The 70865-nt window shown below is 44.6% G+C and overlaps 4 protein-coding genes across 18 annotated transcripts in view; 1 reads left to right on the forward strand and 3 right to left on the reverse strand.

The window, feature by feature from the left end:
* Positions 1–17881: 17881 nt before the first annotated feature.
* Positions 17882–21300, reverse strand: asb1 (ankyrin repeat and SOCS box containing 1). Of its 2 annotated transcripts, none has more exons than XM_035523201.1 (5): positions 20854–21300; positions 20499–20643; positions 19950–20252; positions 18894–19276; positions 17882–18614 (listed from the first exon to the last, which is right to left on the reverse strand). In XM_035523201.1, the coding sequence occupies exons 1-5, from the start codon at positions 20951–20953 to the stop codon at positions 18445–18447; spliced, it is 1101 nt and encodes a 366-aa protein (XP_035379094.1). In that variant the 5' UTR covers positions 20954–21300; the 3' UTR covers positions 17882–18444. The 2 variants fall into 2 exon arrangements, with proteins under 2 accessions (XP_035379094.1, XP_026865529.2); XM_027009728.2 differs by having other exon boundaries at positions 20499–20640; positions 20854–21298.
* Positions 21301–22802: 1502 nt separating this feature from the next.
* traf3ip1 (TNF receptor-associated factor 3 interacting protein 1) lies at positions 22803–39556 on the reverse strand. Of its 8 annotated transcripts, XM_035523555.1 has the most exons (18): positions 39316–39556; positions 38053–38121; positions 36585–36746; positions 36045–36173; positions 35285–35665; positions 35115–35195; positions 34772–34795; positions 34123–34146; positions 33932–34007; positions 33720–33740; positions 32570–32654; positions 31986–32078; positions 31503–31638; positions 31248–31284; positions 31053–31126; positions 25448–25671; positions 24984–25016; positions 24371–24459 (listed from the first exon to the last, which is right to left on the reverse strand). In XM_035523555.1, exons 1-17 carry the CDS (start codon positions 39436–39438, stop codon positions 25013–25015), a joined length of 1743 nt encoding a protein of 580 aa, XP_035379448.1. In that variant the 5' UTR covers positions 39439–39556; the 3' UTR covers positions 24371–24459; positions 24984–25012. The 8 variants fall into 8 exon arrangements, with proteins under 8 accessions (XP_026865531.2, XP_026865530.2, XP_026865532.2 ...); XM_027009730.2 differs by lacking the exon at positions 24984–25016 and having other exon boundaries at positions 22803–24459; positions 31986–32075; XM_027009729.2 differs by lacking the exon at positions 24984–25016 and having other exon boundaries at positions 22803–24459.
* A 1295-nt stretch (positions 39557–40851) lies between these two features.
* Positions 40852–43785, forward strand: agr1 (anterior gradient 1). Its single transcript, XM_027009736.2, has 8 exons — positions 40852–40921; positions 41564–41662; positions 42000–42063; positions 42182–42234; positions 42339–42412; positions 42567–42630; positions 42857–42940; positions 43419–43785. The coding sequence occupies exons 2-8, from the start codon at positions 41569–41571 to the stop codon at positions 43466–43468; spliced, it is 483 nt and encodes a 160-aa protein (XP_026865537.1). The 5' UTR covers positions 40852–40921; positions 41564–41568; the 3' UTR covers positions 43469–43785.
* A 10893-nt stretch (positions 43786–54678) lies between these two features.
* The window catches only part of adarb1b (adenosine deaminase RNA specific B1b), an 87750-nt gene continuing 71563 nt past the window's right edge, over positions 54679–70865 (reverse strand). For 6 of the 7 annotated variants that reach the window (XM_035520562.1, XM_035520554.1, XM_035520567.1 and 3 more), the window contains 9 exons: positions 66666–66740; positions 62373–63298; positions 60408–60522; positions 60062–60230; positions 59779–59930; positions 58860–59028; positions 56496–56677; positions 55169–55347; positions 54679–54879 (listed from right to left, as the gene is read on the reverse strand). In XM_035520562.1, coding sequence (XP_035376455.1) covers positions 54703–54879; positions 55169–55347; positions 56496–56677; positions 58860–59028; positions 59779–59930; positions 60062–60230; positions 60408–60522; positions 62373–63298; positions 66666–66693 — 2097 coding nt within the window. In that variant the 5' untranslated portion in view covers positions 66694–66740 and the 3' untranslated portion in view covers positions 54679–54702. Of the gene's footprint in view, positions 54880–55168; positions 55348–55992; positions 56128–56495; positions 56678–58859; positions 59029–59778; positions 59931–60061; positions 60231–60407; positions 60523–62372; positions 63299–66665; positions 66741–70865 lie in introns of those variants that run through there. The other variant, XR_004775387.1, reaches the window with a different exon arrangement.

Genomic DNA, 70865 nt, shown 5'->3' on the forward strand with positions numbered 1-70865 from the left:
TGTAATTGTGCAGATACAGAAGCACACAACAGCTGGAGAAATGAAATCTATGACATTGTCAGCTCCAGATACCATACACACACATCCCTGCAACTTTACACAGCTCTAGGCACATGGCCACAACATATATATTCATCCAAAATCTAGAGAGACTCCTAAAGCCTTTTATTAAAGATATTACCACTACATTAATTCCACCTCTGAGAGAGAGAGAAGCTGCACCACTTTTTTTAAACTAAAAGATCACATCTGAAAGCAATTTAAAGGCCTGCATGGTTTCCGTGAAAAGGACAATTTGCTGGGTGATGGGGGTGCCAGGGTTGAGGGGTGACGTCCCGGGAGAGTGCCAACCTGCTTCCCTCTCCATGCCCAGGATACAAGCAGGCATTTGCATGTAAGGCAGGGACGCACTGAAGCACAAAAAGAAAACATCAGTATAGGCCATGTGCTGGCGTGTGATATTAGTTTGTCTCCATCCGCACAAAAACCGGCCTTTCCTTATTTACAAACCCTAACGGTCTAAACAGGGTAGAAATCATATATTAGAGAACAAAGTGATACGCTGAATCCAGTATATATTCTGACACTCTCCTTCATCTCAGGGCAGAGATTAAAATGCCTAGACAAAAATGTTATCAAGGTTAGGGCTGGTAATTTTACAAAAACACTCCATGTGTTGTAGCTCCATGTGAAATCCTTAAGTGGTCAATGAGAACAAAGCAGGGGCCTCCACAGAAGCCATGTGACCATAATTGCTAATTGCAGAAACCCTGGAGGCTTGGCGAAAAGGTCACAGTCATTGTGGTATCACTTTAATTTCCCATGGAAAGAGAGGGAGAAAAAAAGGCATACTTTAGGCATTACCAAAGAGAGCTGCTGTTGTGTGGCAAGTAACGATATATTCTTATTGCAGGAGAGGTACAAGATCAAAGAAAGTATATGGAGAGGGCAAGGCACAGATAAACACAGTAAAGACTCAAGTAAATTGGTTTCTTTTAGAATTTGAATAATTAGCAATTGACGGAGAATCCATCAGTCACACATGACAGGCTGTCCTCTGGTCCTGAGTGATCCTGAACTGTACATTGCCAGTCCATCTCGTGCTTAATCCCACAGCCTGTGCCTAAGGTGTGTATGTCCTGTTGCTTTTAACCATTGCCAAATGTATTACACTGTAATCCTCCAATCTTCTATTATTTCCCTAAAAAAGGAAACAGAAAAAGAGTAAAAACAAAAGATTATGAGAAACAGATTGCTAAACATAAACACCAATCAGAGAGACGCAGCAACAGGAAATAGGATAAAAGTGCTTCCATGAAGAAAAACATAGGATCAATGACTCATCAAATTTCACGATACAGCAGGCGCAAGCGAGAGACGCAGGTCCGACCCTCTGAGGCCTCTGCGCTGGCCTTCCTCATGCCTGCGGAAGCCCGGCGTTAGGTCCTAGAGGAAAGGGAGCCACACCCACCTGCAGATCTGGTCCCCAACAGTCAGTGCAGCGGCCGCACTCTGTGCTTTATCCTGGCCTATGCCTCTGGCAACCTGCCACAGTGGCTTGTGCTTGGTGGAGCTGCTGCATGATGAAATACAGGTTCAGATCAGTGAAATGCAATTGTTTCTCAGTTGGTTCATCTGATGAAAGGCTCCATGGCATCCAGAAATCACAGCCTGATCGTTTTTTTTCTTGCATTTTCCTCTGGTTACCCTAACAACTTCTTTAATGTTGACAGTTATACGAAGTCCATAATAATTCAAAGACAACAAGTTCTTCAAAAGAGACCACAAATGCAAAGAATACGGTCAGAATTCCTTTAGTAATTGTTTAGAGTCACATATAACATATGACAGCTTACGTGAACACAAAAAATACCAAATAGGAAATGCTTTTGCTAGGATAACTTTTTTCAATAAGCTTTGCAAAATTCTGTCACGGAAAGCAGTGAGAAGAGCTGCATGTAAACATTGTTTCAGACAGACGGAAAGTCCATTCACGCAGAGTCCTTCCACACTCCGAGTCTTGCACAAGGGGACAAATAGCAGGCCAGACTTAGTGACCCTCATCTCCTGTCCTGTCCACTGCTCAGTGAGAGCAAGGCTGGAGAAGGCTACACTGCTCCACAGGGAGTAGAGGGAGACTTGGCAAGCCAACAGCAGAGAGTGTGGATCAGTGGTACTTGGCAGCGGTCCTCTCTTTCGGGGGCAATGAAAAATAATTTCCTCCTGAAAGAGCAGCATGAGGGAGACGTTTTTGGACTGGACACGATGAGCATGAGACATGTGGGAGGAATGCACGCGCCATCGCGAATGTCCAACTTAAATGTCAAAGACAGACGGCCATCCTCGCACACACATGCCACGCCGGTGTTTACCCAACCTTGATTACCATATGAAGAGACTGCTTCCCTCCAGCTTGGGGATCAAAACACCACCAGGGTTATTTGGGGCGATTTACTAACAGCCGATAGATTCAAAAGGAAAACTGTATTCAAGTAAAGTGTGTTTGTGACTTTCAATTTATCTTCTAAATCCACAGTTAAATATTTTAGAATATGATGTAATGTAAATTTGAAATTGGAACAAACATTGTTAATTTTTGTGCGGCAATTTTTCCATGTGCAGCACACTTTTCTGCAGTCGATGACTAATTAGGATGCTCACAAATTTCCACCACCCCCATGCTGCCAAAGGCATCTGCTCCAGACAGACATTTACCTTTATCCCATTCAACTCCCTGCATGGAGACCTGCCTGTCTGCTGCAGACGTACCTGGCATGCGACCTGGCTCATATTGGTCACATCTGAGCAACACTGCATTTTGCCTGCATATATGAGCTGGATCATAGAACACTGGAAAACACACCACCATGGAAAAGTATTTAATATCACTTATACGTCTTTCACCCATGTTCCATCTAGATGGTTCATCTTTATCCTCTGGAAGAATTAAAAAAAATATTACTGCTGTTAATATAATAGCTTTTACTCTGCTGTTAAAATAATTGCTTTTTTTTGTTGTTGCTGGAAGGAGACGCCAATGACCCTTGCCAGATCCTGTGCTGAGTGGTGATGCTGACTGCAGGATATTAACGCCTCTTCGGGGAGACAGGCCGTGTCCATCCCTCGAGGCCGCCAGCGGCTGCGTAGAGCCGGGCTACAGCCAGGTCCTCACCCTGGAGCGCCACTCCACGCCGCCCCCCAGTCGTGCGCCCACGAGGCCCGCATAAGGTCACAGACTTCAAAGGCGACTTGAAAGGTGGAGATATCTCCTCGCTACAGTCCCTGGCAGGCTGGCGAGGAAGCGGGGCAATGTGGTTCTTGTTATTTGATAAGCATCCCATATTTTTGGAGGTATTTTAATAGCCGGGAACGATTCCTTTTTCAAGGATGGAAGGCCGTGGAGGGAGACCCTGCACGGCAAGTCCCGCAGGGGTCAGAGTGTGGTTATTACGCAATGCCGCCACTCCATGGGAGACCTGGTTCACGCTCCGCTTTGCCGTGATGCTTGAGCAGATCACATTTTCACTTTACTCGTCCCGCTGGAACTGATTACTCTGGCTCTTCCCGCCATTCCATGTAGAATGTTCCAGAAATGATTCAGTTTGCATTTCACCACCATGAAAAAAAAGTGTGTGTTAGCTCATGCTATGAAGTGTGGCAGACATCTTGAGCCTTCACTTGCCCTTGGAGCAAATTTGACCTGCACAAAGGGATTCCGTTTGAAGGCTGCTATCAAAGAACATCAGTGTCACTGCCACTCTGTGGGAAACTAAACTAGTGCACAGAGAGGCCCATAGCAATGGACAATAGACTTGAGATGTCAGTTTTACACATGAGACTGCTACTTTTCTGTTTATAGCCATGATGCAGGTCAAAAGACCAGCACACAGTATCACTGTTCGCTTTTGTTCCAAAACACACCGCAAACCAAAGATGTACTAGAGAGCTTTTCACCAAAAAAAAAAAAAAAATGGTTTGGATTACTTACCAACATCAAAGTTTGTTTGCTAGATGAGTTATTGACTTATCCCACTGGTATGTCCTTTGTGGTGATTACAAAGGCTTTGTGTGACTTGTGTGACTCCTTTGACTGCTGAAACTGTCATACATGGACTCTTTTGTGTTTTTGGAAGACTCGGAGTGGCTGCACCAGCACAGGAATTGAACCACGGTGCCAGTTTTTATAGACATGCAACTCGTACAAAGTCAAACAAGGGGCTGAGGTTTAACACTACAGAGAATTTAACTCCTATTCTGCAATATGTATTTCTCACCACCCTAATGTGTTACTGCTGAGTGAAGGGTTTGAGGATTCTTTTCTTTTCAGCGGAAAATTAGTCATAATATGGCTCATGTGGAAAAAAGGGGAAATTCTTTGATCTGTTGTGAAATAAATCTAACAAGCAAAACTGCTTGGTTTTTCATTTCTTCCTTTCTTCTCTGCTTTACTAAGAAAATCTGTTGTGAAATGCATAATGTTACATATTGTAAATTGCCTGTAAAACAACAGCACTTGCAGATTACAAGCATCAAGGAGCAATCATGCTGTAAGAATGCACTGTGTGCTAAGAGCCACTTGAGCCAAGCTTTACCCAGAATCCTTTGCCACTGTCTTGTGCTTATAGGAGGGACAGAGACAAAGCTATCAATGGGAGAAGACATAACCCAGGAGTTGGGTGTATTTAAGAGGAATGTGTGTGTATGAGAGGCTGACTGCTCAGCTGTGGGGTTAAATGAAGCAGGTTAAGCGAGTCCCATGTGCTCAGTGACAGATGAGGAGGAGGCAGCTGTGATGAGAGATGTCTTCACAACTGTGACTAGGCTCTGTAGACCAAATGTTCTGCCCAGGCGCACGGGCCTTGGAGGCATTACTGACTTCCTGGCGGCCTGCGCTTCATAATGGTCAAGTGCTCATGCCAACATCTGTCTATGAGAGTCCTCGTCACAGGCGAAAACAGCGCCCCTCCCCAGACGCTTGATAAATAGGGTTATGCCAAAGGCTTCATGCACACCGTGTGCGTCAGAGGGACGGAGGTGTCTGGACGGTCCTGCCGGAGTGCGGTCCTGACACCGGCGGCTCCACGTGCTTGCCTGTGACCCGGGCCGCGAGATTTGTAGTCTGGATGTGGGATCCCTCCCCACCCCGTACTCCTCTTTTCCTTTTATTTGAAAGACTCTTTGCCCAGAAGGAATGGATTTGCAAGGCTGCTTTGATCCCGTCTTTATGATTCTTTTATTTGTTTTAGCCACATCCTTTTCAGAGCCTCGCACACTGAAAGATGCTTTGAATTAGGGCCAGGGGGAACCAGGGCGTCCCATACTCCCACCGCGCATCAGGAGGTAACGTGGTGGGCCGCAGAGAGACCAGTAACTGCTTAACGCTGACAAAACCCTTCAAGAGCTCTATACTCAGATTTCCTTGTTTGGTGCACATCAACAAATCCTTTTTATCTGTCATATTTAATATACATTTTAATGGCTGGTTTACACAGTCTAAAATTAGCTGTAGGCTAAAGAGCATGGAGATCCCACACACCACATTATTCAGGCCAGGATTGGGCCACTATCTGTGAGCTGTTCCTGATGACTCTGATTTGTACATGAGAGAGAGAGACAGAGACAATGGTCCCATCCACAATTAGCATAAAAATGTATCTGGGTACTCACATTGCAGCAGGATCAAATTTAGCAGAGCTGTGGACAAGCATGTGGCCGTGATACGATTGGATGGGACTCTCCTGTCCCTGGACAGAGCGTGTGCTGCTGATGGCTTCTCACAGAGAATGAGAGGCCACTTGGACATACTGTCTGTAAACAAGTGAGGAGTTTCAATTCAGCAAGACACAACATCTGAACAAACATCTGGTGGCAGCGACTGAACTGCAGCATTTCTGTCTTGATCAAGAATCACCAGATCCCCTTGACGGGATCAGAGGAGACAGATATCATCTCAAGCTGTGGATAAATTCACTACCTCCAAGAAAAGAAAAAAAACCTCATTTAACTCTGATTCTCCAGTTTGTGGCAATTATTTGTTTGCTAAAATAAAATCATAAACAAATGGGCATGACTTTTCTGAATCTGTTGGCAGTGATAATTCCGTGAGCACCATTCAACGTACAAGGTGGAGAATCGAGCTGCTTTGTGCTGAGTTGCACCAGCTAAACTCTGTCGGACACATGTCTCCTTCTTATGTTTCCCAACTACCTCATCTGAGGAAGTGGTCTGCCATCAGAGAGCACCGCGACGCCATGTGTGTGCGTGCGTGTGTTTGGTTGAGGGGGAAAACTGTAAACACTCTTAATTTCTCAATGGAAGTGACCTGCTGACAGACACTACAAGACCTAATGAAGTAAATAAACAAAGCGTGTATATAAATAGCCTAGACAAATAAACCTGACTGAGGAACCACGTTTGTCGTAACATCTGCCCAACGTCCCAGGCTCGGCTCTCAGCAGCTGGGCTGCTGGAAACTATGAGGCCAAAAGCATATTTACCTTCCTGCGGAGAGCAAAGCAGGATTTCAGCTCACCTTCTCTCTCCCATTGTTCGGCGCAGTTAGCGGAGCTTGTTGGGTGAATTAGGGCGCGCGCAGCAGTGGGGCGGCAGGCTCAGGGTCTCCCGGAGGCTGACAAGGCGCGGGCATTCGTCAGGCCGGCCTCTCCCGCTTTCATTACTGTGCTTTACGATGCTGTCGGATGCTAAAAAGCAACATGCTGTCCGGTGGTTGCAATGAAAGAGTATGATTTAGACTCAAATCTTCCAACAAGACCCCTGTATGTAGGCGTAATAATGAAATGTGCGAGTATGGGTGTAAATCAAAGTCTGAGGAAGACATGTAATGGAACCAAACATTCAGGGCTACAGGAGGGTGTCCATAGAGTAAAAGAGCACATGCACACTGGAACTCTAGGGACATTTTCCATAGTTGCCTGCAAACTTATGATTTTCAAAGAAACTAAATTATTTCCAGTCCACAGGTGCTGTGCAAAAGAATTTAATCAGATGCTAAAACTGAGTTGGGCAGACTTTATAAGAAGGGCGATATGCATGATTTCTCAGGGAGAGAGTGCTGATATCTGATCAGCTTTTTCTAAAGAGCAGGAGAGCACCGGACCCATCCAGTGCCGGGCTTCTTCTCCTCATCGCCGCTAATGCGTTCAGCAGTATCTGTGTGCACTGGAACCTGCTGACTGCATGTGAAACCGACTATGCCAGAGCAGCGGCCGCCACAGAGCAGGTGCACGGTCCTGCTGCAGACAACAGAAAAGATGCAACCTGATTACTGGTGTATATTAGCACACTGCTGGGGAGAGTACAGGATGTGGGTGAAGGACCAGACCTGAGCCCCATGTGGGATGCATTTGACAGCATAAACACACACAAGCTCCTTGGCAAGGTTCCCACCCATCAAACACTCAGGGTAGAGTAGCAGTGTGTAGCACCCTGTTTCATGCAAAGCCCCCCCTCCACATTGCCTCCTTCGCCTCCTCACCAAGCCCTTTTTATCAGAGAAATATGGCCACCATTACTGTAGGAAGTGCGTAGCGATAAATACGACGTACACTAAGAGCTGAAATGTTTATGCGCCGTGTTAGAGGAGCGTAATTGGACCAGACCTCCTCCTCCTCCTCCTCCTCCGCGCTCAGACAGAAGAAAATACACAAAAGCAATTACCAGCCACTCTGCCTAGGCCAGACACAGGCACACTCACACACACACACGTCCACGTATAAACACCCACGCGCACACCCTCACCGTATGTTCCTGCCTCCTGTTTATCGGAGCAGGTTTGAAGCAAACTAAAATGGAGCATGTTTACGATAGCGGAGATGATTGCTGAGTGCGCCCCGAGCTGCCCTTGACAGCGTCACTGTCAGCGTGCACCTCGGGGGCCTGTACGAACGCAAGCCTGCTTCTCTGTACGAACGCAAGCCTGCCTCTCTGTACGAACGCAAGCCGGCCTCTCTGTACGAACGCAAGCCGGCCTCTCTGTACGAACGCAAGCCTGCCTCTCTGTACGAACGCAAGCCGGCCTCTCTGTACGAACGCAAGCCTGCCTCTCTGTACGAACGCAAGCCGGCCTCTCTGTACGAACGCAAGCCGGCCTCTCTGTACGAACGCAAGCCGGCCTCTCTGTACGAACGCAAGCCGGCCTCTCTGTACGAACGCAAGCCTGCCTCTCTGTACGAACGCAAGCCGGCCTCTCTGTACGAACGCAAGCCGGCCTCTCTGTACGAACGCAAGCCGGCCTCTCTGTACGAACGCAAGCCGGCCTCTCTGTACGAACGCAAGCCTGCCTCTCTGTACGAACGCAAGCCGGCCTCTCTGTACGAACGCAAGCCTGCCTCTCTGCCTCGAGAGCAGGTTACTGTGACAGGGTTGTAAACTGCTTCTTCCCAGTTTACAAAGTGATATGACAACATGAACACTGACCATGGACATTCTGATTAAAAACATTAAGTGAGGACTCTTTTTGTGCTCAGTATTGCTGGCTGTCTTACAGTGTTGTCTGCTTGCATTTGACAGTTTCAGAGCACCCCCACAATGCCGTGTGTGAGAGGGTACAACTATAAAACATATGGAGATGATGTGTAACTGATTGCCGCTCATGTTAGTCAGCTCGAATTAATCACAAGTGAGCAGTCCAATGCAGGCTGGCCATGATGGGTAACGTCCGCAGCTCAGGAGTTATCTTGGACCTCGGGGACTTCTCCGGGCTCAGATCAGCGTTTATCTGCTTCAGCTTTGCCTCTGTGTCTTGCTTTGCGCAGTATCCCAGGCGCAGTATCCCACGCGCAGTATCCCAGGCGCAGTATCCCAGGCTAAGGGGGAAAAAGGAGCGAGAAACAAATAAGACCTGCACTCATTCTGCACTCCCAGAGGAAACTGATCACAGGACGTACTGTCCACTGAACAAATTTTACTACATCCTCAGATCGTTCTTCTGATGCACCATCACTCATTTAGTCTTCAGTGAAGGATCACCACTCTGTCATATACTAGAGTAGATGTTTTTACCTGACTGAGGCTGCAGAGATGGGGCCACATATCAGGACCGGTACACAGTGCATGGTGCAGTCTGTGGGTCACGTGTGAGGTTGTCAGGATTACATTTGCTTGCTGGATTCAGGTAAAAACATTCAGAGGCAAAATCTTAATTTATAAACCAACATTGTCTTAGAATGTGTTTTGTAAGAACAAACCTGAACATAGGAACAATGAAGAAAAAGCACCTGAGAGAAAACAGGCGTGAGGTTTTAAAATAACCAGCCTTCTCGTTTCAGTTCTCAAACTAGATTCAGTATGAAGGTGGTCTGATGTGGCTCCTCGGACAAGATGACAGAGTGCAAATGAGTTCAGGTTACGTTTGGAGGACCATGCAGCACTGCAGCGATGCTCTCAAAATGCACGGACTGTTTATCCTGTAGATTAAAGCGCGCGGATGTGGTGTTCATGCATAGCGGCGCTGGTGTGCGGGCGAGAAAATGAGAAGCAAGGCGACCTCGGTAAACGGAGGGTCCTGCCTCCTCGACGAGCAAATTACAGAGGCTGTGTCTACTAATGGGTGGATGTCCTCTCAGCTGGAGGGAGGAAGAAATCAGGGACGAAACAGCGGAGGTTTCGAGCCGCCCCGGCACGATGCCCAGCGGCGTCGGCAGGCTGCACGGGTGAGGCCCTGCGCCCATGCGCCACACGTCTCATGTCATTTAAAACCTTACGCTAAGAGACAGATTACAGAATATGTACCCACACTACTGCTGGAGAAATTAATGACTTCCTCAAAACATCCAACAACAACTTCTAAAGCAAAATATCAAAAGCGTGCCACAAACAGTGCTCCAAATGTTTCATGCAATCTCACTGTGCCTTTCATTTCTATACTCTGCTAAGATCTTTTTTTCAGAAAGAACAACCATTTACATTTTCCACATTATTTCTTTGACATTTTGTCTATATCTCATATCCAAATGGTAAATATTTGGGACCACCGAGATGGTGATTTTTGTGGGTGTAACTTGCAAAAAACTATCAGAATAATACACATCTAAACGCACATCTGGTGGTAGTGGCCTTTGGAGCAAAAAGATAATTGTGATTTCAGAGGACACACACTTGCTACTGTGCAAAGAAAAAATAGCTCACTTTGCTCTACAAGTAAAATGGCTCCTTCATATGCACAATAAGAGACAGTTTGCCTTGATATAGAGGAGGGTTGCAGTTTGTCTCAGTGGTGTATCACTGTGAAGAATGACATCTGAGATTATAAATCAACAGGCCTCTCCAAGACTTCAGAAACCATCGGAAACCACAAGAGCAATATACTGCAGGATGGAATTCACCGAGGACAGGATCCTCACTCCACTGTCACGCAACGCTGCTGAGATCCACAGAGACTCTGCAGAGCTGTGCAGTCTCCTGGCCTCCTGGTCACGGCAGCAATCAGGGCTCCAAATAAACACTCCCCGTGGTATGAATACAGAGTATCCATACATCTATTAAACACCAGTGTCACTAAATCTGCACTTTTTAAGTGTTCAATGGCATGACAAATATTAAATAACCTAGAAGCAACTTAGTCATTCTTTTTCTTCAGTTGTCAGCCTCGCAATGCACAAAAGATTTTAATCTAACTTGCTATGCTGACGATGGCCAAAGTTAATTGGAACGAACCCATGATAAATTCACCTCTGTGATCTTTGCAATAACATTAGGACATCAAGTGCAGTGAAGGGAGTATCATGTCCACACCTGCCTGTCACTGTTAATGTCCGGGGGGGGGTCAAGAGAAGCAGACAGGAAATTCATGATCATGACAGAAAGCTGAAGGGGAAGTGTGGTCAGAAGCCTTCAGAATCAGGACCCACTAAACAGGCATGGCAGAGGAACTGTGCTGTGAGCGAGCAGGCCTGATTTGGGCCTCCTCTCTCCTCCCCTGCACTCTGGGAGTATCGGGTTGTGTGCCACATGAGCTGTGTGAGCCTTCCTTTTCATGTGCTGACTCCTCATATATGAATCCCTGCCATCACAGCAGCCCAGTACACCAACTCGCCCCAAGCACTCAGACTCAGGAGAGAACCACTGCACTTCAGGCTCCTTCCTCCTAAATATGCAGTTCAGGAACAAAAAAAAAAAAAAGAAAACGTTTATCAGCTGTCATGCAGGTGGCTTTGGAATGTAACGCTCTAAGCCACATGGCCAAATGGATCTCATAAAAATATGGTGGAGAAGTCATAAGATGAGACTTTTGTGTATGTATTACAGGATGAGCAGCATGCACTAACAGCAGCGAAAGAGGCTGAAGGACACAGTTTCTCGTATTCCTCACAACGTGAGACCAAGCTCCTAATGTCCTTCGTCTCTGAGGGAGAAATGCGAGATGCTATTGGGGGAAGCTGACAAGCGATCCAGGGCCCCTGCCAGGACCATGAGCCTTCTAAATGTCTCTTCCCCCTTCTCCCCTTCATGAGCGATCACTGAGGCTCACTTGGGTCTTCTTATCAGAGGAGGAAACGGTTGATTTGATGTGGCATTGGGCTGCGGATTCGGAGCTGTTCCCACTCTCGGTCTGAGGGGGCCCTCTAGGGGGGTGCGGGGGGTGGGGGCTGAGGGCGTGGGGAGATGCAGTGGGCCCCGGTCCAAACAGGACACCCTGGTTTGTTGCTCTTCCCCGGGTCTCAATTTCAGTTCCCTTTTCAAGGTCACTTGATCTGTATCACAGAACTGCCATCAGTAGACCTTTCTGGAGTCTGCTAATGTACTCTTTCTTACATAATGGTATGATTCAAAAATAATGATTAAAAACAAACAAAAAAAAAAACTATGGTGAGAGAAACCACGGCAGGTTTGCGATTGGTGTGGCGGTGGTGGAAAGGATGCATTGTGTGACTTCATCCAGCATCACTATGAATCACCAGGCCTGTAGGATTCACAAGCCTTTCGGGTAGGCCCTGTCTCCCGGGACGCAAGCCCCTTCTCTAATTTCCATGCCTGCAGGTTTAAGTGTGGGATACTGGGCTTCAGGAAAACACATTTTACTGCATTCCCACAGTGGTTGTGGAATTCTTTTCTTCCACTCTTCAGGATCCACTGCTGATGTTGTCGGATGGTGGTTTTGTCAGCCGAGTGACAATTCCTGTTTAATTTCAGGAGGGAGCCTATACGCCCTCAGACAAGTCTCCTGATAGCTTTGTTCCCTGGCCAAGTGTACGGTCCAGCTCTCAGCTGCTCCCCAGTACTGAGGCTTCACTGAAGTAATTAACCAAAGGTAATTTGACTTAATGAACACTATCAATTACAGATACTCTGTACTTACAGAACTGGAATGATTCTGAGACTGTGGTATTTCAAAGAAAAAGGGGGGAAAAAAAATTACAACTTTTTCTGGAAGGGACATAGCAATCATTATTTTTAGTTCTATGAGAGATAAATGTGGAGAAATAAATTTAAAAAGATACTTTTACTGTACCAAACCTCCAGATCAGATAAACTTTCTCCACATCAACAAATTAGCCTTACAGCTTCTCCAGACTACTGCGTATTTCATACTTATAGCTTAATTACTACTCAGTATTTGTTTATTTCCCTAGGTATACTTTTTTTCTGACTCTGGTTTTGAGTGATAGTGATGTGTGATAGTATATGCTGTAAAGTGTAAGTGGTCAGCTTTTAATTCACAGTGACATGAGTGGAGATTTTGGGACACTAATCTGCGATCCTTTGTTCCTGTGTTTGCCGCAGTTCACAACTACCACTGCCTGTGGAAATAGAAGTCACATTAAGCGCAATTTTGGTTTTCCAATTAAAACCAAGCAACGAATTTATAGGTAAACTTCCTCCATTCCATATTTCCCGTTTTTAACTCCTGCTAATGCATCGCATTTCCTTTATGATAAAAGCGGAATTCTGGCACACACACCCTCTTCCAAATACCACGCAATCGTCTGCTAAAAGCACAAAAAAAGCTCTCCACACACAGACACACACCCTGTTGTAATTGATTCTGCATGCGCATGACACACACACAAAAAAGAAAAAAAAAATACCATTAATTTGTGAATTGCTGGTGTCGGCTAACCCATCCTGTTATACTGACCTGACGCTGCACCAAACATAAAGGCCTGTTTTACTTGGACCGCATGCTAATAGCGTTGGACTTCTTGACAGTGTCCTTCTAACTGGAGACAATTTAAATACTGTGATCTAAATCACAGGTGATTTACAAATAAGAAAATGGGAACGGGGAAATGGTTTGCCCTGTGTCCAAATCCAAACAATGTTTCAACCAAAAGGGGAAGTTTAAAAGCCGTCTAAAAAAGAAAGAAAACAGATAGAGAGAAAGTGAGATCACCATTAGAAAAATATGTTGTAATTAAGGCAGTGAAATTCTAGTGCACGTAATTCAAGTGTGATTTACTCAGAGAGGCAATGAGAGATTAAAATGAACTCCAAACAACATGCAGCTGTTGCCCAATTTCAGTAAAAGTAAAGTAAGGCATTTTATATGTAACACACACATATATGGTCAAATAAATTCTTCAGATGCAGTCTGCTGCATTTCCTACTTAACATACATCATCTGCAGACCTTCCACCTAAAAACCTGTAAGCTCTAACAAACGCATTTATAGGACATGAGCCGAACTGTCAAACCCTATGTGACAGGGATTTTCATCGTAACTAGCTTGGTTTTTTTGTTTGTTTTGTTTCGTTTTTTTGGTGTTGTTTAGATATCTACACCAGAGTCTACTGTCTTTTAGAAAAGCCAACCACACGTAGTGTAGTCTGCAGATGTGAAACTCTAATCCAGCAGTAACAATATATCATCTATATAGAGTGTGATAGGAGTGGAGCTCCTCTCTTGGGCCAGACTCTTTAGGTTCCTCTCTTTGGGTTCTACACTAAATTAAAGCTGTTTTCTACTATAGGTAGGTAGCATTATCCATTTCTTTTTCCAAATTGTCTTTGCTTCAGTATAGAACACAAATAAGTTAGACTTACATTAAATAAGTTGCAGGCTACATGAATTCTGAATATCTCATATTTACTATATCCAATTCTAAATTATATGTAACTTTAAATTTTAATATACATTTTAATTTTAATATACCAATTATTATTCTAATATTCTAATATACCAATTAATTATTTATAAGAATTTTTTATATCAAAATCAACCTTTCCTTATAACATCAAAAAGTTATTTCCTATATTCTAGAAACAGCAACAAAAAGTTAAAAAGTAAACAGCGAGTAACACATATTTTGTGATCCATAGTGATATCTGCCATATCACACACCGCTAGCTTCTCAACCTGACAGTCCTCTTGTCTGAGCTCTGCGGTGATGTCTGAAGCAGATATTTTACTGTAGAGCTGAGTGGACTCCTGGTGGTGAACCCACCCCTGAAGAAAGAAGGCAGTGTATCCAACCTTGCATGGACTAAACCTGGACTAAACCTGGACTAGCCCCACAATATGAGGTGTGTAGTTTTGTTGTTGCTTTGTTTGCATAAACACTTTTATATATATATATACACACCCCTCTTTTCAGAAGCTTGAACAGCTGATGAAGGAGCGCTGTTAAAAATTCTTAATTCAGCAGCTCTGTCCAAAATTCTTAATTCAGCTAGACTGCCAGTTACCCACATCCCATATCCCATTTCAGATAAAATGCAAAATACATCTTGGCAATAAATTGTACTTAAATCAGACTATAGGCAGGATACTGGAACTTCAAAATGTGAGTTCTGCACTCTCCAAAACTTTATGGCTGTAAAATACTTCTAAAAAGAATCAGTCTCTCTTTCTTCTTACTACTTCAGCATCTATAACTACAGTAACTCAGTAAGTTGCACAGTGACTAAAGAAATGGTTTTCATCATACCACACTTTAACTCCAGTAAGGTAGTAAAACCATATAATTAATCGCAGACATTATTAGAGCACATATTTTTCATATAGATATAATATACTGAGGACTTTAATATTGCCATAATATGACTACCCCCTGATCATGTTTGCCACACAATACCTAGGCAATATAACATGAATAATAACTTAAAAATGGGTACTACCAGAAGATTTTATCATACTGAAAAGTGATAATATAACTGGAGAGCCAATAACACTAGAACACCTCATGAATGCTAATAAGGCTTAAAGGCACCTTGGAGGCATTCACACCTGCGTTTCCATGTGGATAATCTCTATCCAGATACCACACAAGACGCATGTACCGGCCAAGTATAAAGGGGGTCTCAGTCGATTCCCAGTCCTGCCCACCTGCCTTAATTTACAATGACAAACCGTCAGTCATTTATTGATGTTCTGATTATTACAACAGACCTGCAAACTGAGCTTTAAAAATCACCTGTTAGCTGCCCTCTGAACGCAACATCAATTCCAGCTAGATAGCTGACCTAGCTGAGATCAGTTGTAGCCAGTTGCTTGTTGACCAATCAAACCATTATCCAAATAGCTAGGCAGAAGCCAGACTAAAGTTACTAAGTTCACTATTTAGTAAGTACTATTCAATTTCTGTCACTTGGGCCTCAAAGCTACAGTATTTTCACCTGCTAAGGACCTTTGCATGAACGACCGTCACTCAAAGTGGTGCTCCTTCATCCAACCCAAACCAGTTTACTTACAAGAAAATAGATATATAGCTATTCATTCAATCCAAAGTTAATGCTACAACTGACGGTTTGCTACAGTGATTAAACCTTTTGTTTAGTATGCATTTATAAATGTATATAAAAATAAATAAAATAAAAAAAATTATTCAATCAAATGCATGTAATGGCTTAAAAAAGTTAATTGGGAAGAAATAAAATGTATAATGAGCAACAGAGCCCCAGATGCAACTCCTCAGAAAAAGTACCCTTTTTAAAACGAAGTATGGACAAGGTGTACGTATTACACACTTAAAGTCAAAGTTCTAGAAGTACAAATTGTGTAGTTTTCCTCTAATAACATGCCAATGTTCATGACCTGAAAAACTAGTATATGGTGACATGTTAAAGCGCTTGTGAAATTGAGAAAGCAACAATAGGATCACATTGTTGTGTGTGTTTGTGTGTGTGTTTGTGTGTGTGTTTGTGTGTGTGTATGTGTGTGTGTGTGTATGTGTGTGTGTGTGTATGTGTGTGTGTGTGTGTGAGAGTGTGTGTGTGTGTGTGTGTATGTGTGCCTGTGTGTGTGTGTGAGTGTGTGTGTGTGTGAGTGTGTGTGTGTGTGTGTGTGTGTGTGTGTGTGTTTGTGTGTGTGTTTGTGTGTGTGTTTGTGTGTGTGTTTGTGTGTGTGTTTGTGTGTGTGTATGTGTGTGTGTGTGTATGTGTGCGTGTGTGTGTATGTGTGTGTGTGTGTGTGTATGTGTGCCTGTGTGTGTGTGTGAGTGTGTGTGTGTGTGAGTGTGTGTGTGAGTGTGTGTTTGTGTGTGTGTTTGTGTGTGTGTTTGTGTGTGTGTTTGTGTGTGTGTTTGTGTGTGTGTGTGTGTGTGTGTGTGTGTGTGTTTGTGTGTGTGTGTGTGTGTGTGTGTTTGTGTGTGTGAGTGTGTGAGTGTGTGTGTTTGTGTGTGTGTTTGTGTGTGTGTTTGTGTGTGTGTGTGTGTGTGTGTGTGTGTGTGTGTGTGTTTGTGTGTGTGTTTGTGTGTGTGTTTGTGTGTGTGTTTGTGTGTGTGTGTTTGTGTGTGTGTTTGTGTGTGTGAGAGGCAGAGAAAACGTCTTGACATGAGAAGAGTGCCATCTTTTGGACAGCACTGAGCCACACAGACAATAGCACGCTAACATTAGAACACCCCACCCTTACCCACAAGACCTATTCAAAAGACACCTGCAGGCTGAAAACGCAGAAAAAACAAGCAGTCATTTTGGAGAGGGACCATCGATACCCCCAGTTACCATAAGTTAATAATCACAATGAAACACTGACATTGTGAATCCTCGAAGTGAATTGGCCCGTGTCAGGGCCACTTGGCACAGGCAGAGTGCTCTGGAAGGGGAGTGGTTGGCTTCAGTGGGAAGCGTGACTCCCAGAGCGCACTCTCGGGGTTTGGGGTTGTCACTGGCACTCCTCCAGTTCCACTATTGAGAAGCCACCGGAAAAAGAACACGATTGCTCCGGTTCAAGCATCTCCAGAGCTGACAGTGGAGACGGTGCCTGCGTCTGGGCTGCTTTGATCCCTCTCCCAGTGAAGGGCCTAACAGCAGTATTAGAGCAGCAGCAGACACAGAGAAGGCTGCGGGGGTGAGGACGAGGACGATGAGGACGACGACGATGATGTCTCGAGATCTGACAGCGCATTTGCCGGAGCGCAATCCCACCTCCCCTTCTCTGGCACGAGGGGCTCACTAGTCCACGGCTCTCGGTGTAATGAGGTCCGTCGGCAATTTGCTGGCAGAGCCCAACATTTCCCACGCTTTGCTTTTTCCAGTTTGTGGTTTTTGACAAGATGTGGTTTCACTGTCACAACACTGACATGAAGTACACTTCAAATAAGCTTGAGGGGGAAAAAAAAACATATACCCAGAGTGTAATTATACCCAGAGAGTGGGAAATTTAGTAGCCTATATGACTGGAAACCTCAGAGGATTCCTATATCATGTCTATTTATGTCAGGGAGATCTCAAGACGATATTAACTGAGACACAGTGGTAGAGTTGTCGGCAATAGCTTGTGAACAGTGAATAGGCTCTATAGTAAGTTTGGATTGCTTGCATTTCCTGTACTTGAATGGTAATTAAGCTTATGGCCAAAACTACTTTCATTAGATGGCTGAAACGGATGTATCCAAAAGCTTAACAACAGCTTCTAGAGTCAAAGAGAACAGAGAAGAGCACACCTAAATGTAAATGCAAACATCCACTGTAGGAAAATACAGACAACGAGGGGCAATACAGTTTATTTCAGGCATCTTAGTTTAAATTAAGGCAAAGGCAAAGTTTAAAAATATGTCTAAGCATAATATAAATTCCATAAATGATCATAAATTAAGCTATGATTATTTCTTTTACCTATCACACCACATTGACCATAACAATGAAGAAATATAAAATTTGTTCTTAAATATAAATTACCCATCTACTCAGACTAATCACAGTTTAAGTGATTATAAAGAGTCAATATGATTCTGCAGTGTGACATTCATTTTATACAATATTTTGCTGCAAAGTACACTTGCGTAAAGAAAGCCTGATGTGCACCAACATGCTTGACTCACAGAATGGCATGCCGTGAAAGTGGTAGTGTGTGTCTTCTGAGAGGGTGCACCGAGCACCTCCCCTCCCCTGGGTAAGGAGCAGTGTCAGGAGCAAGACGAAGGCGTGGCAGCAGCGGCTGGCCTCCACAGCTCTCCGCAGAATCGAGGCACCGGTGCATCTCTGCTCCTCTCAGGGGCTCCTCAGCGCAGGTTGAGATCTTCTGTGCTCGTGGACGGCCGCTACCACCTCAGTCGTGAGTCTGCAGCGCTGGTGTGTCAGGCCCACGGATGTCTCCGTGGAGCAGAAAACTCTTGATGGCGTAGGGCAGGGGGAGGCAGGAGATGTGTCCCAGACGGTGCTTGCCCATCACCCGGCGGATGGTGATGCGGCACAGGTGAGTCAGCCGCCTCGGACACCCTGACAGGGAGGCAAGACAACAGCACTGCTCTTTCACACCACCCTGCACAACGGCAAAGCACAGAACTCAATTTGTTTCAAACTGGCCATCATAAAAGTTTTTTGTACTTATTTATAATTTCATGTCTTGTTATTTATTTTGCACACACACACTTGGCTTTTCACAGACTGGATGGTTTCGGTAGCAAGACCAAGAGTAAATCCATGCCTTGGACTCAATTCATTAGTTTAAGACAAGGCTTATACCAGAAGAAATCCCTTTTGGTAAAGGTAACTTACGCCTGGCCTCTTGGTAGATACGCAAGGCCTCGCTGTTGACCCTCACCCTTCCCATGGTATCCGGGTCAGGCTCCGCCCAGGTCACGAGCTTGGGGTCCGCCCCATGCTCCAGCAGCAACCTAACAAAGGCAGGCTCACAGCCATGCCTGAGGACAGCGTCCAGCAGACAGGAAGCCAGGCCCCGGGCCAGTGCCTCGCGGCTCACGGGGCCCGTGTAGTTGTAGTCGGGGTTGGCCCCAGCCTGCAGGAGAAGCCGGAAGCAGTGCAGGTGATGGTAGGCTGCGCTGATGTACAATGGGCACACAACCAGTGTGGAGAGGGTGCGGGCGCTGAACAGGGGCCTCGGGCCCAGTTGGTGGTCCACGTCCACGTCGGCGTTGAACCTAGAGAGAGACACAAGACCCGCTGCAATTATGAACGCTCCAGTTCAGGTGTGCTATTCCTGCAATGTGCCACTGGCACTGTTAAATAAATTTAAATTTGAATGTTTACATTTTCACCATTTTTCTCACCTTCAAAATTTCAGCCCAAACACAGACAGCACTGACAAAACAGACTGACTGGGTATCACAATGTGCTGCACAGATGAACTTACAATTTTGCTCAAAATATCTTTTTTCAGAATATGGCAGGAAGAAATGTGTCTAGCTGGATTGGTGAATGAAAAACTTGTCAGCCACCCTCCAACTCTTTCTCTGACCACAGGACTGGATATCTGTGTGGCAGACAACTCAACGCGGCAACACTACAGTGCCTGATACACACATATCAGTGCAAGTCCACCATCGTGACCTTTCTGCTTTGTTGAGGAAGGTCTTTCTCCAAATACCATCTGGTTAATGTTGGCTCAGTGATCATAAACTGCCCAGAGCAGAGGGGCGGCAGACAAATTGTGCATTGCAGCAGATAGTCTTTGGTTGTACACCTATAAATGTTCCTATAAGGCAGACGTACCTAAAAACGTGGCCAGTAAGCATAGGTACAAATTAGGTGTTTCTAATAATGTCTTTGGTGATTGTGTACGTATGTTTCTCCAGCACAAGGCTACTAGCACACCTGACCAACTCCTGCAGGATGTCCGTCCTGCCCACCCGGGCCGCGTGGTACAAAGGGGTGCTGCGGTGGTGGCGGCTGCCGTTGGGGTCGGCGCCAGCCTCCAACAGGATCCGAACGCAGTCCAGGTGGCCATTAACCACGGCAACGTACAGAGCCGTCTGCCCCTTCACGTCCACAAGGTCCACTTCAGCCCCCTGTGCGATGAGGAAGTCCACACACTCACCGTGGCCGGCCGTGGCAGCGATGCGCAGGGGTGTGCAGGGCAGCCAGCCACAGCACCACACCGATTTTTCATTGATCCGTCTGTAGGGGCAGGAAATTGAAAGCGATATCACGAGCTCATGCACATGCAATAATGTAATTGATGAATGAGTTCTGAACAAAAAAATATATATATATATATAATTTTTGATTACATTATGCAATACTCCAAGAGGAAAAAACCTTGGAGAAGGGCACTACCTTAAGTATAAAAACAATGCCAGAAAAAGGGGTATGTATTAAAGACATGTCTGGCAGTCACTCTGAGATTGGGGACTGAAGGCTCACTGCTTGAAGCTGTCTTCCTGCAGCAGACTCTTGATGGTGTCCAAGTCTCCCACGTAGGCTGCATTGTGGAGACGCATGTCCTCACACTGCTCAAGAGGCTTGTCACAGAACTGCTCCTGCAGCCATTCCTTCAGATTTCGGCCTACTAGACACAGACTCGATGTTATGAACAAATATAAAGCTAGGACACTTAGCTATTTATACTTAGCTATTTACCTAACAGGCTTTTGAAAGATGTACATATGTACATACATCTTCTAGAAGAGAATCGTTTTGTTAAAATCTAATTATAAAATGTTATAGCAGTTGTAGCATGCGATCATAACACCACAGCATTTCCAACGAGGGACGATACCTGCGACGGTGAGGCTGGACAAGTCGGAGACCGTGACCAGGGGATAGCTCATATTGGGTGGCTCATCCTCCCCTTCCACAGTCTCTCCGCCATCAGCCATCTCTGCTCACTTTATCCGTAGAGCAATAGGTTATGTCGTTTTATCACGAACGGTGATAAAATCACGCACAACTGGAAAAAAAAGGTCTAAGCAATATTAATTCAATGAAAGCTTATGTGAGCATTATTTTTAGCCTCGGCGGCACTAGGGATGTTTTGTCTTGTCTGCCGAGGAATCTGATTGGCTGACGGCATACTTCCTGCTTTCAGATCGCCTTAAATTAAGGGGGCTCAGCCACAAAACAAGATAGGGAAGAATTCCTATTTTAATTCGGAGTAGGGTTTAATCCGTATATCACCGAGATTATGCTTTAATCAACACTTCTCTAGTGTCGGGGAAATATTACATATACTCTACAAGGCGGTCGTCGCTCTGTGACCAAGCCTCCCCCCCACACACACACACACAAACAGACACACAGAGAGAGAGAGAGAGAGAGAGAGAGAGAGAGAGAGAGAGAGAGAGAGAGAGAGAGAGAGAGAGAGAGAGAGAGAGAGAGAGAGAGAGAGAGAGAGAGAGGTAAATGTGTATATGTACACAACTGAAGAAGAAAAAAAAAAAAAAAAAACCTATGTAATTTCAGTTTAGGTCCACGAACATGAACAAGCTTCTGGGTCTGTGCCTATTCCACTGTGATGGCAGCAGTCAGAGGCAACACTGCTCTGTTTATCTGTGGTAGGTGACTTGAGTCTGTCATTGTTGGACGTTTATTTCAGAGAGCCACAGAGGCATGCCTTATTGCTGCCTGACGACAGCTGAACCGTGGACACTGGGCCATGGGCTCTAAAAATAAACAGAGTCGGACGGCCCCATGTGTCACTCAGAAAGACTGGTTCATGAGGAACTAGAACACCCAACTCTCCAAACAGTGCTGCAGTGGAAAGAAAGAATACATCAGTCAGCTACTTTGCTCATTCAGTTTAATGCAGATTTCTCTCACATTCTTTATATTGTCAAGACTTTAGAATTTCACAGCTAATTTGTAGTAAAGCTATTCTCTCTCCACCAATTTAACATACAAGCTATCCAACATTAACAGTACTTTCATATAAAAATAGATATTGATGCATCATTAAGGAAACTCTTTCCTACAGTAAAACTAGCTCGCTTTGCCCACTAAAGATTTGATATGGATGGAGTTTGTCCACTATGATGAGGAAGCAGAGCCATTTCCTCTCCAGCTGTGCCAAAAGCTTTTTCACACACTATAGATGTGTGCAGAGCAGCTTGCACTCTAGTCACAGACACAAAGTAGGACAGCAGAGACAAAGGGTCCCAAAGCACGTGCAGGCAGTCATTTAGCACTAGTCTAAATGTTCGCTTAGAGCCCACAGCAGACTCAGGCAGGTGCCCAGGGTTTCAAGGGCCTCAAAATCCCTGCTTGTATAAAATGACCAGGTCAGCCAATTCTCAGTTGATGTTTAAAGGTCCCTACAGCCTTTGCACGTGCTGGACAGAACGGGAATGTAAAGTGTGTGAGGGATGGGGATGTGTGTGCTAGTCTTGTGCAGCTGAATCAAGGGCTGCCAGAAAAATGAAATAATGCCTCAAGTTAGCCTCTAATATAGGCTTTTAGAGAATTAAAGTGTTTTTGTTATGTCAGATTGGACTGGCCTTCAAAGGCTGGGTGTAGTCAGGCGTGTGACTGCATAGTGCCAGGCACCACCAGGACTTGGTATTAACTAGTCAAAAACACAAACTCTACACATTCGTCATTTCTCCGTAACAGTCCAAAATAATCATTAAAATGCCATACTAATGTTTACTTCACATCAACCAAACAACAAACTTTCACAACACTGGTGATTTTCACATCTGTTTTCACAAAAATGGGACATGTGCATTTAAGTATTTTACTTAAATGTAACCATTTATTTCACTCCACTACAAAATCTATAGCATTTTGTGAACTATGATACAAATAACATATACATAATATACAGCAAAGATGAATATGCTAAAAATAGCTTACAGTGTAAATGGTCTGCTTTTAAAAAACAAACAGGAAACGCTATGCATTTGATACCTGAACATTACTGCATTTTATTTTTGCAGTTTGATATCCAACTGTTCTTCATGTTGTCCATATTTCTAAATAATACTGATATGAAACATTCGTTAATATGCAATAACCATTATATTCAGGTTGAATTTAAAAACTTTAGGAAACATCCATGTACAGTTTGGGTTTTGAACTATGGAAAAATGTGTCTCGTCAGAATTGAAATGTTATCTAAACGCACATGCAGTAGTTTTCTACAATAGAGTGGAATATACAAAAATCAACTTTTGAACATCTTTGTGCATGACCAGCTAAATCTAGAGGGCACAAAGCGTGGTGAATCAGATAGTGAACCTTATTTAGAATCCACTTACAGCTGGGCTGGGTCTGAAGAGCAGTAATTACAATTTTCAATTTTTGGTTATTTATTTTTTGCTTCTACAATGAAACTGTACAGGTTTTTTGTTTACTGTTTTTTTTTTTTTTCAAATGAAATGTGGTTATAGTTGAAAGAACAGACATTGTAACCTTAAAAATATAACAAAATGAGTTTGTCTAAAAAAAAAAATGTTTTTATACTGTACCATAACAGGCCTTGTTGGTTCCTCCTCATGCACGTCGACGTACAGGAAAATTCTGTCACAGTCTCATGGATCAAAGTGCAGTGGTGCTTGACTAGTGCATCTCCAGCTTTTGGCATGCATACCCCTTACCTGCTGACATCCTGGGCTGGTTCTCCAGGTAAACCCAGGGCACAGCTGAAAACATGATATAATGGAGCACTCTCGCTGACAGTGTGGTTTAGACCAAGACACAAGCTCTGTCCAGAAAGCAGGGCCCTATTGCTTAAGAAAAGCTTTGGAGAGATACCAAGTGACAGTACACAAAGTAATCTGACATATTGCCTAGGACACAATGTTTGGCTAAGTAATTAATTTAGTAAATCACAAGCAAGCCATCAAATCAAAGCCAATTAATGTAGCCTTTTTTATAGAGAACATGGAGGAGAATCAAGAATTTCTCAAAAAATAGTATGCATCAATATTGGGGTGGCCAATCTCGCTTAAGCACAATGTATGAATCTACTGTTGCAGGGCATCAACACAGTGCATGTCTATTTCTGTCTATTTTTTTTCTCTCAAGGAGAGCAACAATCCTGATTAGCCCAGTTAAAACAGACCAGACTCAAGAACAGAAGGCACCTTAAATTGTGGATTTATCCAACCCCCACTAAAAATGTAAATCAGACAACCATCACCAGAGAGCTTCTGTGAGACTGAGGAAGAGTGCTCTCTCCTGTATTGAGTATTACAGGCTTTATTTTACGTATTGCCTCATTCACGTTTGTGAGGAGAAGTTCATGCTGGACACCATCTTATGGATCTTTTCCTCGTTCTTGATGATGTTTGACTTGACGGCACAAATCTTGTCCTGCTGGTCTTTGATAAGTTGGTCCAGTTCAGCTAGCTCCACCTTCAGAGGCTCCACTGCAGTGTCTGTGATCCTGAGAGACACATCAACATGTAACACCACTGTTTTCACAACAAAGGGCTTTCAAGACAGTGTATTCACATGCAATCAGGGATTTAGGACTGCTGCAGAGCTTTCTAACCTAATCTCCATCTACTGTATCTGTAGCATGTGGCAGATTAAATGAGTAATTTCGACACATTTCCCTGTTCTTAGAAAAAATTAGAAAAAAACATTGACTAGGAAAACATTTAAAATGGAAGCAAAAGGGCCAGTATTGAATTTTTTTTATAAAAGTATAGCATAACTAGCTATATAATGGAAATTCAAAACTACAACCATTAAACTCAACAATAAATGTCTTAGGATAAAACAATAAATGCACTAAAATGTCTTAGCAAAGCTGTTCTTATGTAGTTTTGACCAATTTTTGAACAACACAGTAAAAATCAATTCTGGTTACTTAACCTTTCCCTGAAACTTTGGGGTATTCATGCACAATCAAGCGGAACTGTTTACTTTGAGCTGAATACAAGTAGGCTAGCAGTAATGCATTACCACAAATTTTTCTCTCTGGAAAAGTAGTTTCATCTTTGGGGAAGAAAAAAAACAGAATTATGCAGATTTACAGCTCAATTTACAAATACCTTCAGCTGGAGAATTCATGAAGCCATTTTACCATAATATGTTAGTCAAATGTTTATTGGTGGAATTTACCAACTGTCCTTGGACTTTGATTAAAAGTATTTCAGGTCAGAATGTAACGCTGTTAACGTTTTCTGCACATAATCAAACACCAAGCAATAGTACAGAAATTCTCCTTTTGTACCTTTAGAAAAGGGATTCTGTGTTGAAGCAGCTAATTTTATCTTTAAGTAAGTAAGTAAGTAAGTAAGTAAGTAAATAAATAAATAAAAAGCACCCTTTGTTAATATCACCCCTTTGTCTTTACCCCACCAGCACCAGGCCTCGAGCTTTTCTGTGTGTGTGTGTCTCTCTGTGTGATCGTGGCTCCACACTACCTCTGCTCATGCAGCAGGGCCTGTGCATGCTCTTTGTTCTCCCGCCTCCAGGCATGCAGCTCATTCTGCATGGAGTCCATATCCTCCTGGATGTAGTCCATGATCTTGCCCAGGGGCAGAGCACTACGGCACACTGTCTGAATGGATGCGCGCAGGCGCTCAATCTCCCTGGCCACCAGCTCACGGTCCTTCCTCCGGGCTGCCTCCACCAGCGGAGGCCGATCCTGCAGCAAACACAGCGGCGTTGGGGTTGGGGGTAGCAGGTTACAGGGAAAAGTCAGCATGAAGCCCCTGAACCTGCCTTGCAGGAACACACTAGAGGCACGAAGAGCCTGTCACATTTTTCAGATGCACACCTCACAGAAGGGCGCACTTCAAGTGAATTATACAAACGAGGTTAAGAGAATTCTATACCCAACAGTAATGTATTAAAAAAAGAACCAGGGAGAAGTCTGCATTTAGTGGTTTAGGATTTCAAGGCTACAAATGTTTAAGATTTCAAGGCAGGAATTATACAAACCTAGCAATGTATATAAAGATCAAACCAAAGGGCCAAGGGATCCATAATCTGAGTGGTTAGTGAGGGCCTCCTCTGTACGGTATGTGGTTGGGGGGGTCGTGCTCTACCCCAGTCACCCCTCTGACTGGCACACACACCAGCCATATATGTTTACTCAGCTGGAGCCACAAGCTGTGTGTGGCACTAGGCCAAACAAGCCTCACTCTTGCTGCCTTCCCGCCCACGCACGCACGCGCGTACACGCACACACACCTCCTCATATGCATTATGGTCTGTAAGGCATGACTTAGACCTAGTTTATTTTAGTAACAGAGTATAGCAGTGAAGTTATTTTACAACAGTATTCGGTAACAACTACTTCACTTTTAGCTCTTTCAAGTTGAACTCCCAGGCCACTTTCTGTCATCCTGGCCAGAAACTGCAAAAACTACCTTCACGGCACTGAACTGAATCAAAGTCAAGCTACATGACACCACAAATTAACTATCAACTTCCTCAGTTTTAAAAAAGCCCACACAAGTGTGAAATACATTGTTCATTGTGTTACATTGTGTGTGAACACAAAACACAACACTGTAGATACTGTGTGTTGAACATAATACCAAGTACACGTGTTTTTATTAAAGACCTCTAAATCATAAAAGTCTGTATCATATATTACGAAAATAAGTTTACTGTTACAGCCTTTAAAAGTTAATTGCAGACATGCTTCAGAAACTGATTATATTCCTTTCCGTGGGAATTTCATAATGTCTGACAAGAAAGGATCAGTTTCTTTATCTTTTATTTCCAGTCTGCGTGCTAAGACTGAACCGTCTGCTGGCCGTCAGCAAGGTGGGTGGCTCCGCTAGCCCCTAAACACCCCTGCTAGACAAACACCCACCAGCACAGCCGGCCCACTGCTGCTGGAGCACGAAGGGCAGGCCTGATTTGGTCTGGTTGGCGTCCTCTTGCGCCTCCCTCCTTTCACGCAAAATCGTAGAAGAAAAAGAAGAAGTGCTTTCTGTCTCTGTGGACATAAATCAATCGTTTATAGGGGCCCCGTCGGGGTCTACAAGCCCTGCATGCTCTTATTCTCCCCCCTTTCCCCTGGACCCAAGAAAAATATTTGTTTTGAGCGAGGCGGCTGAGGGCAGGTTTTCACATTAGCTCAGGCGGTGACGGAAGCAAGTCGGCAGGACTGGTGCAGGACCGACGCAGGCAGCCTGCTGCAGGTGGATTGCCCAGAAGGCGGGTGGCAGACACACTGTTGCCCTCTGCCTCCCGGCCCGCCTCCACAGCACGGCAGGCCAGCAGCGGCTGCAGCCAGGGCAGGGCTGGCACGAAGCCTCATTACTCTGCTATGTGGATTTAAGCCTCCATTTGCAAGCCTAATTTGCTTAATGAGGAAATGCGTGCAAGCTGCGTGATTTATGGAGTGCTGATGAGGAATGAAGGAAAGAGAGGGGAACAGAGCTCTTCAAAGAGCACTCCGACAAGAAAAATGGCCTGCTTTGCATGAAACCTCTCAAAGGCTTGCAAACCTCACAGGGGTAATAAATGAAGGAAGCATCTGTAATAGTCTTTCTGGATATCACAGTACACTGGATCCAAATCCATTACATCATCTACTATTTCTGCAAGCTATACGATGATGTACGAGTTTGGATAAGGGAGCATCAACAGATTAAAAAGTCATACCTAATTTGTCCTGACTTATTGACCAGAGAGATGTAGCACAATATTTATTCATCTTTTCTTCACACAAATAGCACAGACCAATAACTTACTGGCACCGATCCTGGACACCAATAGTATGCCTACCTACCTAAACTACCTGAGAGCAATCCTGCAAGAGTGTCGCAGGCAGAGCCAGTGGTAAAGGGCCCTGCTCGTGTTGTTTATGTTTCTCTTGCCGGTGAGAGAATCCATGGTGGGTCTGTGGGCTTCTGAGGGAAAAGATTAATTGAGCCCTGCTCAGGGGTTTCCTCCATAAGGGAAACACAGGCCCCATCCAAATATATCATAAAAATAGCAATGTTGCATTGGGGTGAGAAAAAAGAGAAGACAGGGAGTCCTAAGCACAGGATGCAGAGGGGTCAGTCAGTCCCCGTGGGGGACACTCCTGCCCTCAACCCATCAAGGTGAACCAGGAGAACCTCCACAGTGACAAGCACACAACAAAGCTATTGTCTGTCCGGAGGTCCCTCGAGCACTGGGCCACCCACCTAACAGAATATACAAGAGCTGAGGAACAATCAAACATGCCATTATCAGCCAATACATGCATTACCAGGGAGTGGAGAATTCAGATCAAGATCGACTCAGCGAGGCCCACCACATGCCACTGGTAATTATCATCAGTTATGTGACTAGCGGTTCCTCTCTGTGAGGGGAAACACACTTTGAAGAATGCAAGGTATTCATTTCCTATACCTATACCTATACCTACCTACCTACCTACCTACACACAGACACACACACACACACACACACACACACACACACACGGTAGGTGTTTATGAAGACGCTGGCCTAAAGAGATGACTATTTATTTTTCTGCCTGTCCTGCAGAGAATACATTGGCCTTTCTCCTGTGAGGCGCTCACTCAACAGCCATCCATTTGTGTGCCGCAGGGTTTATTTATACGTTGTGAACCTTCATCAGGCCTAATTTGATGGTGTAAAAAAAAAAAAAAAAAAAAAAGAGGAAAAGGAGAAAAAATGCTTATGAAAACGCAGCTGCTGCGAGGGGCCAATTCTGTCTAAATAAAAAGACGCCCTACATGAAGTATTTTATAATAATATACATGCATTCTGGGGGGGGTCACAGGGGTTCAAACCTAAAATACACAGCACATTCTTCTGCCAGACTGGCAGCGCTGAGAGATAGCATAACTGAGATCAGAAATGAACTTCATTTCAGTGAAGTGATATAACCATGTTAAATGCAAAGAACCAGCAACCCTGCTGAGGTGAAATCTACGTGAAATGAGTACTAAACATATAAATGTGATGATGCTGGTGAACCCGTACAGGAAGCCACCGCTTCATGAGTGCGCACTGTATGAATAAAGGAAAAACTGGTCTTTAGCCCCAAATCTAAGAACAGAATGGGGTTTAAAAATAATGAGATCTATCGTGACAAACCGCACAAGCTTATGCATCAAAGTTTTTGTGGTAGACATCCTCAAAGGTTTCAGGGGGGAATGTAGAATGAGCTATAAGAGCCGTAACTCTATACCATGGTGGGGGTAAGGAAACTCAATATTTACGTTTTTAACCTTCAATGTTACAGCAAGATTACAGGAGAGTACTGGCTTTATTGAGCTGAACCCTCACCCCTTTCAAGTCAGGAAGGAAGTCGTTGCAGGTTGTTTTCTGTGTAGCCGACTATGCGAGGGAAGCACAGTGCACTAGTTAACCTGCAGCCCTGTGTAGAGTGCGCCGTGCCCTGAGGGCTTGCATCCAGCTCACGGCCCACATTAATGGCAGCGCAGTCAGAGAACTGATGAGGCAGCATTAAGTGAATTAGGTGAGCGCTCTGTACTGCGCTCAGATTCCATCCCAGAGCCGCCCTGCGTCTGATGGGGGAAATCTGATTTGATTATTTGAGAATGGAGGGAAATCCAGAGTGATTATTTTGAAATGAAGAACACAGAAAGATGAAGGGGTATGGGCAGTGAGCAGGTCCCAAGCCTTCGCAGCATGCCAGCGGGACCAGCTCGTGCCTCTGTGCGCGTGTGTGTGTGTGTGTGTGTGTGTGTGTGTGTGTGTGTGGTTGGGTTTACGTGGCAGTGCTGGAGAGCTGAACAGGGCAGACAGCTCCGGACATTTCAAACCCTCACTCACACACACTCTCACACACAAAATAGAAAAATGGCATGTGCTCCTGTGTGTCAGAGCACGTGGCTAAGGTCGAGCTAAGGTTGGGAGTCGGGGGCTTTCTGCATGAGTGGCACCACCAAACACGGCGTCCATCAGTCCAACAGGCAGGCTCCGACAGCTGGGAGTGGATAGGCGCTCCAGCAAGGTGGACCACCCAGCACAGCATCAGGCTTCGGTGAGCAGGCTGCAGACAAGAGCCGCTCAAAACTGAATCACTGTCTAAATATTGATTATGGGAGCTGTCCCTGGCTCACAGAAAGCCAACTGCAGCAGGCACGAGGAGGGAGGCTGGACAATGCACAGCATCTGAATGGAAATCACACTCCAGCAGTTCTGAAAAATATATCTACTATAAAACATAGAAACATAGGGCCAGTTTATTGTTGCTACATGGGAATGGAGAAAAGAAAACTACATTTATTGCCCGCTTGTGCCTTGGTGGATGACTGGAACACATGGCCTTGACAGAGTTGGTTTCTGTGGAACTGATCTTTATTGATCTTTGAAAATGAGAAATGCTTGCTTGTTATTGAACTTTGGCCAGTGATACAATGAGAACACACTGGTGCAATTAACTCTAATCTTTTCCCCATTGATAGACATTCACAATGTCACAAGGCCATGAGGGACAGGGGACTGAGCAGATTTAAGATTGGAAATGTTAAATATATCCATACTAAAACAAAAATTCACAAACTTCTTTTTTAGACATGCAAGTTTTGCTCAGACATTCCAAGCCAAGATCCTGAGGTTACACAGTTTATCTAAACAACCCACAACTGTTAAATGCCACACTGGAACATACAAAGGGGTGAAATATGGGGTGAAATATCTTAAAATTGTGATCTGTGTAGTCACAGCCTTTAGTTCCTGTTGCGAAAGCTCCACTGAAAAGCGTTCGAGTGCATTTCATACCACAATTACCCTTCTCCAGTCCATTTGCAAATCTGCTTTCTTTAGTACACGAGTGACTCGCTGGTTAAGGCTTTCAAATTAAAAACAGCGGAAACATGTCCCTGAGGTAATGTATTTACTGAAACAAAGTCTCTCTCTCTCCCTTTCTCAATGAACTGATTTTAAAATGCCATTACTCACAACAATAGAATGTTATTGTGATACACAGGTTCTTGATTTGCTGGTACATTGACACTACACTGCCCTCTAGAGGACATGCATGAAGCTGAAGTGAACAACTCGATTAAACACAAACTGGCATACCTGATCTTTTGAATTTAGAGACAAGGGTGATTCAAAGTTCTTCTTGGTTTCTAGGATTTTTTTTACGAGTCCACCTATGACGAGAGGAAAAACAAGAAGTGTGTGTTAAATCTGAGATAAACTGGGAAAACCCTTTATTTTATTCAAACCAGTCAATGTCTAGCCAAAGGCTTACATGTGGTTCTTTCAACTTACCATGCTTCTCATCACCATGTAGGTCGACTGAGGGTTCCTACATGAGGAATATGGTGAAAGCAAATCTTAAGCGAGGGTTTTTTCATTAAACATGCCATGGACCAATATGCATAAAGCATCACAAAATAAGAGTGCTATTTTAAGGGAACTGTTTTAGCCATTATCCTAGACAGGTCATTATTTTTACACTGAGGTTGAGGATTAACCATGGGCCATGTTGCGGCCTTCCTGGAGAGAGAGCGAGCAAGCACTCACCATCTCCAGCTCGGACATGTCAGTTGGAGGTGGGGCGGCCTCCTCCACTACAAACTGCCCGTCTTCGTCTTCCTCATCCTCAGAGAGCTTCTTACCCTCCACTATGACAGCAGAAGGAACTTTGGCACTGCCCAGCCTGGAGAAAGACAAGCATTAGGTAAGCAGTGTGTTTAACAATGTTGATAAAGATACTATTGGGGATAAATAAACATTTCTGTTTGCAACAAATTTCTTGTGGTTAGTTGTTAAGTAACAACAAAAGCTAACACTGTATGCCAAATCATTAAAACAATGTAAACATAAGCAAACAATTAAGTCATTTTAATGTACATATTTTATGCCATTTATTACTGGTCTTCAGATCCAATAATATAATTTCAGGAATAGAACAAGTTTCTTCTTCAGTGACTTTTCACATCTGGCACCAGAGCTGCCACTATGCTGTGGTGTGAGCCCTGAGCGTTGCTTTGAGAAAGTTATCACCTCTCCCCTGGTCCTCCGTCAGTGTGACTCTCCTGCCTCTTCAGCCGAGGAGGAGCTGGCCTCGCGCTGCTGGGCCGTGCTAGCCTTCTGCTGCTTCAGAAACATCACATTTGTCTTACTCCTTTCAACACCACGACCCACAATGTAATTAGCAATACGGTCTGTTTCCCCAGTGCATGTGTGGCTCGGTGGTTGCCATACAATCAGAGAGATGCTGAGATGTAAATAAATGGCAGGGACTCGTGTGCAGAGTGACAGATACATAGTGTGAAACAAAGAGCAGACATGCTGCTCTGAATTGCACTCTGGCAGTCATTTGCAGTGAAAGTAAAGGATCTACATCAGTGTGTTACACTGCCAAGTATTCAAACAAGGTCATGAGTAATTTGGAACTACCAAGGCAACACTATCCTACACACACAAACACCATCTTATTTTTGTTTTTGCCATTACTGAAGAGTAGCAATCTGAGTTTAAAATTAAAACAGATACGAGTGTGAGAGAGGGAAAACAAAAAGCAAACAAGCAAGAAAAAGGAAGTGGCAATGAGTGGTAAAAGTTAGCAGCCAGCGAGACTGGCTGACCTGTGGGATGCATGGGATGGCCAGATGTCTGAAGCATCTCCATTTTCGAGTTGGACATGCTTATCCACTGAAGGGTTATCCGCAGCTGAAACAAATGAACAACATTCAGTACACTCTACAAAAAAATTTAAACTAATGCGGAATCCAAACTAATACAAACTTTTACTCAGTTTCTACCCATCATTCAAGAATACATTATTCAAAAAGTAGACAAATGACTTTTATAATCCTTTATAATCCTTTTCTAAATTTGAAATATATCTAAATGTCCTGATCACACGCACACACAATTTGAACATTATTTTTAAAAATGATTTGATGGTATATATTTCATGCAAATGGTAACATATATTCTCCCAACACACAATGTAATTTGTTGTCAGATTTTCATGACTAATGCCTAATAATGACTCAATTATTAGTATGTCATCATCATCGCTGCTGTGACTGAAGGGATTTTGTTGAAAAATATTTTCCATCTGTTTGTATCCATATTAAATATACTTAGTGAAGTGGTTCAAGGTGAAATTGGTCTCCTCGGTGCTCAAAAGGTGTAGGGACAGACACTGACTTGCTTATGCCACAGGGAGGCACTATTCACCTTAGGACCATATGAGACATGGGTCCAGCCAGAAGGGAAAGAACACCCAGGTGCAGGGGAAAGGAGTACCATGGAGTAGCAATGTTTTTGTCTGACAGCTCTCTCTCCCTCTCTGTGTTGGTTGGCTCCAGTGCACACAAACTGGATTTTGGTTGTTTTTTTTTCCTTTGATGATGTGCCCATACCACGAGGTATAAAATGACACAAAACCTGCTTGAGCTGGCTGACCACGTTCTCATAGCTTGGGCTGACCCTTTCAGGTGACCGTTTCCCTGGACAGGGATTTGGCCTCTCGGTGTCTTAAATCTGGGGGCGACATCCGTGCTCAAAGACCCTGGATGGTGCCATTTGGTTTATGAGGTTAGGAGTTGTCTGGTCCCAAACAGGACTGGGCTTTTGGACCTTAGCTGGACCTGAAGCTTGAAAAGGAAAGCTTAAGGGGCCAAATACTACAGAGACAAAGCATGTTTGTAGCAGACACTTTTGAAGCTCAACCTAGCTAGAAAGAGTACTTCAGAAGTACAATATTTTTGACAAATTTCTACTCACCTCCATCACTATCTGATTCATCTGGAAAAAAGGAGGCACATAGACAAAGACAGAGGGACTGAATTACAGTGCAAACACTGTAAAAACAACCACCCCACATTACGATACTAATTCAGATGCACTGCCTGTGTCTGTCATTACCACATTACACAGTCTCTAATGAAAATGACTGTGTGGTATGGTTTACATTAAGCGTAAAGCTGGCAGGTTACCTTGGGCTCCTGTTTTGGGCCAACGTCGCTGCCCCTTTGCAGATGAAGGCCTTGGTATTCTGGCAGGACTCTCAGGCTGGACACAGATACACAAGGAGTTATTCACTGAATCAATAATGGAAAAGTTGTGGATTATCTCTCAACTCCAGGTTTTATTTTTTTGCAATAAATGCTTATTTTGTAGTAATTACCTGGTTCTGTGAAGCATCTGCTGGCTATGTGAAAACAAAATAAGCATTTATTGCAATAGGACTCTCTAAGACAAATCTAGCCAAAGTATAAATGGATCCAGTGCACTTGTCATTTCCTCAAAGTTCCTCTAACAACTTGTATGTAAGCAAAAACTGCAGTGGCACACTGGCGTAAGGCTGCTAAACAGAAAAGCAGTGTAACCCAGCAAACAAACCCTACAACATACTGAAACAGAATTCCACTCTAAAGAATGTCCATAGTTGCAAAACATGGTTTAAATACCACATTAGCTTTTGCCTCAGGCAACTGGGAGGACCAGCAAGGCATGTAGTTACATGAACATCATACTTTGTTTCAATTTTTTTTTTTTAACCTCCAATGCCTGCAGCTCATCTTGGTCAATAAACAGAGCACATCAAAGAATAGGCAAACAAAGCAACTCAATTTGATGTGCCTGTCTTCATTCTTTGTGTTCAGTGTGAAAGAGAACTAACAGCAGACCTGCACATCTCTATGCACAAACTATCAAGCATCCACCACCGATGCCATCTATTCACAGCTTGATGAATTCTCGAAAAACAGGAAAAACGGTTCTTAAAAGACATTAAGGCAAGCAAGCAGGTGAACATGGAGCTGGTGCTAATGTACCTCTTCTAGCTCATCTCCTTCAGGCTGGAGGACAAAAGACAGAGACGTGAGGAAAGAACAGGCTGACATTCCAGCACAGAGACATATCTCCTACATGGACACCTAATGTGGATACTGAATCCTGGCTACTGTACCTAGCCTACACAGGAGGAGGCCTACGAAACAGGGTTGGATGACAAATACTGATATCATTGTTTTTATTTAAATCTCTCAGTGATTGTACCTGCCTCTCATGCAGCAGCAAATCTTAATAATATTTACATTAATATTGAGAGCCCATGGAAAGCTAGCATATAATGGTATACATGGCCACACTGAGGATGAAGAGAGAGGAGAGGCTCACCTCTGCTGGGTTTGCTTTGTGGTGTTTACTGGACTCCTCTAGATGAGGTCTCAGTCTGCTGACCTCCTCTGTTGCTCGGGCCTACAGAAACACAGCACATGGAGGCTGGATGTGCAGAGCCAAGCGGCATTTGTAGGAAGCATATGTTCAAATTGAAAGAGACGACCGACCTTTCTGTCCGTTTTCTCCTTTGGCTTCTCTGCCGTTTCTTTGTGGCGTTCCCGCTCCCGCTCTTTCCGCCTCTCGCGCTCTCTCTCTTTGTCCAGTTCACGCTCTTTGTCTTTATGCAAATCTCGCTCTTTGGTTTTCTCTCTCTCTTTATCACGCTCTCTCCCTTTGTTCCTGTCTCGCTGTTTGTCCCGGTCTCGCTCCCTGTCTCTGGCCTTGTCTTTGTCCCGCTCTCGGTCCTTGGTCCGGTCTTTCTCTCGTGCCTTCTCTGACCTCTCTCCGTCTCCCTGTTGGCCTTTCTCGATCCTCCTGCCCTCAGGGTCTTTATGATCTGGGCCTTTCTGCTCAGTGCCCATACTACTTTCTTTAACCTCTCTCTTCTCCTGCAGAACACCAGCAGAAACAACAAACCTCTCCACATCTCTCTAGGCATCAGCACAGGACAGCAACAGTACAAAACAGACACCCACTCAGTGTTCCCAGGCTCTTACCATATATAAAAGGTGGGTGGGCAAGAAAGGTGTTAAAATGTGACGCGTTTTAAATCAGTGGTATAAATAGTGTTTTCTTGCACTTGGTCCTTGGTCGCAACTGGCTTGCTGTGTTGCTAAAACTGTCAGCTGAACTTAGACATTTACTTCTAAGAACATGCATGCGTGACATTTGTGCATTTTTCTCTCCAAGACAGGCCTAAAAATATTAGTTCCTTCAGGAGAATATTTCACTCTGTCTTATGGAAGTGCCTCTAGATGCATGTCTTACCTCTCTGTCTGGGAGGCGCTCTCGACTCTCTCTGTTCTCCTTGCCCTGGGACCTGGAGGTGCTCGCCTTCCCCTTCCCATCCACTTTGTCCCCAGCTAAAACCTGCCTCACAGCTTCATCACTAGACACCTGCATTAGGGACAAAACACTCAATATGATTACTGTTTAAAATGATTCAACTTCTTTAATGAATAAAGTTTCTACACAGAAAACGTAAAAAAAAATACTAATTTACATTTAGCATTAGGAAGCAACCCAAATTTTATATATAAAATAATTTCTGTTCACACAATCCTCAAGCAAGCTGCCTTGAGAAAGCATCTAGCCCTGATCTAACTTCCCTTGACCTCCTGTAATCTCAAGAGATCAATTAGAGTGAGAAGACAAAGACAAATAAGCCAAAGACTCCAAAGGTAAGAGTCATTCCCTGGTCAATTACTGACAACCCTGCAAAATGTTGTCATATAGTAAGGCTCTACAACAACTGCGAGTGAGTAGTTCTGTCCACTGCAGATACAGAACTTTTCGGACATGGCTGACCTTGTTGAGGCAACACTTGGCGATGGCCTGGAGCATCTCGTTGGTCTTCTCTGGTTCATGGCCAGCCACGATTCGTGCAGGTTTAGCAGTCAGGGGCTCACCACTCACCAGCATCACTACATCTATGGCCTTTTGGAGGAATGCAATCTTTGAGTCTTTATCCTACAGAAAACAGGCAAAGAACATCCACATTTTATTACTGGCCTATCACTTACACTTTCTGACTCTGTCTTCATTATGTTATAGTGACCCATCACACACATTGGCTTTATCATCATCAATATTATAAAACATTAGCCTCAGAGATATCTATACAAATTAACAGAAGCTTTAATTATGAATTGCCTGCACTTATTCTCCTGGGTTGAATTTAAATGATTGGTATTTTATGATGCAGTGCAATTGTCCATGTTGCCATTATGAGCTAATTAAAATTCATCCAGCTGGTAATAACCATCCAGACACACATCACAGACAGTAGATGATATTAATCATGATCCATTATTTTGTACAACAGGCAGCAGAGTTCATAGTTCAATAATATTTGACCTGGTTTAATTATAGGACAGTACCCAAAGCAAAAACATCAATTTGAATGTGCCAAGCAACAAAGCATTCTGTCATAGAAACCTGGCTAGTGCACACACATGCATGTGATTATGGAGAGAGAGAGGGGGAGGGGGGGGAGGGGGAAGAGTGTAAGAGCATCCATTATGCATGCTCTAGGCATCAAAGGACTTGACTCCTTCCACACGCCACAGTGTTGGAAAAGGAACTGATGCTTGTTTCAGACCTTGTTACCAGCGCTCCCTTAGGGATCTGTGTTCAGCTGGTTAGTGGCACCTGAAACTGGGAGACTGACTTTTCACACCTCTAGCCTGACTGAGTAATAGGCCCATGGCATGCTTATTACATGGAGGACGTCTAAAGTTACACTTAGACAGTTCATCAGCTACAAGGCTCTAACTGCAGTGTGGGCTGCAGAACTTCTGTTGCTGAAGTATCTGTTTCTCAATCAGAAATCACTCAAAGTAGAAATAAGATGATAACCACACACAGTCTGTTCAAGATCTAATCAGCATTTAAGAAAGCTTAGTAAATATGAACAATGTTTTAGGTCTTATTGTTAACCATGTACTGTTGGCCAACTTTGCAGCTGCAGTAATTCTTGACTTTGGCATTAAAATATTAAATATTTATTCAAGAGTGTGGCCATCTAAAATATTCAAAATGCCTTCATCTGATTTGTATTGTTAAGTAACCTCATATCTCAAATAAGATGGCAAAACATCATGGGCTACTGAACCACATGCAATTTTTTCTGCCATAAAGTACCTGATGCATTTCACCAAGAGTTCCATAATCAGGGTAGCTGATAAGTTGAGCTGAATATGTTAAAGCAGACTGTGTAGTGCATCTGGAGCAGTTTCGCATCGTGATGTTGAATGTTTGACAATAAAACACTCACCTTTACATTTTCTGACTTCATCTCTGCTTCACCATAAAGGCCCTTCATGAAGCCTGTAGTGCGAATTACCTAACAGGAGACAAAATATAAAACAGGTTTACTCCAGTTAACCCCCACTGTCTAACAAGTTTAGGATGGGATCAGTTAAAGCAGAGACAGAACACAAAATAATCAGCCCAGTGTAGTTTATCATGACATTGAAGGCATGCATTAAAATTCCAGCATGTATAATATTCAGATAAAAGGTAACTAATGTTCCAGAGTGTAGACAGAATATAGCAGAGGACACAGATCGCTCACGTTACAGTTACATGGGAGAGGCAGAAAGCCATGGCCAACCTACCACAGCCACGGCGGTACACTCTCACAATGTATCAACTTGTCATAACCACGAAGTATTTCATTTTGAATGCATGCTCACCACAATACCTCTTAACGTCTGAGTAGTCGAGACAAGGTATACAGAAGACATTTTGTCCATGAGGTTATGCACATTTTCACTGCTAATATTTCCAAAAACCGTTGATATCGTTTAATTGTTTTGAAAATCTAATCTACCTTGCTGCCATGTCGTCTGATGGCCACCAGTTCCAGTACAAATCTTGGTTAGAAGTGTAGCTAGATAAACTCAATACTGTACTCTGTAAAGACTCGCATAGCCTCATGAGTTTGTTTGCTTAACGATGCTCGGTGAGCTGCCTAGCAACAGAAAGACGCTAGGTAGCAAGCTAGCTAAGATAGCGGTCCAAGTTCCTCAGTCTCAGCAAATCAAAGGTCCACACGAATGCATGAAATACAAATCCCCAAAATTAACACGGTTTTCTTACTGTGAAAGAAATCTAATGTTGACCAACAGCAAGTAAAGGCACACTAGATAGCTAACCTACTACTATAGCTCGCTACACTCGTTAACCGTCATAGCTTGCTAACGTTATATTTATCTTTAACACAGCGAGTGTTCGCATTAGCTAGCTAACGTACTTTACCCGACATTAATCCAAATTCACTAATCCCAATCCTAATTCACTGTTTATCTGGCTAGTACATTTGCTACCCCTGCTAGGTGAACACTTTGGACAGTTCGAGGCAAGCTAGCTGGCTAGTTAGGTACAAGACGTTCCAACTATAAAGACAACGCAGCTAACGCCTTGCTTAGCGTTATGTAGCTGTTTTTTTAAAGAGGTGGGCTAATGCCATGTTGCGTTTGAACGTAGTTCACGAATACTAACCCTAGCGAACTAAAGCTAGTCAGGAACAACTCACCTCACTCAGTATATCGTGCAGGTATCGGAACGGCGGTTTACTGAGCAGTTTTTCTGTCAGAGGGGGTTTCTTTATTACTTTCCCCAGAGTTTCCTGGGTTTTCTTAGCCACGGATGCGTTCATAACAAAATCTTCTTTAATACTTGTCACAAATATATCTCTCTAGAAATTGTAATGGTTGGTAATAATCCAATATTGGTAAGAGTTGCAGTCACTGAGCTGTTTAGTTGCTTTATCAGTAGCGTTCTATCCCACAATGCTCGACTTCACTGTTGTGCGCTTGCGCAAACCCTGCGTGGTTGTCAAGTGCAGTAAATATCCATGGCAACAACTCACAACTGTGAGTTTGCATACTTATGGTCTACGTGATAGACCTGTGAGTTAGCTAACTAGCTATATAATACTATCCTAGTTATGGGGAATGATATTATTACAATATAAAAAGCGTGTAGTGTTATGTTCGCAAATGCCAGATTGATAAAGGATACATGGATTAACAGAGCAGTAGTCTATTGAAGATTACCGTGCTCGACGGTAGGCCTAGCTAAGGTACAGCTCAAGTCAAGCGCCGTAAATTGTAATGGTTCATTTCAGAAGAGGAAGAACAGCATTGGGATCTACTTGTGTACTTAAGGATATTATAAATGAAGTGTACAGTCGTGGATGTAATGGTATTTTTTAATATGCTGCTCTATGGCCTCCATTGCAGAGGTGACACCATGGCTTATAGCAAGTAGCCAGAGCAATGCCTTTAGTCCACGTGAATGACAGAGCCGTGACAAATGACAGAACCCCCAAGACACAGTCTTTCTTTATTTCTACAGTGTGTGGCTTTTCAATTATTTCCTGCCTGTAAGCCATAAAATATATATTATGGCTTATAGTCTACACACACAAAAAAGCTGATACCCTTTTCAAATGTTCTTTCACTGTTATTAATCCTGCTCACATGAAATGATGCTTCCTCATGTTCTTACATGTCATCTGTATACTCTGTGCTGTGAACTTTACAGTAAACTATATAACACCGAAAGTAATTTTCTGTCATTCTTTGCTCTCTTATTGCACTGATGCTGATGTTCAATTGATGTGGACTTGCCCATGGGCAAGGGCTGTCCAAGGTATACACAATGGGAAACTGCTTTTATTTGATCCTAGCAGGTGGAACAAGCTTGAAAGTTATGACATCACTTTTCATAAAGGCAAAACAACCATGACACACACAGGCAACACTTTTTTATTTGTCTATCTTAGATTCTATCACAATTTTAACACTGGGTATTTTTAACCTCCTTACATTAAAGCTGTCACCATTTTTCCCTGACAAAGCAAGTACTGCTAATTAACTGCTTCCCTAATGCTTTTATTTTTATTATTTTTATTATTATTATTATTATTATTGTTGTTGTTGTTGTTGTTGCCATTAATATTATTATTATTATAGTAGAAAATGAATAGATAACCTGTGAATGGGAGGAGAATCTGTGTAGCCATGTGGTTTACTTTCAGCAGACTTGTTTGGTGAGTTTCATCTCTATAAGAACACCTGTATGACAGTCCTTACTGACACATTGCAGAGAGGGTCAACAAATCTGTTTCACTCTTGGTAAGTTTTATTTTTGAAAGGTTACTTTCATGATAATGTGTAGACAATATGTAGCTGTTATTAAAAGGAAGCTATGATGTGTGTAGATTTAGCTCAGCTATTAAGAAAATATGCAATTAGTTGATTTATGCTTAATAGACAATGAATGTCACTACATTGAAATAGTGAATAAATGGATAAACTGGTATGGTAACCTTACAAATGATCTGTAATCTGCTAAAGAAAATAAAAGTCTGCCAATGAGTGCATACTGAATACATCAGATGTATGAGTATAGTGAGTACATACCTGTTAATGAGTATGAATCCCTTAATTATGTATGTATTATGTAAGTCTTCTCAGTGTGTTATTAAAATTAAAACTACCTGTGTCACAAATGTCATTCAACTATGGCCAAATGTCATTCAACACTGCAGCTATGTCCAGAATAAACCAGTTAGTCATGTCAGGCTGCTTCATCAACCTTGGGCTACTCTGTCATTGAGTAATCCTTGGCAAAGCTAGTTTCACAACTTCAGTTCTCTGTGTGAAAGGACATAGGCCTATCTCAGAAAACATTTAATATTGGTTGTTTGTGTGCAAAAAAATATGTCATTAACACATCAACATGAAACTCTTTCACTTTCTGCCCCCTATGCACAGAAATCATGGCTTACTGGTTTCTGTATGGACTACTTTTCCTGTTATCCTGTGATGCTTCCTTGCAAAGAAAAAAGACACCTGTTCAGTCTCTTGCCAGAGGTATTATCTAAAACATAAGAACAATCAATAAAAATCACTTTTGTGTGGAAATAATTTTATCGCTTGTCTTGTAAAGTCTGAAGAATTTTAAATTGCATACATTCTAAACCTACAGAACATGTGTGTATGAATGCCACAATGGCTATGTTTATACAAGTATCATACAAATGTTTTGTCTTTCTTATTTACTGAATGTCTAACCTAACACCACTGGAGTGCTCATTGCTCATTTAATTCATAACATGAAAATTTCTGGTGTGGTTCATTCTTAACAAGTATTGATTTGTTTCAGAGTCTGAGTTTGATTTGTTTCAATCAGACTGTTTCTTTATTTTAGGATGGGGAGATGAAATCAGATGGGTGCAGACATATGAAGAGGGACTGTCAAAAATGGAGGAGAGGTATCTGAGCATTCATAATGAAGTGTGATCAAATGAAGCCTTATTGCTGGCCTTCTGCAATAAATTTGTCAATTTCAAAAGGATGGTAAAGGCTGTGTGTTTCACTTCATCACCACAGTAACAAGCCTCTGATGGTCATTCACCACTTAGAAGACTGTCCCCACAGTCAAGGTTTGTTCATTATGGACATTTTCGAATCTGACCCATTTTGAACCATCATTTGCTGCCTAGTTGTTTAATACATACTTTTTCTCTACTTTTATTAATATGCTCAGCACTCAGGAAGGTTTTTGCTGAGAACAAAGATATTCAAAGGCTGACCAAAGAATTCATCATGCTCAATTTAGTGGTAACATGCTACATGTCTATTCTACAACAGTGTATTACTCACTATCAATTAAGCATTTGATATAAAACAGGTCAAATCTGCATGAATTACATTGGATTATTTTATGAGTGGTCATTTCCTAGGTTACCTAACTGAACATAAATATTATTTGTAGCATGAAACAGGTGATGACAATCTGGCTCCTGATGGCTATTACGTTCCTAGAATTCTCTTTATTGGTGAGCATCTTCAAAAATTGTTAACTATAATGATTTGTTTATTGAACATTAAAGCCAAACAGAATTCAGATATGAAAACATTCTTCTTCTTCTTCTTCTTCTTCTTCTTCTTCTTCTTCTTATGATTATTATTATTATTATTAATAATAATAATTCATTGTTTTATTATTAACTGTATTATTTTATTCTGCTATTACTTTCAAATGGTAACATTTCTTCTTCTCAGATCCCTCTAAGACTGTACGTGGTGACATCACTGGCAAGTATGCCAACCACATGTACACCTATGAGCCTACGGATATGGACGTCTGTGAGTATCTAATGAGGCATGCTGAGACACTGCTCCCACTCTGCTGCCTAGCACCCAGCCCACGTGTTACATAGCTGTGCGAACTCCTGCAGCAGTCCAGCTCTACCCAGCTGCTTTTAACATGCCCTGCTCAAACAGAGATCTGTCCTGTCTACACAGCCATGCTGACTACAACCTGTCTACTGTTCATATGCTGATATAACCCTCTGCTCTCCTATAGACAAAACAGCCCTGATTCAGACAAATGCTGTTCTATCTGATCAGCTAAAACAACATCCTAACATAAAATTTCAGAATGAATTATATCATAATGAATCAATGATCATCATAATGAATCATTTTTTACTGACAAAATGGAGCTGGTTTTACATAGGTACTTCAAATTCAAATAAGCAACATGAGGAGGGTCATTTATATCTGATTAATCATGATATATGATGATCTCATTATTCATGTCCTCTTTGGTGTTTGTTCATAGTGATGGAGAACATGATAAAAGCCAAGATACTGCTTCATTCGGAGCTGTAGCAAGAACAGCGCCAGCCTCTGCAGACACTGGTCAGCCACTCACTCACGTGGCCAAAATGTCTCAGGAATGTGCATTGGAACAGTTGGGTAGACAGACACACCACTGATAAATCACATGAAAAAAAGCAAATTTCTTTTGTTTAAATGTACACTTTGTGAATACTTGTGTTTTATGTTTAAATAAGAAATGTATCTTTCTATCACCCAGAACTAGTCTGCCAAATAAAGTCTGTTCCAAATATAAAAGGGAAAAAAAGTATCAAAACATACGTCAAATGCGTTGCTCTTTCGGTTTGACATGAATACATGGTGAGTACTAGGTGTGTAATACCCATCTTTCACCAATAGAGGACACTGCAACATGCTCCTAGACTTTGAAAGTTCCTTTTAAAGTTCAACTGCTTACAACAGCCTTTTATTTGAAAAATGCACCGTATAAAATGTCCCAGCATTGCAATGGTAAATCAACAGTTAATTCCAATGAAGGAATTGACCACTGCAATCTTTTTCTTTCAGCTGTTCAAATTTTAGTAGTCGTTACTATAATGAAACTATTCCTTCCATTATCGGTCCATTATCTCCTAGGATGCTGGCTATCCATTAAATTGTAAACTTTTGATCATTGCACTGTCATGGAGAACCTTTTGAGTGACAGCGACACCATTTGCAACATCACATTTCTGTATCTGTAGAATGTGTTTTAAATGACTGCTAGGCCTAATATTTCATGATGGCAGTTTTAAAGGATGTAGAGTTTCAAAAAAGGTTAAAACCTTGGCCTTGGGGCCGTGAGTCAGCAGCTACATTTGCTGAGCGAGAAGACTGGCATGTCAAATGTAAAAGCGTAGGGGGGCTCCCCTAAACCTGTCCCCGTCTTCCGCGAGTCGGACTCGTCCCTTCGCTGGCCGGCGTCAGCGCGTAATGGAGCGAAGCGGCACGGTCATCCCTCCGGCTAAGTGAATTAAAGCTACACGCCCGGTTACGGCGCTGACCGACAGCGGCGCTGTGGCTGCACGTCCAGCGAGAACAGTCCCGATATCCTCTCATAGGAGTCCAGTCCTACACAGCCCCAGCCGAGTTGTGAACTAACAGTTCACCATCAATATACACGGCAAAAACACGGGTGATTAGATTTTATTACAATAGGAAAAAAAAAGAATATATTAACCGTTTTAGCAGTCTTGTTCCGTTCCTAATAAGCATGATTTAATAGAGCTATACACAAAAAGTACAGAAGGCGTACTGAAAAGCTGTAAAAACGTAGTGACTGTACAAGATTTCCTCGGAGAAGGTGTAGATGGGATGCATATTTACACCCTGTGCTGAAGACACACCGCATGCTGATCAGAAAACGGCTCTAGCGGAATGTGTTTTGGAGTATTAATTTCAAATTCGGTTTGAACGAGATGGCAAGTAGAACATTACATTGTCAGAGGAAATTCGCGAATAAAAGCTGTCCAGTCAGAGCATTTCCTTAATGCACGTTTTCAGAGCAACCTGATCAGCGGCTGTGATGGACTGAGCTCCTCTCCCAGAATGCTTTGGCAAAGCGCTCCACATTTCTTGAAGAATGAGCTGTACTCTTAAATAGCCCACTTTCATGGATACAGTACAGACAGGCATTCAGCAAAGAAGTACTTTTCAAAAACACGCTCACATCAAAACCGGACCAAGGCAAAAGTCATTTTTATTCACCAGAGACTCAATCTATTACAAACACACACGCATACACACATGCACACAATCCTTTCAGACACAAATTTAAAACCAGGGACACTTCTGTATGCCAGTGACATGAGCATATTTTCTCCCCAAGGACATATCCCATTGTGTTTAAAGTGCATTACACACTAGTCATCTGTTTTGGTTTTACTGAGCGATTTTGTGTCCCTGTAGTAGTTTTGAATATCGCAGGTTCACATCTAAAAGTAGTTCACAGTTGATCTCTTTTCCCCGTCCGCACTAGGCACAGGGACGAGATGGAACAGGGCAAAACGGTTGGAGAACTCTACTGGTCCACAAGGCTAACTGGGCCACTATTAATCAAGGTTTGAAATATCAGCGATATTTTGTAAAGAAAGTACAATATGCTGTCCAGGCTATCCACACGGATACATGTTTTGACAGGTCTTTTGAGTTTCTTTTTAATACGGCTTTTGTGACTGAAAAAGTCGCTGCAGTTATAATCCAGCTCGGAGACAACCGTGAAACGCTCTCATTACCTGCAAGTGAAAGCACTGCTGTTTATAAAGGCAGCTAGCAAAAAATGGCAAGATAATGTATCATGGCGCACAAAATGTGCCATTTCTCACCTGTAGATAAAAGGGGAAAATAACCCGAGGCACTGTGGTGTCAGCCACTCATTTAAGAGTCAGAGTTTCTCTTTTGGTTGGAGAGATCTTTGACAAGGACACAGGCCCATTAGTCGTCACTCCAGCCCCCGCGTAGACAATTTAGATATTCAAATATCCCCCCGCTTGGCGGAAACTGTTTGCACTGAAGAGGGGAATTGGTAATGTGTTATTAATCTCCTCCTCTCTGCATTCGCTTCCCACAATACCTTTACCAGCGCAAACCTGTCCATATACCTCACATTTGGTCTGTGGCCTGCAGGACGAAAAGCAGGTGTGCCTTAGGAACAGCAAGGTCAAAATACAAATTCACTCGGATCCTTCCCCAGTATCCCTCGCTCTTTTGCATGAATAGAAACAGGGTGCCCGTTTTTAATTATTCTGTCATCTTCAAAGAGTCCCCTGTCAAAACTAGTTGGCACCCAGAAGTGCCTGAGCTCCAAGATAAATGGTATTCATTTCTGTGACAATGTCTCTCTTTCTACCCCTCACCCCCCTCCTCTCCAGCCTTACCTCCGTGGCTTACCCAGAGGGGAATTACAAAAGCCCACATCAGTCTGGTAGAAGTGTTGGAAGCAGGGCCAATTAATGTGCCGGGCCTCAGAAATGCATTATAATTAGTGGCTGCCTTAAGCAAGCGCACTTGAATTCAAAATGTGCTGAGCAGGAAGTATGTTTCCTCATACACTTCCATGATGATCCCGGTGCTCTCTATCCCAGAACAGAGCCATCGGGGATCACAAAAAGGAAGGAAAATGTGTTATTTACTTGTTGTCACCACTATTGCACCATTTACACCAACTGTCCTGTTTAAAGCACATTTGCCAGTGATGATCTGGGATAAGTGCAGTGTGCCGGGCTCGCTGCCCTTTCCGATTTCGTGCCGCTCCACTCACCACGGCGGAACACGGCACCAAGGTCACCAGAATTGCGCACTAATAAATAGCGGGGAGAGAGAGGGCACTGCGGTGCGCCGCGGGTCCGCCACGCCACTCGCCACATACATCAACTCCACTGAGCAGAAAATTGAAATGGAAATCAGAGCCTTGAATGAGCGTGGATCCCATTGTGCCCAGGACATGGACCTTCGTGATTGATGATTTCTTTTAGGATCACCATTGCCCACTCGCCACTTCATTTTATACCCTTGCTGGACAGGTGAGTTCAAGTCAAACTTTGAATGGGAGTGTGATTCGAGGTGCCTGGACAGAATATGATGACACAAGAGTTGGACCAAGTGGCCCATAGTCAGCACTGAGGATTAAGAAAAAGAGAAAATCCAATAGCTGTGTGCATGATGAGAACAGTGCAGAGCAGTATAATCTAAAATAATAATAATAACAATGACAAAAGGCAATGGAGAGTAAAGTAGTAGATGCACATTTGCACAGATGTTTAACAAGAATATTTAATTCAGTTCTAAAAGAAAGTGAGACCCTCCTCTCCTGGGAATAATTAGCTGAATCAAATTCCAGATACATTTTAGAATCCAAATTTTAAATTCTAAATTTTCACAATGCATACATTTATGCTATTTTTCAAAGATCCTATGGGGTGATGGTAGCAACATTAAGTGAAACATGGCAAAACAATATTGCAAAATTATTGCGACATTAATGTGCAAATCAATACGGCCCTCTTATTTTTTTGGTATTTATGTTACTAAAGCATCTAACAGCCTGAAGGCCTTATTTTCCAAGAACCTTTTTAAGAACTATAAGCCTATTGGGTGTAACGAGTCCCATAGCTTGGCGCTGTCGGTTAGACTAACCACATGTTTACTTGAGTCAATACCGGGTTACTCCTGGGACTAGCATCGGCTAATGGCAAGGCCCCTTCTAAATGTAATAATTTGTCACTCTGTTTGGCCCAGTTCTCCAAGTTTTTCAAGATGGTGGTTGTTAAACCACCCCGAACCACGTCCTGCGCGCTGTGATCTCCCCAGTCACTATCTTTACCAGCATTTGACTTAACTGGCAATGGTATTTTAAGAGATATCCTCAAAACAGTTTTAAGGACCCCCATCCGAAATGTCCTGTTTCTCTGGAAACTCTGTGTACTTTATCTATCTATCATCTATCTATCTATACATGTGAGAGAGAGGGAGTTGTCTTCTCCTGCCTGTACACTGCCTGGTCTGCAGTGTTATGGAGATTTGAACACACAGCGACTACATTCAGCCCTCTATGAATCCCTAGAAAATTGCGCAGGGAGCAGAAGCTTATTTTCCACATGCCTGTGACTAGTATTGGTATGTATCTGGACATTATCATAGACACCATTCTGCCACTACATACTGCAGGGATGCCTGCAGCTGCACAGTTGGGTTAAGTACATAAGCTGTCTTCATGTCAATTCTGCTTCCACCAAATTGGGAAGTATATTGTATATATCAGAATTATGCCATTACTGTATGCTGCTTGGCTATGCAGTTTCTGATTTCTCATCTCTCTGGCTCTCTTACACACACACGAAATACTATATGAAAAATATAGATAGTGCCCTATTCATTTTTTCATGCCCAACAATAAAAATGAAAAGGGTTGACACCACACTAATATTATAATTAGGGAAGATCAGAGCAGTTTTACAAGGCACTATGTGATTAACGAGCAGCTCAGCTGGTTTATTAAATAACCACACAGGAGTTTGTTAGGTATAGGAAACCCTCATACTTTACTAAGTTATAAACATTGTTAAGCATCATCTTTAAAGTTCATGCATTTAGCACTGCAACACCTTCAGGAACTTTACCTGTGCTAATCACACAAGGGAAGTTTGAATCCAGAGAAAGGCTTGGATGAAGAGTCAGTAAAAAGAGGTCCCCCTTACTGCCAACAGACCCCCTGGGCCTAATCTGCTGACACGAACATAACCAGCACAGCCGAATTCTGCGGATCATCACACGAACATGTCCACGAGGAGCTGATGTGGGCCCAGGCTGGTCTTTTCCCTGTGCCTACGCTGTTTGGCGTTGCTCTTTAGTGCAGCGCAAGGCTGTGGAGGCTCGGCACACAGGAGCCAGCCATGATGGATGAGAAAAGGGGCTGAAAATCCCCAGCTCACAGACTCAAGACTGCCACACTGCCTTTCTGTCCTGAGGGCGGGTGAGAGGAAAGCTGTTCCGTGGTGAGAGAGCATGTGTGTGTGCACGCACACACACTCACAAACACACACACACCTCACCAAGGACAAAAGTAAGAAAAAGTATATTAAGAATCTATGAGAAAATAAAAGAGAAAGATTTATAGTCCTGACTCAACCAATACAAATAAAGCCCAAGTTAGGATCTCTGTTTAGAAGTAGAGGCTCTGGAAGAAATGCCATCTGTGATCCTCTTGAGCATATTTTATAACAGCTACTGAGTCCTGGAAGTGATTATAACCTCCATTCTTTCAGATGTATTCTTAAGATCACTCACTGTCCTAAACTAAGACAGCCTCCAGCCACTAGGCATATCTGACCATGGTGGCTTTTGTATACCTGTCAGAACCCTACACTGCGACACTGACACTCTGAGTGTGTGATGGTCCCCCATCACGAAGCATTGCTATCCTGATCCGCAGCATGCAGGCTGGGCTGCAGTGTGGGGTGGGGGACGGCTGGGAAACGGAAGCCAGGCAGGGTCGGCACTGACGGAAGGGTCTTGCTCCCCCACCATCTGCTGAGGAGCGAGGAGCACAATTCCTCTGCCTCAGCTTCATTAGGCAGCTCGCTGAAGGGAGGCGCCGGCTCACCGCCCTGCAGGCTACAGCGGAGAGACGGCTAACGACCAGCCCACTTCATTAGCACCAGCAGACACAAAACGGGGCCTTTTGTGTAGAAGGTGATCCTACATCGCAGCTTTTCGCCTCCCTCTGTTGGTGCGTTCAGAGTGGCGAAGAAGTGCTTATTGCAGCCTTAACTTGTCATGATTAAACGCATAGTTCTGCAACACAACATAAGACGAGAAAAAAAAAAAGCAAAACAAGAAAAATCTAAAATATAATCACATTAAAAATATTGGTTGGGTCTGGAGCAGAAAGTAGCGTCTACGAGCAGAGAATTGTTGTAAACGCGGTTCCTAACGCATGCCAGTGCATTAACGATCAGCTTAAAAAAAAAAGACAAAAAGTGGGCAGTATAAAAGGCTTACACGGGGTGCAAGGAAGTGCAGCAGAAAGACTCATCGGTCCTTTGGAGTCATTATCCCTATTCTATCCTTCCTTCCTGGTAAGGGCGGAGGAAAATGGCTGGAGACACTTGAGTGACCCTCCTAAAAGCACTCCGCCAACGGCTGAATAATTCCCTCTTTAGTGCTGAATACGGCAGAGAGGCCGAGGGCTGCGGGGGGCGAGGGAGGCAGATAATGAGTCCCCGATACAAACCGTCCTCTGAAGAGTCAGGAAAGCCGGCTTCCCAGGATGCTCCATGAGGAGGTGTCGCCTCAGTTCTCAGCTACGATCACAATGGCGCACCCAAGGCTGCCTCCGAAGCCGCTCCATGCCCACGGGGAATCGGTTTATCGATACCATCACACCACCGATATTCATTCGACTCGGCAAGGGCGACGTCGAAGGATGGAACCTTCTCGGTTCCGAACAACGGACTCCTGTGAGGATGACGGGAGCGCGGGACAGGAGTGTGACTTACCGCTCATAACCGCATGAACCAGCCGCCTGCAGCGACCCAACGGCAGTTCTAAAAGCAGGACGGCTCTCATCACAGAGTACATGAACAAACAGACGAGGGTACACGCGTCAGCCCTGGGCTCTTACAGAGGGGGGCGACCTGCTGACACAAGACCGCGAGGCCAGCCAAGTGACGCTGGGGTTTTTAGAGTGGAGGTTGGTGTTCTGGAGAGAGCGCCCACGTCAGAGAGCCCACCCACACCTGGACATAGAGAGCAGATCGAGGGTGCCTCTGCACCTGAGTTCTGTCTCCACGGGCAACCAAGGAGCGAGGAAATGTTGATGGCAGCACCATCCTGACCATCTCTGTCAAAAAGAAAGAAAAAAGTAGAAATGCCCTGGACTGTATCGCTGCAACGCAAGTTTTCTTGGGCCAGAGGTTTGTCCTGACATCACTGTGTTAAATCGAAAACCATACACACACAGCTGTTTATTGCACATACCAGAAAACACACACACAAAAGAACGTCATACACAAAGGTAAACTAGTTCTTGTTTATTATTTCTTTATATATATATATATATATATATATATATATATATATATATATATATATATATATATATATATATATATATATATATATATATATATATATATATATATTTCATATATTCTCCCTACATACAAGTCCTTGTATAGTCATGCTGGGTGCAGCTTCAGTGGTGAGCTCATGCAGGTGGCCCTTGTATGGATATTACAGAGGACACGCAGGAAGGGGCGGGGCAGAGCCAGGCACACTGCGCCAAGCTCTGCCCACACCGCGCTCCACTCTATAGTCACTGAATCACAACACGCTCAGGACAGCGCTGACCAAGACCAGACCACTGGGTCACTGGTCAAAGGTTAGTCCAGTTCCATAGTAAGAAGAAGAATAAAAATTAAAGTTCCATTTCGGTTGGGATTGGGGACTGTAGTCATGACATCATCCATTGACATCTTGGGCAGTTGATAAAGGACAGTAGAAGCAGGCATCAGACGTACAGCTTTGACAATCAGACAGACAGCGTGGAAAAGAATGAGTGGCTCAAGAAAAAAAAAAAAGACAAAAAACAAATAAATAAATAAAGTCCCCCCAACATTTCCCCTATAATGCTACCCTTTATCTGTGCACTCCAAACGAAGGATCTCAGAATATTGCTAGCAATCTAGATTAAACTTTTTAAAATACAGTATTTTATTTAAATGCAAAATCTTATTTATTTAATCTAAAATGTTATTTATTTATTTATGGTCATGGTGTGTTCATTAATTTAAGGGGTAAGTGCGAGTGAGGTGAGTCAGGAGAGCAGACCCATGAACAGAGCGGATAGGGCGGACAGGGCTCCCAGCACAGCTCGCCCTCATTAATCATCACAGTCCAGCAGCTCTCTCTCTCTCTCACACATGCGCACGCGCGCACACACACGCGCGGCTCAGCTTTACAAGGTAACGAGTGCTCTCCCTCTCGACTCATCTGTGCATCTTAGCAATCAAGACACCAACACCAAAGGGGAGAAGGGGAGGGGGGGTGAAAAAAAACATAATAATAATAATAATAATAATCCTACAATAAAACATTACTAAAACTCATTACAATTGTGTGAATTAAAGCAGGCTATTTTATGGACACAAATATTTCATTTTCTGTTGTCAATTTGCTTTTGGGTAATTGTGGGATTGTGTCTCATGAACTCCTTTGCCACCAAAATATGCTTGGTGTCCATGGCAACTATGGAGAGGTTTACAATATTTACAGCTCCATAACAGGTCCAGAAACAGAAAGAAAGGAGATGTCATTGCAAAACAAATATTCACTGATACTAACTAAAATATATTAGTAAATGAATATCTAAAATCAGTAATGACTTGTAGTATGCCCAACAACCTTATAACACACCAATAACACACCTTTTTAAAAAATAAAGTTTCCTTTATGTTCACCTTAAAAGAAAACGACAGAAAATGACATCATCTTTGGTGAAAATTCAACAGCAATCTCAAAGTCCTGTTGCCATGACATCTTGACAGAGTGCCGGTTGGACTCAGTAGCAGGTGCACGCGCGTGTGCGCACACATGTACGTTCCCACACACACAGGTGGGTTCTGTCAAACGCCATCTCCATACTGCTGTGGGAGGGAACTGCATTCAGCTGTGAAGGACCACCAAGCAACTCCGTGAAGTACCCGTTCCAGCTGTCACTTGACAGCGTCAACTACCACACACACACCTGCATCCCAGCAGGACGCAAACAGCATTATGAGGCGAAATGCATCTTGACATTTTTCTTTTTTAAGTTAGCATATTTTGAGTGTAAAAACATTTTCTTTTATGTGGCATTGCATTAAATAAAATCATTGCTTAGAAAATAAGGTTTCTAACACTGCATCACTATTACATGCCTCTACTATCATTCCCATCAGACATACTCTCCCACCAATGGTCAGGGTTCCTCACCGGGCCTGGTCCTCTCAGCGCCCACTGGGGAAGGAGGTCCTTCCAGAAATCACGCCCCCAGTTACAAATTCAACATCCTTATTGGTCAAGCATGCTGCGTTTGGTGTAGGCCATCAAAGAGTGTGCAAGCTTAAAAGGTGCAGGAAAAAGGAAAATCACCGAAGAAGGTAACTATGGAGCTGAGCAACACAGACACGGCGGAATTCAGCAGAAACTACCGAGCTGAGCCGCACGGACACAGCGGAATTCAGCAGACACTACAGAGCTGACTTGCACGGATATGGCAGAATTCAGCAGAAACTATGGAGCTGAGCCGCACAGACACGGGGGAATACAGCAGAAACTATGGATCTGACTTGCACAGACATGGTGGAACTCAGCAGAAACTACAGAGCTGACTGGCACGGACATGGCGGAATTCAGCAGAAACTATGGAGCTGAGCCGCACAGACACGGCGGAACTCCGCAGTATCAAGCAGTCTGCGTCACCCACACAAATTTTTGACGGGGGGGAAACTCATCAGAAAAAGGTGGTTGTGTACGGGTGGGGAACGCTACGTCACCCCTGCAAACCATCTACTCTTCCCATGCAGAGAGATGGCTTCAGACAAGAAAACGTGCACCACTCTGATACCCCACCCTTTCTGATTAGGAAGCAGCGCTCCGAGAGCAACATCCACAGCAGCAGCTAGACGGGAGGGTGCTAGAAACCCGAGCACATTCCTGGTGCCAGTGTGTTCTTCATGCTGGTTTAAAAACATCGATACAGGACTTTGTAAAAAAATATGCAAATGCAGAAGTGACTCTTCTAAAATGACCAATAGAAGGCAGCTTCTGAAGTCTACATTTCGCCCAGGAAAAGAAAGGAGGGCAACGTTGTGTCGGCAAGTGCCGCAGCACGCGCCTGGGCACACAATACAAATGTGCATCGGAAATGACCTGGGAAGGAAAAGCACCACGGCACATTGTTGAATGAAAGCAATGCACTTCAGCTCCAGCAGTGACGCAGCAGTAACTACACCAAGGTCACATGTAGAACCGCACGCGTCTACAGACACTTCCTTCCAGGAGAATGGGGAGAACGAAAAAAAGATTACCAGAGAAAACGTAAATTCCCGTTTGAGGTCAAAAAATGTAAAAAAACATACTTAACTGACTCTCAAAGCCCAGTTCACCGAATCTAAACTACTGTAATAGAGGTTGGAAAAAATGCACGGCAAAAAGCAATCAAGATATCTGTGGTCCCTACTCTTAAGATACTGGGGGGTAAAGAAGGTTTTCTCTCATTCTGAGAAGGGGAATAAAATAAGCGAGAAACAAGGAGGTACGTGTGCTCAGTGGGAGGTACAGTTAAAGCTCCCCCTGTGGCCTACATGTGCATCAGGGTGGTACCTGAAGCATTCTCTTTACTTCACAATCTATTTTAGCTTTCACAAAGAGCCAGGGGAATAAAATGACCAACACAATATAAAGCATGACCTCAAAAGGACATTATTTTCCAGTTAGAAATGACAGCATTTGGAATTATGCACTTTGGGCTCATGCTGTGAACTCCGAGACAAACATCTGTTTAAAAAGGTGGACCAGTTCTACATGCATTAAAAAAATAAAAGGGAGATTTTTGTCGTCACACGGTGTGACAGGAACTAAAGGGCTGGAATTTGGCTGGAAATAAACACAGTCAAAGACACGCCCGCACGCGCATCAAGTGAAGGATCCACTGCCGGCTGTTGTCGTGTCTTTCGGATCTTTGCTCTGTGCCTCTTGCACCCCCTTCAGGAGCTGAGAGAGAACTGGTCCTGTTCTATAGGCTTTTTCACCCAGGCCCCCAAGCCTGCTTTCTGGAAGGCCTTGATGAGCGTCTGTTTAGCAGAATGGTACTCCATCGCCGCCTGTTTGGCTTCATGGTATGAAGTGGGTTTGGGCACTTTGATCCGCAGAGTGGAACAGAGCTGTGGAGAGACATCAAAGAGGTGTTGAACTATGATGACGATGAAACCTTCTCATGCTTTCAGACTACAATAGGGGTATTAACAGTGCTACAAATGGTAAAAAATTAAGCTTTGGTCTTTTCAGTGTGGTTCCATCTACTACCCACGGACCAGTAATAAAGGCAGCTCCGACACAGAGCAGTTTACAGCTCTTTACCACTCGAGTCTTGGTTTCAATGAAGCTGTCTCCACAGGGTGGTCTTTTTAGTGTAGAGCTCAGTTTGACCCTATAATGGTATGAACAGTGTACCTTTGAGTGCAGTCGCACCCAGCGACTGTAGAGGGCGTGCTTGCACAGGCGAGAGGGGCGGCCCATGTCGTCCTTGCCCGTGGTGGCATTAATGACCTCCGGGCCCTGGTCTCCCACTGCCCAGTTCACACTGAAGTTTGGAGCTTTTCCTGGCTGCCGTGCCTCTGCATTGCTGATGCCTACACACCCACACACACACACACCCACACACACACACACCCACAAAACCCAGATCAGATGACCTGCCTTAGCGGAATTATTTATTATTTTGTAATCAAAGAGATGAAAAGATTCCCATGCATCAGTCAAAGACATTTCAAAGAGCCGCAGAATAAGTGCAAGAAGCGTTTCTGCAGGATTCGTGTCGGGCTGAAGCTGATCTTTTGAAGTCAATATTCACAGAGAGTATTACAAAAAAATAAAACCAGAATTTCCAGGCGTGTAAAAAAAAAAGAAAAAGAAAAAGAAAATCGTGCCCTGTGGTCCAACTGTCAATAACTGCAGTGGAGGAGAATCGGAGAAGCCCGAAGATGAAATATGAAGCCCACTGACACCAGCAGGACCGGAAATGTCCTTGTTCGCTCTTCAGGATCTACCTGGTTTGGACAGCCACAGTGTTGCATTTGCAACTCCCATAACACCTGTCAGTCAAAGACGTCAGTCAGAAGCTATGAAAACTGTGTCTTGCTGAAAACTGTGTCCTAAGAAACAGTACACCAGTGTGAAGGTGTTTAGTTATTCAGTAAAATGCTTGGTGACTGAGCAGGTGTTTGGTTACTGAGCAGGTGTTTGGGGATGTCTTATCACATATAAATGAGAATGACCTTAGAACAGTGTAATTAAGGTGATATCAGGTGAGAAACCAGGCAGGCATTCTCAAATGCCATGCAGTCTTTAAACAGAGGAGCCCAGGGGTGTTTAAAGACAGCTTAAAAGTAATGAAATATTGCTTAGTTTAACTGTTAATAAAAAGAAAGAAAAGTGAGTGTATGTTACACACACACACACACACACACACACACACACACACACACACACACACACACAGACAGACAGACAGACAGAGAGAGAGAGAGAGAGAGAGAGAAAGAGAGAGAGAGAGAGAGAGAGAAAACAAATGAGAGAAATGGATGGATATACTCATCATTTAAGAGTTATACATTTCAAGTTACAATAAACCAGCTTTCAAGGGCAAGCCGGGGATATCCCACTCCTATAAATCTAAAATGCCCGTTTTGTGAAGTGGTCTTGAATTCGGCCCAAGTGCCAAATGCAGTGACTGAGAGAGGAGAGGGGAGCAGTAGTGGGCTGGAGGGGTCTCCCTCACCGCTGAGCAGGGGCCGGTTGAGAGTGAACTGCTGTGGCAGGTGCTCGATGTCGGCGATGCGCTGGTACATGGCGCGGGAGAGGTGATCGGCGTGATACAGGCTACCTAGGATGATGCTCGAGAAGTAGATGGGCTCAGTAAAGTAGGTCATCAGTGAGCCTTGGATCCCTACAACGTTCCACCTGTACCCACACACACACACACACGCACGCACGCACACACGCACGCACGCACGCACGCACGCACGCAGTGAGAAACAACATCCCCTGTCTTGTATTAAAAGATGTTTCCCTTTTACCTGAAGCATTTTCTATATTGTTCCATCTAATACCCTTATGTTTCATTTCATGGGTTAACTGCTCCATGTGAGTCGCTGTGTAAAGGAGATAACCAGGTTGGAGGACACAACACAATTATGGAAAACACCACATATCACCACTCATCACATCTTATGAAACGGCAGTATTAAAATCTTCACGGGAACGTGGGAACGTTTGAAATTAAAACATGGCCTGGAGATGACGGGCAAAAAAATAAATAAAAAATATGCAAAGCAGAAAACACTCTACTCAGCAGCCTGGGGCTCGATGCTCGTCGCTCACACAGGGTATGAGAGGAACTGATTCATTAGCGTTGGCCTTCCATACCCCCTCAATCATTCCCAGCCTGGCCCAGCGTGGGGCATTCTCCTCCAGCACACAATCACAGGGGTTAATCAAGCCCAGCTCCACTCCCCCAAACACCTGCTGCACATGCCAGCCACGCACACTCGAGCTGATTGGCTGCACCGAACAGAAGGGCTCCAATCAGCCGCCTCAAACGCCGGGCCCACTCTGAGGTTTAACTCCAGCTATTGTTAGCGCGGCGACTTCATTAGTCAAGAGACGGAAGGCATGGCTGACATCAATCGCTCTACTGTTCCACGGCACTGATGGCTGACCATTAAATCAAAAGAAAGCAAAAATGCACAGTGAATTCCAGAAGAATCTGAGCTCAAGCATCACCAATGACTAAAAAGCTAGCAGAACAGTTAATAATTCAGTGAGCAGAGGGGTGGAAGACTTTATTCAGAGAGAGTTTGAAAATAACTAGAAGATGGTACACCAGGGAGCCACTTTGCTGGTTTTTCTTTAAAAGCCACTGCCACAGTCAAGCCTGGAATTTCCAAGGCTCCATGGCAAACCACCCTGCATCTGAGGTCCTGTCAGAATATAGCACATCCAGTCCATGGCTTGTGAACGGCTAGAATGGAGAAAGCACAGCTCCACGGAGCCATTCGCTCCTGGCTGGAGCTGATTGGGATGGAGAGGGAACATCTGAGTTCAATTTACATGGCCCAGCTCAGGAAGGGCATGAACATCTGACTGGTGGAACCATGAACATTTGAGAGTGCTTCAAAAACCGAGGCTATTGGTGGGGAAAAAAGTTTGGCAAGCAAAAAAAAAAAGGGTGTGTTTCAGGAAGCATACATGTCCCGAAGGATCATCCAGGGACAACCTAACAGGTGCATGACAGGGAATCCCTAACAGCCCAGACCTGAAGAGACAGATACAGAACACACATGTTCCGTTCTACTGTTTTTAATCAGTCGATGCGCTGCAGCAGTGGAAAGCAGCCGTGGGAAACCTGCTCTCACAGAAGATGTGTGACGAGTTGGCAAACAGCCCGTACTGACAGGAGGACAACAGCATCCAGGGAAGTGGTGCAAGTGATGAAAAGCCACTGGCTGACAAGCACCCGTCCTTCAAATTTTAATGGATGTCTTCCAGTAGGCCGCGGTTTCATAACGGCGCCTTGGGTCCGCGGGAGGAAAGGAAACCGTCATTACCGATGCTTGCTCTGCTCTTTATGACAGGGGGCGTAATGGGCTAAACGGGAGATAGCGCGGGAACGAGGCGAGGGGAAGAGTGACAGAGGGTGCGTGCGCGAAGGTAAACAGATAAGCGGGACCGAGGGGATCTCTCGTCAGCCGTGACGACTCCTTATCTCCCCGTTCTCAGGTGCGAGCAGCAGGGGCGGACAGGCCCCTCGGCCGCCGTCGCCAACAGCAACAAGCTCCGTCCCCACAGCCCCGTTCCCAGGGGGAGGAGCAGCCCGACTCGTGTTCCGGCATTCAACTGGTGCTCGAAATTCCGAGAAGCTCTGCAGTGCAACACGCTGGCTATAGCAGAGAGAGCTTTCTCTTGGGAAAATGAAGCCCTGACACATTTGAAACGGTTTGCTGGCAAAAAAATTAACTTTACGATTCGTGTTTAAAGTAAGGCGAGTTTAAAGTAAGCCTTTGGTGGGCTGTACAGATGACTAGCATGTGAGGGGTGAGGGGCATGCCTGCGTGAGTGCCCTCTTCCTGGCCATGTGTGCTACCTGGCGATCTTGTCACTGCAGGACATGGTGAGGAGCCGCTCTCCCTGCAGGACTCCGTCCCACGTCTGGATGGTGTTGCTGGAGCGCACTGGGATGGTGCCTTCACCCGACTCGATCTTCGTCCTCAGCTGACCCCGGGCTTTCCTGTTCGGGTGTCTGTCTCCCTGGTCTGCCCACCCAAGGTCGGGGAAGTTGGGGGGGGGGGGGGGGGGGGGGTGATACTTTATTTATTTTAAAGATCACTGGACACAGTTATGATTTAGGTGAATTCTCATTTACTGGAAGCCACGCAGGAAGTGTGCAGGAAGTAAATGCTGCTTGTCTACAGCATTACTGATGAAGCACATCAGAGCAATTGTGTGTCGCATAATAGCAAGCAGTGATTCAGGCATGACACTTGCGGAGCCGAATTAATCAGACATGGAGCGGGAAAAGAGAGACAAAGCCTGCTAATTAAATCCAATGCTGAAATTTGTTTTCAAAACGAGGACAGTTAAATGAAACTCTAATTAAATGACACTGATCGCAAGGGGAAAACATCATAAGCATAAATGAATTCAATTATTATGCTTTGATAATTCATTTCCAAACAGGGAGTTGAATAAATCATTTTAGAAAGCTGTCATCCAGCTAAAGGGAGATGAAAGGGATCAGAGAGAGGTATATTGGCTTCAACCTGTCTAATACAAAGTGACACTTTAGTCATTTTCACAATGAGTGAACACCCATGTTAGATTAGATGCAGTTTATTTGAAACCGCTCCACATAGTGTAGTGTGAACAATGCTACAAAGCCATTCAGGTTACTGAGCAATAAATCCCTTTAATTATTTAGCTCCTCTGCAGAGCATAAACAGAACTGAAGAGTTTAATGCAGTTTTAGGAATGCCGCTGTTGGTGTTGGTTGCAGGGCCCCTCACCCTCCACGCCTGCCTCGTGTGGGGAGAAGATGCGCGCATCTCCGCACGGCGACGTGCTGATGTACAGGTGAAACTGGACGTTGTCCTTCAGCTGGTAGCCTTGCTTCTCACACTGCATGAAGATGGACTTCTCATGCTCCTCTTTGTTGTTGCTAAAAAGCAAACAGAACAAAGCAATAGAGATGTTTGGTTCCCTTCGAAACGGTCGGGTTCACGGGCCGCCTGGCTTCGCAGTCCGAGCGAATCCCGTTACCCTGCCGTGCTCCCCCAGATGCCCTCTTACCTCAGGAAGTGCTCCAGCTGCGCGTAGAGGTAGCGGAGGAGCGAGCGGCGCGCAACGATCTCCGCGTGGCAGTCGTTCAGCGCCAGGCCGCGGTCGCTCATGTACTCGCCGTTAATGCACTTGGTCCCCGTGGAGACGCAGATCACCTGGGCCTCCTTCACATCAGTGCCTGTGGAGGGAATGTCAGGGCGTGGCTGAGGCCTTGAGCTAGAGCCCGGCGGCAGAGCCAAGCTAGACTAGGGCAACCCGGGGGGGTCCACGTGGGTGGGTGTTAGGATGCGAAGGCAGACGCTCGTCTAACTGAAGCGTACTTTCTAGAGCGGACGGGGGTTATACGAAGGCCTACCTGTCGTCATGACAACCCCGGCCAGCACTTTCCGCCGTGCGTGTGGGGACGTGAAGTTGTCGGTTAGCTCGCTGAACTTGTCCACCACAAGACGAGAGACGGCGTCGGCTAGAACCTGGGCAGACATACAACAGGTCAGACCCCAAACTCCGCACTCGTGTACAGGACAGGAACATTAGTCAGTCCAAAGATGATTTTTGTAAACCCAAATCTGGTATATATAGAGATTTATGTTCAACAAGGCGCATATATATACGGTAAATGGAAACCCTCAGTTTCACCCTTACTGGCCTGAGGAATATAATTTCATTTTATGCCACATGAGGCAGGTTTTTCCTCTCTTTGACAGTGTCTTTTGTCTCATATTCTATTCTCCTCTGCTAATATGGTGGAGAGTGATTACGCCAGAGAAAAGTCACTGGTTGAATGGGCACAAATTGGAGACATTAGTCCAACATCGCTTCCCCAGTGCTTCAGAACCATTAAGCAGCTGATGGTTAATGTGAGGTTGAGACGCCAGAGAACAGGGGGATGCGTTTGGCGCTGTGGAAGAAAAAGTCCTTCAAAACGGAGTCCATGCCTTCACCTCAGCCATCAGGATCACGCTTACCACAATTACAAGAGTTTCAATCTTTCCCCCACTGAGCAGCAGGGGGTACCTTCCCTCGAAGGTGCATTAACTAAATATGATTAGACCCCTAATTCACCGGCCAATTCCACACTGCCATGTCACCACAGCAGGCTGAATTAAACAAACTAATGACAGGCGGATAAGGGAGGGACAGCTACACAAAGAGGCCCGAGCGAGACTCACAGGACATATTTTAAAAGGGCGAAAAAACAAACAGCACGTTTCTGGTTGTGACAGACCACCCTTTCATAGGAGAGACCGCCGAAATCATCTGGCCATGTCTGCCTAACGGACTTCATCCTCCTGACAGCCTCCGTCCCAGAGACCTTCCCACCGCCCTAAAACAAATTTACCCACGCTCCCTGGGCTCCCAGCTCACGGAGCTGGGTGGGGTGGGGGCACGGTTCAGAGCACCGGGTTCTCTGATCAGAGCCTGTGAGGCACGCGGGCAGCCGGTAAGGTTTTGTTGGCGGAGACAGACGACAGACGACGTCCCTGACAGCGGTGCGCTCCAGCAGACAGGCAGCCTGTGGCTAAACGCTAGTACTCTGACACGGTTCGGACGGAGATGGTAATTAAGATCAGGCCGAGCTCCGTCCACGGCCTTATCTGAAAGCAGGATTAACAAAAGGCTTAGGTGAGGTGTAAATAGACGCTTTATCCAAAGAAACCCACGACTTTGCCCCATTTAGCCACCTGCCTTTTTATCGTCCATCTGCATTTTCAATTAGGCCTCGGTCTTAATGAAGATGGGTACAAAGTTATGGAAGTGTGTTTAAGAATCAATCACAAAGTCTTTGATAAAGAACTTATCTTTGACAAGTCTTCTCAAACTCAGCACCATTAATCAAAGACTACAGAGAAGTGAGAGATTGAGTCCTTATTTCGTTGGATTAGATAGCTAATCTTAAAATTCCCCAATATGTCTGTATTTTATCTAACAATCTGACCGGAGAGGTAGAAGGGGATATAATACAATTATTCAGAAGGATAGATTTAGTTCAGCAAGCAAGTGAAAAGCCAGATAAAAAGTTAAATTTAACTTAATTTACAATTTTTAAAAAATTAACCATTTTTAAATCATGTTTTCAAGCATATTTCTACCAGCCTATAAATAGGCTCTTCATGGCCATATGTCATACACCACTATGAATAAGTACTGTATCCATCAAAACAAAACTTACTCCCACGACAAAAATCCCATGAAAAAAATCCAGCTAAATCAAGCAGCCTTGTTTTAATAAATCAATAAACTCGCACTAAAGGGCACTGTGGGAGTGGGAAGGGGGTGGGGGATTGTGGGTAGGGCACTGCTCTGCTCAGAAGGCCGGTACCTGCGGCAGGTGCAGCTGCAGACCCTCTCTGGGGATAGGTTGGCGGGACGGCGTCTGGTCCAGCTGCATGTTGAAGAGGGCGGAGAGCGCAGCCTGGGCGGCCCGGGCCTTGGCCAGCTTCTTATTCCTGCCCGAGCCCTCGAAGGTCTGCAAGTCCACCGTCACAGACATGACAAAGTTCTTGGCGTGACTCTCACCGCTCTCCGACACGAACTCGTACTTCAGACCCGGCCGCAGCTCGTTCAGGATCATGACGGGGTTCTTGCCGCCCGAGGATGAGCCGAAGGCGGCGGGCGGAGACAGAGGCGTCTGCGCCAGGCTGTTGGTGCCCGCCGCCGGCACCGGGTACTCTCCCAGCAGGTTCAGGGAGCCGTTGCCGTTGGAGCCCAGGTAGAAAGGGTCCTCGGGTGGCGCGGGGGTCTCAAAGCCGTTGAAGAGCATGTCGGGGAAGTCGGCCTGGTCCGAGGTGAAGTCCGTGTTGACGGTGAGCGTGCGGCCCATGGCCAGGTGAGCCTCCGAGGCGTTGGGGAACTGCACGAAGGAGCGCAGGGCCTTCTCCGCGGCGTTCAGCTTGGCCTTCTTCTTGGTGGGGCCTGAACCCTCGAACAACTGCCCATTCACCTCCACAGTCATGACGAAGACGGGCGCGTGCACAGGCCCCGTCTGCGACTGCAGCTTGTACTGCAGGCCCGGCTTGATCTCGTTCAGCTGCATCAAGGCGTTCTTGGGCAGAACCGGCCCAGGGGTTTTCTTGCGCTTCTTGGGCCTGAACTTGGGGTGCGCGTGACCGTTATTGCCCTCCTCCAGGGGGCGCTTGCGCCCTGCTCCTCCGCTGCCATTAGGGAGCTGCTCGGGAATGCCAGCTCCCTCCTTGGAGGAGACGTTGTCCAGGTTGCGGTTTTCCTTGACGTCGGTGCTGCAGGAACCTGCGATGCCCAGAAAGAGTAACTTACAACGCCCTCGTTGCAGGATCTTGTAAATGTAAAATTTATAGATTCCTTTATCTTTCTTTGTAATTGAACATGTGATGTGTGTTCTTTTATGATGTTTGTTCAGGTAGTATGAGTTTCTTTTTCACTGATTAATCACACAAAACCTAAAAGAATTAAACAGTATCACAGCCACTTGTGTAATGAGAACTTACACAGGCAAAGTTATAAAAGATCACATCTATTAAACCACTGAACTTTAACTAGAAAAGTACATATGCATTTACAGTGTAGGCAGTGTGTTCCACAGATTACGCCACTATTAAAAATATTCTAAACATGAAACTAATGTATGTCTCTCAAACATTCCTGCCAAGTCTTCTGTGCAAGTAATGTATGTTGAGATCAGTAAAATATCAGGAACGATGTTAGTTATTGGTAGTATGTAAACTGAACATGGCCAATGAGAAGAGAGAGAGAGCGCACGAGAGAGAGAACCTGTACTTTATCAGAGGTGTGGGAGTGTGGTGTTGTGCAGAGCAGAATGTGGAACACATCATCATGTCCAATTGACAAAGCTGATGGAACTTTGGCTAAATTTTCATTTATAACATCCTGCAACAAAAGCTCGCTAGGTTACTCCTTTGGTGCTCAGAGGAGAGAGAAGATCTGGTGAAGCAGAGGAAGACAGCAGGGGAAGGGGGTGGTGTTGAGACACTATGGAAGGACTGCAGGAAGGTAGGAGCCAAGTTGTTGAAAAATAAAAGAAAAAGGAGAAAGACAAAAAGAGTACCCAAAACAGCACTATGAAAAACTCTTCCACATTGCTTCAGCAGGCACGCACGCACGCACGCACAAGCACGCCGTGCTCATCTCATCAACCTACACGAGAATCTGCAGAACGCCATGCGCTTCAGTGCGGGAAGCCAAACCTCCTCCCTTCTCAGGACGCACAGGTAGCGGACTACGTCTGCGCTGCGCATCTGTCCCGGTTTCTGTGCGCGAGCCGCTGAGACGACACTAAATCCTCAAGGTCTAATGACTGGAGAGACCGCTCTGAGCGTTTCGAACACTGAGCCGCTCCTTTACAGAAACAAGCAATGTTCACTAAGCGCAGGTATGCCAGTGCATTTTAAACCGGAGAACATGCCGAGAAGCAAGCGAGACACCTTCCCGGAGTCCTCTCTCATTCTCCCTCTCCCTCTCACGCTGACCCTCTCCACCACTCACTCTCTGACCCCAGTCATTCTTCCTGCTGCACCTCCAGTTTCTAAGACAGATCTTTTTCACTGGGAGACTCCTAATCATCAGCCCTCCATTCTGCTGGCAGAAGAGAGAGTCGCGCTGGATCTGGATCAGGCTGGATGCTGTGATGACAGACGCGCTTCTTCTTTCTCTCTCCTACTTACACATGCCATGTGTACACACGCGCGCGCGCACATATAGGTGTAGAGACAGCAGCAGAGCCCCTGTGCTCCTGGTCCATCCATGCTTTTGCTGTGGGAGCAGAACTTTATATCTACACGGGCAAAGCGTAAGGAAAGCACGGCATGCACTTTTTGTTAACATAATCAGATCTTCAGATTTTGGATTAAATTAGCCACTCTGCATGACTTGCAAATAATGACTGGATTAACATATGAAACACAGACTTCTCTTTTTATCCCCCACTTTGATAAAAAAAAAGAAAGACAGAGAGAGAGAGAGAGAGAGAGAGAGAGAGAGAGAGAGAGAGAGAGAGAGAGAGAAAGTGACTCTAAAGCAATAAAAAAAATGTGAACACAAGTATTGAACACAAATCCTATGAATCCAAAATTCAGAATTTGACAGAGTGAAACTACTACATTGTATATAGAAAATGAATCAGGAGACCATTGTGAAATGCCGGGGAATATCAACTTGCACTTATCACCAGAAGATCTAAATAAGAAACCGGTGCCTGTGCTTTGAGTTGGTAATAATGACCTTGCCACATATTGTAGGGGGCTAGCGTAAATGGTGGGACAATGGAGAGCTCAATCTCTCGTGGGTTAACGGCTCATCAGGGCTGGCCATCTAGTACCGCACGCGCTCCTATTCAAGGCACTGCAGAACATGGACGGCCACCTCACAGGTTGTGAAAGAGCGCAGTCTATACCCCGGGGCCCCGATTCAAATCTTCCCAAATATCAATTAACTGCAATTGTGCCAGGAGGACTCGTGAGAGGACCTGACTGGTGGGCGATATGGCTGGGATGTGCTCCAAGTCTGTGAGATACACGAAGGGCTGAATATTTCATTAATGGGACAATGGAGCCGTACCAACAGCCACCCCACCCCCCACCGGCCCGGCGCTATGAAGCCATTTGAAGCTGTTGTGAAGCCCTTTCCGGACGGCGCCAGCTAGATGATGAAGTGCGTTCAGGAGGAGCCTGGCACTGTCGCCGGGTGCCGTGGTGACTGCACAGTGGGAGTGCTGGATCAGAACACTGGGCAAACTGGATGAGCACACTGGGAAGTGTCTACAGGTGGAGGTGGATGACGGGGTGTGACGTACTGGATGTATAACGTGTGGGGCGTAGTATGGAGCATAAGGGTGGCTATGAGAGCCTGTTCAGGGAATTGTGCAACCAAGTCAAAAACGTGTCATGTGTTTTGGGACTCTATGGGTGTGTATAAGCGCGTGGAGGGGTGCGTTATAGGTGTCATAGTCTGTCAGGCCAGTATTTCTATGTGTATTTATGAGTTTGTGGTAAGTCAAGTATAGATGCATGTATGGGTGTGGTTTTTTGCAGTGTTTTTGGCCGGAGTGTGTAGGCCACACTTACATTGCTTCTACAGTCATTGATCACCGTAAGTTACAGGTTACAGGCTCACAATTACAGACTGTAACCACCTGATGCCATGCTAACTCTGCCATTCACCCTCTACCCCATTCATTACTGTTCATGGCCTCAATACCCCTGCTGATGGGCAGCTGTTCTCAACACAGTAGTGACATTGGCACAGTAGTGGCATGGTAGTGGGTGTTGAACCGGTAAGAGTGGGTTAATAGTGTTGGTGGAGTTTTTACATGCATCACCCAAAAATGCCCTACCAGCAGTCCTGATCAACTAGCCACTGCTGGCCAGGGCGAGCATGACCGACACAAGCTCGGCATGGACTCTACGCCCACACGTTTCTAATAAACGTTTCTAGGTGAGTGCAGGTATTATGTAATTGTAGAGGTGGGTGTATGTGTATTGGAATGTGTGTGGGAATTATGTGCATGTAGACTGTGTATAAGCGTGTGTAATTGTGCCTTTTATGTGCACGTAAGGGTGCGTAAGAGCATGTGAGAGACTGTGTCTGCGCGTGCGCATTCTTGGGGCATACAGGCACTCACTCATGTTCTCCTCCTCATCCACATCCATGGTGAAGAGCTTCTGTTGCTGGCTGGCCTGCCACACACCCGCGCCACCTGAGAGAGAGAGAGAGAGAGAGAGACACAAAGGGAGGGTGAGTGTGTGTTTGTTACAGAGAAGAAGGAAAGAGGGAGAGACAGACAAGTGATAAAGGGGAGAGGAGGAATGCTGGTAGGTGACGTTCCCAGAGGAGACAGAAACATGAAAACATATCACAGATAACAGATGTCGCATAATTGTACCATTTTATGTGCACAGGCACACACACACACACACAAACACGCAAATGGACACGGACGCGTCCACGCGGACAGAAGAGAGAAGGAGAATGCTAGAGCACCATGAACGGGCGGGCATACATGAGGAGAAGAGAGGAGAGGAATGGGCCTACATGCCTGTGCGCGCGCGTGTGTGTGTGTGTGTGTGTGTGTGTGTGTGTGTGTGTGTGTGTGTGGGAGAGGGTGCTACGTCTCCAGTAAGTATATAAATATTCATCAGTGGAAACTAATCTTGGGGAGGAGAGTGCACAGGCTGAGCCTGACAGGTGGTAATAGCAGGAGCAGTCTATTGTGACTTTAATATCCATTCGATTAGACCGCATTTTCAGCTGCCTTGCAGGAAAAAATATAGCTATTGACATCAACAGGCTTTTAGTCGCCCACGATTCCGGTTCAGCACCACCCGCGGCAAACAACAACAACATACAAAATACATAGAGGACAGTCACATTCTCAACCCTTTTCAGGAGAAGACAAAATCATGATTATTGTATGTGCATAATGCCTGTGTGTGCATGTGTGTTACCAGCTGAAATTAGGGGTTATTTGTGTGTTATGTTTGTGACGTTTTCAAGTTTCTGTGTCGTCTGGGAGTATTTTGGCATTAATGGCCATTGGCATTTCTCTGTACGTGACCAAGGCTCTCACTGATGATAAATCCTTACTGGAAAGATTCTTTTCCCCTCGTTAAACAAGGAAAGAGATAAAAATTATATTGGTTGACAGAATAATGGATTTGATGCTGTTCCCCCACCCCAATTTTTGCATCCTGGCAAGAGGAAATAATATTCCTCAGTCCTGGGGCTTTAACGGAAAATGGCCAAGCCCAATGGGAAAAAAATATCCATGTCATTTTTTATAGCTCTTGGATGTAAGAACAAGAACGATGGGATCCAGTGGACATTAAAGGCTGAACGTTAATAGCAGTCTAGCTCAGAGTCAGATCTCTGCCCTGCTGAAGGTCGAGGGCGAACTGCTGCTCCTAACAGGCCAACTAATCATGAGTCAAGGAGAGCTCAACGCTGTTGCCGAGGCTGCGAGGACGGGCGCGGGCACGTGAATGCAGGGGCCGCTCTGGAGAGCGGCGCACTTTGAGAGAGAGCTCAACCTGCAAACCCTCCGCGGCTGAAAGCGGGCGCTGGCGTCTGCGTGGGGAGCGACGCTAGGCGCGTGTTGCGGCGGGCCGTGAAGGGTGGGGTCCGAACGGCAGCGAGCGCGTCGTAGGGTGGCGTGGTGGGCCATCACAGCAGCTGTCTAACGTGGGGTCTTGTCGATGAGCGGTGGGGACGACGGGCGTGGAACAGCGTGACAAACCTCCGGTACATCAGAATGACGACAGAGCGAGTGAGAGAGTGAGAGAGCAGAAACAAAGGAGAAAACTTGGAAGTGAAACAGCCATATCATCGCAATGGAAGACTTTTCAGCAGCTGCTGACTGACATTTCTGACGGGAACTTTTAGTCCTGCGCCACGCTCTGTCGGCAGGGCCGTGTGAAGAGCTGTCGGCCTGAGTACCGAAGGGGCCGAGGCTGACCCGTGCCGCAGAGCCCAGGCTCCTGGCGCTACTCTCGCCATTCCTCATGGCCGACACGCTCTTAAGCTAAACTAAATGGCCTAATTAATCTGGCCTAATGGTGGGTGACAGCAAATATGGTACCACAATTATTACCCTATTAAAGATTAATATTCCACAGCAAAATTGAAAAAGGGTTGAGAGGGGAGGGCTGTTTCAGAATTGGGATGGTTGTTCGTCTGACTGCATGAAGTCAAACTCAAAGCCTCCCTGCTTCTCTCTGCGTCTCTCTGTCTCTCCGTTTCACTGAGCTGTAATGAAGGGGAGGGAGGCATGGTGCCGCGGCTCGCTCTGGGCCTGTCGCCTTTGATTTGGTCTCCTCAGCCGCCCTCGTTCAGCCTATGAATCCATAAGCAGCGGGATCCACTCCAATCTGCGAGCAGGAGACGAGCAGGGCAGAGGAGGGCCGCCGTGCTTTTCATCCGTGCTCACTGGCCGTGGCTCGGAACGGTAGGATGCAACCTCTGCTTCACCGTGCCCGCGTGCCCTCGGCAGATGAACGCCCTCTAGAGGTCGGGAGGGTTACTGACAACCATGAGCTCTACAGCGCCGCCCAATCTGAGTGAGTAAACATGGTCTTTAAGTGTTAGCACAGCTTTGTGGGAGTGGAACTGCTGCTCGCGTACGCACGCACACACACATGCACACACAATTCAGGTGTGGCTACAACCATCCCACGCATGTGTCAAACACATGCCCGGGCAAGCTGTCGACCATCTCAGAGGCCAGCAAACAGCAGATAACATCCCATTCCAATCTCACTGCTTACAGAAGGATTACTGGATCAGACAAAGTGGATTCTGGAATAATCTGGATGAAACAGAAATAAAGGCGAGATGGAAGAAAGACAAAGAGAAAAGCTGAGGATTATAAACGTGCTGATGTGGGAGGAGAGGGAGAGAGAGGGAGAGCAGGGGGAAAGCTCGCTGGGGAAACATGCAATGTTTGATTTGTCTTTCATCTGTCTGGGTTCTGGTGCTGGAGAGATAACAGAGCACCTAGAGGGAAGGCATGAGAGGGAGAGGCTTATTAAGCGCCCACACCAGAGTCCACAACCCAGCTGCTACACAACCGTGCTGACAACACACACCAGAGCCCACAACCCTGAAGACCAAGACAGAGAGACTGAAGAGGAGCTTCTTCCCACAGGCCATTCGGGCCCTGAATCAGGGAAACTGATAAACTGTGGGGACCACCACCACCATGTAACATAACTGTATAATTGTGTATGTATATATATATATATATATATATATATATATATATATATATATATATATATATATATATATATATTCAATTACCTTGTAACACAACAACTGTAAATATGTTATTCTACAAAATGGATCTGTACATTCTGTACATTGTGTACATATATACACACAACCATATACATTGTACATTGTGTATATAATCATAATATACATATATTGTACATACTTTGTTAATATATTTTGTACAATATATATATTTCTCTTTGCATATATATATATATATATATATATATATATATATATATATATATATATATATATATATATATATATATTTCTCTTTGCATATAGATATATATATTTCACATATATAGAATATCTATATTTCTCTATGCACCCCTGTTTTTCTTTTCCTCGGTTTGGACAGAGCACTCTCAACCATTTCACTGCATGTTATACTGTGTATGACTATGTATGTGACGAATAAACCAAACTTGAAACTTGAAATCCAGCACGCTACACAACTGTCCCAACAACACACCAGAGTCCACAACCCAGCAGACTACACAACCCATGCTTCACAACTGTCCCAACAACATACATCAGAGAGCCTGCAGCCCAGAACACTACACACACACACACACCACACTACACAAACAACCCAACAACCCACATCAGAGAGCCCACAACCCATCACACAACATGCTACACATTACATTACACACCAAAAAAAAAAAAAAAAAAGATCGGCGGTTGGGAAGAGTGGCTCAACTACAACATCCATCAACTTGAATCAAGAAAGTCAGTTACTCTGCAGATATAAATGCCTGGCTGAAGTGTTCTATTAAATATCAAAATGCATAAAACTAATTATTGAGTGAAAAATGAGACCTTAAAACAAAGACTGGGGAGGTTCTTAGCTTTTGGTAAAAGAACAAAGCAAAAGTCAAGACTGGCACGTTTGTCTAAGGCTGGCATTTTTACGGCGCTGAACCAGGTGCTCCGAGGCTGATCAAGGATACGGGCGGTGTGCCTCCGACGCTTGAGATGGCACAAGCTCTTCACCGAGGCTTTATTAAAAAAAACATCGCGTTTGAAATATTCAGGGAAACAACAG

This window comes from Electrophorus electricus, chromosome 2 (genome assembly GCF_013358815.1).
Source record: "Electrophorus electricus isolate fEleEle1 chromosome 2, fEleEle1.pri, whole genome shotgun sequence".
NCBI lineage: Eukaryota > Metazoa > Chordata > Actinopteri > Gymnotiformes > Gymnotidae > Electrophorus > Electrophorus electricus.

Bases quoted from the DNA above. Each gene is read 5' to 3' on its own strand.
- agr1 (XM_027009736.2), top strand. From the start codon at position 41,569: ATGGCTTACTGGTTTCTGTATGGACTACTTTTCCTGTTATCCTGTGAT. The intron at 42,413-42,566 runs GTAACATGCTAC...TATTATTTGTAG, and splicing joins TCATCATGCTCAATTTAGTG to CATGAAACAGGTGATGACAA. The intron at 42,631-42,856 runs GTGAGCATCTTC...TCTTCTTCTCAG, and splicing joins TCCTAGAATTCTCTTTATTG to ATCCCTCTAAGACTGTACGT.
- traf3ip1 (XM_027009729.2), bottom strand. From the start codon at position 39,438: ATGAACGCATCCGTGGCTAAGAAAACCCAGGAAACTCTGGGGAAAGTA. The intron at 36,174-36,584 runs GTCAGCCATGTC...TCCCTAATGCAG, and splicing joins CCAAGTGTTGCCTCAACAAG to GTGTCTAGTGATGAAGCTGT. The intron at 35,666-36,044 runs GTAAGACATGCA...GGTGTTCTGCAG, and splicing joins AGCGCCTCCCAGACAGAGAG to GAGAAGAGAGAGGTTAAAGA.
- asb1 (XM_035523201.1), bottom strand. From the start codon at position 20,953: ATGGCTGATGGCGGAGAGACTGTGGAAGGGGAGGATGAGCCACCCAAT. The intron at 20,644-20,853 runs GTATCGTCCCTC...GTCTGTGTCTAG, and splicing joins GTCCAGCCTCACCGTCGCAG to TAGGCCGAAATCTGAAGGAA. The intron at 20,253-20,498 runs GTGAGCCTTCAG...CTGCCCCTACAG, and splicing joins CAGGAAGACAGCTTCAAGCA to ACGGATCAATGAAAAATCGG.